Source organism: Phoenix dactylifera, chromosome 15 (assembly GCF_051530095.1).
Source record: "Phoenix dactylifera cultivar Ajwa chromosome 15, Ajwa_hap1_PhDact_Kaust_v1.1, whole genome shotgun sequence".
Lineage (NCBI taxonomy): Eukaryota > Viridiplantae > Streptophyta > Magnoliopsida > Arecales > Arecaceae > Phoenix > Phoenix dactylifera.
In genome coordinates this window covers 663,789-724,736 of record NC_143204.1, presented here as the reverse complement: position 1 = coordinate 724,736, position 60,948 = coordinate 663,789, and the positions used below count along the sequence as shown (strand labels likewise).

The 60,948-nt window shown below is 39.8% G+C and overlaps 1 protein-coding gene and 1 long non-coding RNA gene across 2 annotated transcripts; one reads left to right on the top strand and one right to left on the bottom strand.

Annotated features, from left to right (window-relative positions):
• Window positions 1-18,071: 18,071 nt before the first annotated feature.
• LOC149751181 (uncharacterized) lies at window positions 18,072-19,043 on the top strand. Its single transcript, XM_089927600.1, has one exon. The coding sequence runs from the start codon at window positions 18,072-18,074 to the stop codon at window positions 19,041-19,043; it is 972 nt and encodes a 323-aa protein (XP_089783726.1).
• A 3,799-nt stretch (window positions 19,044-22,842) lies between these two features.
• Window positions 22,843-27,681, bottom strand: LOC148699821 (uncharacterized). The gene is made up of 3 exons (XR_015973675.2): window positions 26,531-27,681; window positions 23,776-24,325; window positions 22,843-23,178 (listed from the first exon to the last, which is right to left on the bottom strand). It is a non-coding gene; the product is annotated as an uncharacterized LOC148699821 (long non-coding RNA).
• Between the last annotated feature and the right edge of the window lie 33,267 nt (window positions 27,682-60,948).

The window sequence follows — 60,948 nt, the reverse complement described above, 5'->3', positions numbered from 1 at the left end:
CCGCACAAGGTGAAGATCTGATCTTCATAATTAGTTTAAAAGTTTTTAATCCTAATCTATCTACGAACGATTTTTGAACAACGTTCCTGAGATGAACGTCGATCCCGCGCATGCCTCTTCCGCTGCCATCTGAAATTTTTGAATTTTTTGCGGCATGGGCGGGTTCCCAACAGCCAGATGGTTCTAAGGTGTGCCAGGGTCGACTCCACTTAAGCTGGGGTCGACTCAATCCATACTTTCCTGCATCTTAAGGTTAGACTAATTCATATAATCAATAAAACGTATTTCAAGCAATTTTGAGTATATGCCACAATAGAGCTACATACCCTTAACAATGAAAATTACTGTTTTGCCTTAAATGTATATTTCACTTGAAACTTTACTGAATTAGAATTAAGAGTTCTCTATCACTTTTCCACTAAAAATTTTATCTCGTTGTTAATCATTGGAAGACATCTTGATCTCATTCTCTTAATATATCATGAGTGTATCGAGAGTGTCGTATTCATTAGTGATGTATCACGTTAAACTGTATTATTAATTTAAGATTCCCTCAATGGTTTTATTAATCATCGAAATAATACTATCATCCTCAATCTCCCCCTTTTTGATGATTACAAAACATTGAACATGAGCATATTGACACTTATATTAAAATTAGAAGTTTTGATTTAGAAATAGCTTAAGTTGCTGAATTTCAGCTTTTCAAATTTGAAAGTAAAAGCTCCCCCTCTTTCATCTAAATATTGTCAATTTGAGCTTTTGATTTTCTCTCCCTTTCTTTTGTATTTTATTAAAGATGAAACTTCAAAAATTTGAGATAAAGCAAGAATTTCAGGTTATGTATCGAGGCATGAGGAGTATGTGCCAAATTCAGAAATTTTGATTGAAAATTCAGACTTTCTTATTTTAAAAATTTTCATTGTTACATATTTCTCCCCCTTAAGTGAATATAATATCTTTCTTTAATTTCCAAACTTATTTCTCCCCCTATATCGCAACTTCTTTCTTTTCTTACTTCTCCCCCTTTTTGTTATCATCAAAAGAATATATAGCAATAGATAAGTAGAAGTAATAAATGATAAAATCCAAATTCCATTGATCAAAATGAAACATTGTAGTACACTAATGCCAAAAGTACAATGTTCTTCAATTAAGGTGCAAAGTACATCAACAAAGTAAAATGTATATGAGAACTAGATAAATCCTAGGCACTAATCATGATGGACTCCTGTAGTGCTATCATCGGGCCTAGGGGGAATCTAAGTACTGTGATCTAATCCTCATCCTCCTAGCATAAGTGGCGAGGGGAGGTCTGGCCTAATGGGATTGAGTCTGTCGTGGACCTCTATGAGCTAGGTGACTCTGTGCTGAAACCTCTGACTCAGCTGCTCGAGGCACATATGGACCATGAGCCTCTCTCTCTCTAATACTGTCACCTGGTCTCTGAGGCCTCTAATCTCAGCAGTCATACTGTCCATCCTACTCATCATGCCATCAGAGAGAGTCCTCACTTGAACTGACACAAGCTTAGTCATCCTACTCCAAAATTCTTCTATGCATCCCGTAGGTGTGGATGATGAAGGTCCCGCCTCTAAATGTGCTGTGGGATGATCCGCAGGTATCTCAGGCTCAGGGATAGAGTCTCCAAGCTCTGGTGCATCAGCCTCTGGTGCATGTGCCCCTGCACCTCCACGCACCCACTGATCGTCCACCTTCTCATAACCTATGCGCACTAGGAACCGTGCAGTATGGGTGTCGGTGAATAACAAATGCCTGGATATCTCTCCCTCTACACATATGTCATGATGCCTATATATCAAAGTGAGCACCATACCGTAGGGCAAGGAGACTCTCGATTTGCATATGGCCTCATGCATCTGCCTAATCATCATGGCTGGAAGATTCAGGGGAATACCCTGAGTGACATGCTCCATAATGGCCAAGTCACGCTCAGATACATGATCAAATCTTCCACTCTTCGGAAACAAAATCCTACCTATGAAATTATGCAATAGCCTCATCTCAGCTGACAAAGAACTAGCTATTACATTTTCTGAGTAGTCAAAGTCATCTCTCTCATAAATTATCTGTAGAGCCCTCAACTTGTTCTCTGGTTTTTCTGGTGTGGCTCCTTTGCAGGGGAGATGAAGCAACTCACTTAGGCTTTCCTTTGAAACATGAACTCGTACTCCTCGAACCTCAGACACAAGCTCTTTCGGACCGACTTTTAGAAAGGCATAGAACTCACGAACTAAGCCCGGGTAGGTCACTAAATCTAGGAAGCAAAGATACTCCCATCCTTGCCTTCAAATCCAACCACCCAACTGGAACCCTTCTTGATCCAAAAATTCGGTATGGATCCTTCTACCTGCGGTTATCGGCCTCCATGCATATTTAGCAAGTTGAACTGAGGGGTAAGGAGGTGGAGGAGGCTCCGCACGTGTCTCACCTCGTAGAGAAACTGTAGAGGACTCTCTAGGATGCCCTTCTACAATGGTTGGCCGTGAAACCCTTCTGGATCTCTTGGCAACAGCTCGCTTGGGTCCTATTTTTACCAAACCCTCACTTAGGTCATGATCCAACGGCTTAGGGAAGCAATCTACTACTGTTTGAAGGTGATTGGAAAGTGGGAAATAGGGTTTTAGGAAGAGGACAAAGGAAAAGAATGCCCTAAAATGGCTCACGGGTCCCCTTTAAAAACGGAGGTTCCGCCGTTCGGTCGACCCCAGATTTTTCTTGGGTCGACTCAAGGAGGGGTCGGCCCCGGTTCAGGTTTTAATTTTTTTTTTCAAATTCTTCCTTCTTTCTGATCCTTACCAAATATTTATGGGGCATTGATATATGTGTAAGGAATCTATAAATGAATAGTTTTACCAATGTTTCATGAGATTTTCTAAATGAGAGGAGAGTATCATGAGACAACTTGGTCCTTTTATTTGTTTTTCAATCAAAGGGATCACATATGCCTAATTCTTTTCTAAGCATGCAAAATCTATCTTCACTTAAGGGTTTTGTAAATATGTCAGCCAATTGTTTCTCAATACACACATATTCAATGCATACATTCCCAGTTTGCACATGATCTCTAATGAAGTGATACCTTATTTCAATGTGCTTTGCCTTAGAGTGCTGAACAAAATTTTTGGTAAGATTAATGGCACTAGTATTATCACATTTTATAGGAATATTGTCTAGTTTGATTCAATAGTCCTCTAGTTGTTGCTTGAGCCACAGTACTTGAGCATAACAACTTTCGGCAGCTATGTATTCGGCCTCAGCCGTTGACAATGCTACTGAATTTTGCTTTTTGCTAAACCATGATACTAAGTTACTTCCTAGAAATTGACATGTCCCACTAGTGCTCTTTCTATTTAATTTGCATCCAGCAAAATCCGCATCTGAATATGCAAGCAAATCAAGATAAGAGTCTCAGAGTACCATAATCCTATACTTGTGGTTCCTCTTAGATATCTAAGGATTCTTTTGACAGCACTTAAATATGATTCCTTAGGATCTGATTGGTATCTAGCACATATTCCCACACTGAATACTATGTCAGGTCTATTGGCAGTAAGATAAAGCAAAGATCCAATTAAGCCTCTATAGAATTTCATATCTATACTTTTTTCTTTTTCATCTTTGTCTAGCTTACTAGTGGGGTTCATTGGAGTGCCTATTTCTTTATGGTTTTCATTTCCAAACTTCTTCAGTATTTTTTTTGTATACTTAGTTTGATGAATAAAAATTCCTTCCTTAGTTTGCTTCATTTGTAATCCAAGAAAAAAATTTATTTCTCCCATCATATTCATCTCAAATTCTTCTTGCATTAATTCAGCAAATTCTTTACATAGATTATCATTAGTGGCACCGAATATGATGTCATCTATATATATTTGTACCACTAGCAAATTTTTATCATTTCTCTTAAGGAAGAGTGTTTTGTCTACATTTCCTCTACTAAAATCATTATTTAATAGAAATTTGCTTAATCGATCATACCATGCCTTAGGTGCTTGTTTCAATCCGTATAATGCCTTATGTAATTTAAATACATAATCAGGAAATTCATGATTCTCAAAACCAGGGGGTTGCTCTACATATACTTCTTCTTCTATATAACCATTTAAGAAAGCACTTTTTACATTCATTTGATATAATTTGAAATCCATAAAGCATGCAAAAGCTAGAAGTAATCTAATAGCTTCTAATCTAGCCACGGGAGCAAATATTTCTTCAAAATCTATCCCTTCTTCTTGATTGTATTCCTTAGCTACAAGCCTAGCTTTATTCCTTATAACTACTCCATTTTCATCTAACTTATTCCTAAAGACCCATTTGGTTCCAATTACTGAATTAAGCTTTGGTCTTTCAGTTAGTGTCCATACATTACTTCTTTTAAATTGATTTAATTATTCTTGCATGGTATTAATCCAATGTATGTCATGTTCTGCTTCTTCATAAGTTTTAGGTTCTATTTGTGAAACAAAAGCAAGATAATTATTTAAATTTTTTAGAGAGGATCGAGTTCTTACCCCTTGTGATGGATCACCAATAATTAAATCTTTAGGATGTCTATGTGCATACCTCCATTCCTTTAGCAAGTCTTGAGATTGTGGTGGATTATGATAATCTTCTGTTTCCTCTTCATCTTCCTTTTCTTGATTTGGTACGTCATTAAGTTTCAGCTTTTCAAACTCAATTATCCCTGCATCATCATCAAGAATACTTTCTCTCCTAGGAGACTTACTATCAGACTCATCAAAAATAATATTAATTGATTCTTCAACAACAAGAGTTCTCTTGTTGAAGACTCTGTATGTTCTGCTAGAAGTAGAGTATCCTAAGAAGATACCCTCATCTGACTTGGCATTAAATTTGCTTAGATCTTCCTTGCCATTGTTTAAAATAAAACATCGATAGCCAAATACTCTAAAATATTTGACAGTTGGTTTCTTATTCTTCCAAAGTTCATAAGGAGTTTATTTTGTAATAGGACAAATTAAAATATGGTTTAAAATATAGCAAGCAGTATTTATAGCTTCAACCTAAAAGTACTTTGGAAGATTTGACTCACATAACATAGTGCGAGCCATTTCTGCCAAAGTCCTATTTGAGGCTCTTGCATTAGGAGTGAGGAGAGAGAGAGAGTGAGGAGAGAGAGAGAGCCGCATCAAAAAGTGTGCGGTCAGTGGGGTATTCTCTCGAACGGGAGCTGGGAGTGTGTATGGACGACAAGAAGACGCAGGAGAGGGAGACAGGGAAGGCCGGTAGGGCCGAGGGGCTAGGGCATCTCCCTCCCGGGGCCGAGATGAAGGAGGCGACATGGGCGCGGTGGCGAAGGGCACGGCAAAGCAGGGAAGCTGGTCTCGCCACCGGATAACTGACCGGGAGTTGGGGAATTTGCAGCAACGTTTCTCTGAGGTTCTGGAGGTCCCCGAGGAGCGGCTGGAGATGACCAGAAGGGAATGGCAGTCCACAACCGTCTTTATGCAGAGCGTAGGACGGAAGGTCCCGGTCGAATGGGTAGTGAGGGAGTTGAGACGGGTGGGGAATATGGACTATAATGCCGAGGTTTTTACCATGGCAGAGGATGTGCTGGCGGTCCATTTCGCTTCCGAAGGAGATCGGGAGGCGATGATGATGAGGGGTCCTGAGGATGATAGTGTTATTTTGATGATTAACAAGCAATTATCTAGAGCTTGCTATAAGTTAAATTGATACTTCATTTATAAGTTCATTACTCTCCGTATATTTGTTTAATTGAAAATATATATATGGTCTTGTTCATTTGGATGGATCTAATCTTGAGAATGCAGCAAAGTGTGAATTGAGTCGACCCATAGGTTGATTGGGTCAACCCCGGGACTTAAAGGAATCATCTGGCACACTCATGCAAAAACAGCACAAATGAACAGTGAGTTGGGTCGACCCAAGGTAGGCATGAGTCGACCCAACCTCCAAAGAACCTCAAAATGCAAAGGAAAAATGCTCTCTGGATTTACTGAGAGGGTCGACCCACACAGTGGTTGAGTCGACCCAAGCTTGAGTCGACCCAAACCCTGAGAGGGTCGACCCAAAGGCAAGACAGAAAGACAGACAGAAAATGGTTCTCTGAAATTACTGAGAGGGTCGACCCAAGAAGAAGTTGAGTCGACCCAAGTGAACTTTGAGTCGACCCAAACCCTGAGAGGGTCGACCCAAATGGAAGACAGAAAGACAGACAGAAAATGGCTCTCTGGAATTACTGAGAGGGTCGACCCAAGAAGAAGTTGAGTCGACCCAAGTGAACTTTGAGTCGACCCAAAGAATGGTTGGGTCGACCCAAGTGAAGGAAGTTTGAAATTCATGTTTCTGTGTTCTCTGAGAGGGTCGACCCAAGGAATGTTTGAGTCGACCCAAGGCCAAGTTGGGTCGACCCAAGGACAGGTTGAGCCGACCCAAACACGGGCTGAACAGTAACAGCTAGTTCTGCAGATGTACTTTTTGTCCTTCCCAAGGCATGTAACGGCTAGTTTTTCAAATCTGACCAATGGGGCTTGTCCAAGGAAGGTTGAAAACTATTTAAAAGGGCACTATTCATCAGAATAAATAACTTTTGAGTGGAAAATCAAAGGATACACAAGAAAACCAAAGAGCCCTAATCTTCTTCATCAAGAGCTTCATTCAAAAATCAAAGAAAGGGATTGAGCAGATTCAAAGAGGCATCAAGGGCTCCTTCCCCCATTGAAGAGTGAAGCTTCCTTGACAAAGAAGAGCCAAGCGACTTCAAAGCGATAATTTCTTTCTAACTCTTCTTCATTGCTCATATTGTTCTATATGCTCATTTAGGAGTTTAAATCTTTTCTTTTCATTTGTTTGAAAACTTTGTAAAGGTTCGTTGGTGAGCCCGCAAAACCAACAATGGTTTTTGGTAAACCCGGAAAACCAAAGTTGTAAAGGTTCGTTGGTAAGCCCGCAAAACCAACAAGGTTTTTGGTGAACCCGGAAAACCAAAGTTGTATAGGTTCGTTGGTGATCCCGTAAAACCAACAAGGTTTTTGGATTGTGAGCCCGGAAAACAATCCAACTGTAATCCGCGAGATTATAGTGAATTCCCAAGGGTACGCTTGGGGAGTGGACATAGGTGCTAAGGAGAGCACCGAACCACTATATATTGTTGTGTTTGGATTGTGTTTGTGCTTTCATTCTCTCTTGCTTTACTTTCTATTCTTGCATTAGTTTAACTCACTCTAATAACCTAAGTAAGCATCCATCGCAGTTAACTAAGAAAGTTTTAAAAGCACTAAAGTAAAGAAGAAACCAATTCACCTCCCCCTCTTGGCTTGTCACCTTGGGCAACAAGTGGTATCAGAGCAAGGTGCTCTAATAGTACTCATTGATCTAACAATCAAGAGTTAAAGATCATGACAACCCAAGTGGGATGTGCAATGAGTGAGGGACAATCCACAAATAGACCTCCTCTATTTAATGGCACAAACTACACATATTGGAAAGCCAGAATGAGGATATTCATTCAAGCTTCAGATTATGAACTATGGCAAATCATCACTAGAGGACCTCACACACCCACACTTAACATAGAGGGCACTATCATACCCAAACCAGAAATGGATTGGAATGAAAATGATAGAAGATTAGCACAGTTAAATGCAAAAGCTGTAAATATACTTTACTGCTCTTTAGATGTAAATGAATTTAATAGAATATCCACTTGCACCACCGCCAAAGAAATTTGGGATAGACTTGAGGTCACACATGAAGGGACCAATCAAGTTAAGGAGTCTAAGATAAACATATTAGTACACAAGTATGAACTGTTTAAAATGGAATCTACTGAGTCCATAACTGATATGTTTACTCGTTTTACTGATATTATAAATGGGCTTAAGAGTTTAGGAAAGTCTTATTCTAACTCTGATTTGGTGCGTAAAATTCTCAGGTCTCTACCAAGGAATTGGGAGGCCAAGGTAACCGCTATTCAAGAAGCAAAGGACCTCAACACACTGCAGTTAGAGGAGCTTCTAGGATCACTCATGACCTATGAGTTGACAATGAGGCAAAATTCAGAAGATGAGGTCAAGAGGAGAAAGCCTATTGCCCTAAAGACTACCACCCCTAGACAACAAACTGAATCGGAAGATTCAAATGATGATGAAGATATTGATGAAGAAGGGATGGCAGTGCTTGGGAGAAAATTCAGAAAATTCATGAGAGGTAAGAATAGATTCCATAAAAAGAAGCCCTTCATTAAAGGTAACTCAAGCAAAGAAAAGGGTAAGGACAAAGAAAAGGAGAAAGAAACTCCCATTTGCTATGAGTGTAACAAACCCGGGCATTATAAGATAGATTGCCCAGATTTGAAGTGGATGGCAAGAAAATTGAAAAAGAAGAATTTTATGGCCGATTGGAGTGAGAGTGAGGAATCAAGTTCGGAGGACGAAGATCATCAAGACACGGCCCAAATATGTCATATGGCCAATGACGATGAGGTAGATTCTGAACTTGACTGCGATTTTACTGTTGATGAATTACATGATGCATTTTTAGAACTCATGGAAGAACATAAAAAGGTAATTAATAAAAACAAAGCTCTAAAAGAAGAAAATCAATCTCTCATTAAAGATAAGATAAAACTGTCTCATAACTACGAAACATTAAGTAGGAAACTTGAAAATGAAACCAAGAACTTAATTGCTGAAAATATTAAGTTAAAAGAAGATGCTGAAAAATATAAAACTTTGGTAGATAAATTTACTCTTAGTTCTACCAAATTAAATTTGATTCTTGATAGCCAAAAAGCTGTATATGATAAGGCCGGTTTAGGATATAAAACAAATAGGAAACAAAAATTATTAAAGAATATTTTTGTAAAAGCTAAAAATGAAAATATTACTTGTTATTATTGCAATAAGTTAGGACATAGAGCATATGAATGTAACTTTAGAAAGTCTAGTCAAAACAAATCAAGTAATAATCAAAAGATAAAATTCAAAAAAGTTTGGGTTCCAAAAGGAACATGGAGTACTAACCCTAAAGGACCCAACTTAGTTTGGGTACCTAAAGTTTCTTCTTGATTTTGATTGCAGGTGTGTCTTGCAGCTGACAAAGTTGAAAAATGTTGGTATCTAGATAGCGGGTGTTCAAGACACATGACTGGTGACGAAGATCAATTTGTCACCTTGGAACCAAAGAATGGTGGAGTAGTAACCTATGGAGACAATGGTAAAGGGTATATCATTGGAAAGGGTAAAATTTTCATTGCTCCATCTGTTTTTATAGAAAATGTCTTATTAGTTAAAGGTTTGAAACATAATCTTCTTAGCATAAGTCAGTTTTGTGATAAAGGATTTAAAGTTACATTTGAAGCATCTGTATGTATAATCACAAATCCTAAAGATAATAGTATTGTACTTGTAGGACAAAGGCAAAGGAATATTTATTTAGATCTTCAAGAATTAGGCAAGAAAAATGGTTTATGCTTAATTACTAATGAAGAAAAGAAAAATGAAACTAGTTGGCTTTGGCATCGAAGACTAGGACATGCTAGTATGGAATTAATATCAAAACTAGTTAAGAAGGAGTTAATAAAAGATGTGCCAAAATTGACTTTTGAAAAAGACAAAATATGTGGACCATGTTCATTGGGAAAACAAACTAAGTCATCCTTCAAATCGAAAAATGTAGTCTCAACAACTAGACCATTTGAACTCATACATATGGATTTATTTGGACCTACTAGAACTACAAGTCTAGGAGGGAAGAAGTATGGACTAGTTATTGTAGATGATTTTTCAAGGTACACATGGGTTTTATTTTTGGCACATAAGAATGAAGCATTTTCAGAATTTTTGAAACTATACAATAAAATCATAAATGAAAAGAAACTCACATTGGTAGCAATTCGAAGTGATCATGGCACGGAATTTGAAAATCAACACTTCGAGGAATTCTGCACTAAAAATGGAATATCACATCAATTTTCAGCACCTAGAACGCCTCAACAAAATGGGGTTGTTGAAAGGAAAAATAGGACATTGGCAGAAATGGCACGCACAATGTTGTGCGAGTCAAATCTTCCAAAGTACTTTTGGGCTGAAGCTATAAACACTTCTTGCCATATTCTAAATCGAGTCTTAATACGACCTATAACTAAGAAAACTCCTTATGAACTTTGGAACAATAGGAAACCAACTGCAAAATATTTTAAAGTATTTGGATGTAGATGTTTTATCTTAAATAATGGCAAGGAGGACTTAAGTAAATTTGATGCCAAGTCAGATGAAGGTATCTTCTTAGGATACTCCACATCTAGCAAGGCATACAGAGTATTCAACAAAAGAACCTTAGTAGTGGAAGAGTCGGTCAATATTATATTTGATGAGTCTGATAGTGAGTCTGCTAGGAAAGAAAGTATTGTTGATGATGATACAGGAATTATAGACTTTGAAAAGTTGAATATAGATGACGTGCCAAATCAAGATAAGGGAGAAGATTGCCTGCCACCACAACCCCAAGACGTGCCAAAAGAATGGAGGTATGCACATGGACATCCCAAAGACTTAATTATTGGTGATTCATCTCAAGGGGTAAGAACTCGATCTTCTCTTAGGAATTTAAATGATTATCTTGCTTTTGTTTCACAATTAGAACCTAAAACTTATGAAGAAGCTGAAAAAGATACTAACTGGATAAATGCCATGCAAGAGGAATTAAATCAATTTAAAAGAAGTAATGTATGGACATTAACTGAAAGACCAAAGCATAATTCAGTAATTGGAACAAAATGGGTATTTAGAAATAAATTAGATGAAAATGGAGTAGTTATAAGAAATAAGGCTAGACTTGTAGCTAAAGGATACAATCAGGAAGAAGGAATAGATTATGATGAGACGTTTGCTCCTGTAGCTAGATTAGAAGCTATAAGATTACTTCTAGCATTTGCATGCTTTATGGACTTTAAATTATATCAAATGGATGTGAAGAGTGCATTTTTAAATGGTATTATTGAAGAGGAAGTATATGTAGAACAACCTCCAGGATTTGAAAATCATGAATTACCAAATCATGTGTTTAAATTGCATAAGGCATTATATGGATTAAAGCAAGCACCTAGGGCTTGGTATGATAGACTAAGTAAGTTTCTCATTGATAATGACTTTTGTAGAGGAAATGTAGATAAAACTCTATTTCTCAAAAGAAAGGACAAAAATCTACTAGTGGTACAAATATATGTAGATGACATAATCTTTGGTGCCACTAACGATACTCTATGCAAAGAATTTGCTGATTTAATGCATGGAGAATTTGAGATGAGTTTGATGGGAGAATTAAGCTTCTTTTTAGGATTACAAATCAAACAAACCAAAGAAGGTATTTTCATTCATCAAACTAAGTATACAAGGAAAATACTGAAGAAGTTTGGTAATGAAAGTCATAAGGGAATTGGCACTCCAATGAATCCCACTAATAAGCTAGACAAGGATGAAAAAGGGAAAAGTGTAGATATTAAGCTCTATAGAGGACTAATTGGATCCTTGCTCTATCTTACGGCTAGTAGACCCGACATTGTATTTAGTGTAGGGATATGTGCTAGATATCAATCGGATCCTAAGGAGTCACATTTAAGTGCAGTTAAGAGGATCCTTAGATATTTAAGAGGAACCACCACCATTGGATTATGGTACTCGAGAGACTCATGTCTAGATTTGCTCGCATACTCAGATGCAGATTTTGCCGGATGCAAATTAGATAGAAAGAGCACAAGTGGCACATGCCAATTCTTAGGAAACAATTTAGTATCATGGTTTAGTAAAAAGCAGAATTCAGTAGCACTATCCACAGCCGAAGCTGAATACATAGCTGCTGGTAGCTGTTGTGCTCAAGTATTATGGCTCAAGCAACAACTAGAGGACTATGGTGTTAAACTAGAAAATATTCCTATTAAGTGTGACAATACGAGTGCTATCAATCTCACTAAAAATCCAGTTCAGCACTCTAAGGCCAAACACATAGAAATAAGGTACCATTTCATTAGGGATCATGTGCAAAATGGAAATGTATGCATTGAGCATATATGCACGGAAAAACAATTGGCCGATATATTCACAAAACCACTGAGTGAAGATAGATTCTGTATGCTCAGAAGGGAATTAGGTATATGTGATCCTTTTATTGAATGAATATGAAAGGAAGTTAGTAGTCTCATGATACATTCTTCTAACTTCAAAAATCCCATGAAACATGAGTCAAATTTATTGTCTATAAATTTCTCACTCATGTATCAATGTCCCATAAGGAGCTTATAAGGATTAAAAGCGAGGAAAACTTTTTAGAAGCAAAAAGGGAGAGAAAACCAAGTTCTGCACTTGGGTCGACCTAACCCAGAACAAGGGTCGACCCAACGTTGAGTCGACCCAAGAAAATTCTTGAGTCGACCCAACGTCGGGACCCCACTGTTAAAAGGGGGCCCGAGAGCTCATCTAGGGCACTGTTTGCCCTTTGTCTTCTTCCGAAAATCCTTGTCCCCACTCTCCAATCTCCACTAGACTCCTCCAAACAGTAGATTTCTTTAAGATCTTGGAGAAATGGGTCCCAAACGAGCCGTAGCCAAAAGATCCGGAAGAGTGAGCCGAGTCCAACAAGAGGAAAGGCGCCCTACCGAGCCTTCTCCCGTGTCTCCACCGCGTGAGGCACGTGCGGAGGTCCCTCCTCCTCCTTCCCCCTCAGTGCTCCTTGCAAGATTTGCGGGGAGGCCGGTTACTACCGGAAGAAGGATCCATTCGGAGTTTTTCAACCAAGAAGGATTTCGAATTTGGGAATGGATCCAAAGACAAGGATGGGAGTATCTTTGCTCCCTTGATGTGGTGATATACCCCGGGTTAGTCCAAGAATTCTACGCCTTCCTCAAGACTGGTATGGGAGGGCTTGTTTCAGATGTTAGAGGGGTTCGGATCCGTGTATCCGAGGAGAGCTTGAGTGAGCTTCTACACCTACCTTGCACGGGAGCTATTCCGGAAAGATCAGATAACAAAATGAGAGCTCTTCAGCTGATCATGGAAAATGAGAACTTCGATTTCTCTCAGAAGGTAATAGCTAGTTCTCTTTCCGCCGAGATGAGGTTGTTGCTTAATATGATAAATAGAATTTTATTTCCGAAGACCGGGAGATTCGATCTCATCTCAGAACGAGATCTTGCAGTTATGGAGTGCATGATTAGGGGGATTCCCCTAAATCTTCCGGCCATGATATTGAGGCAAATGAGAAAGGTAATAAGCAGCAACAGGGTATCATTGCCTTATGGCATGATACTTACATTGATCTTCCGTCAGCACGGGTTACCTCTCGAGGAGGAAGCATTCAAGAATCTGCAACCCACAGACACGTACACTGCACGGTCACTCATACGCATGGGTTATGAGAAAGTGAACGGGCAGTGGATACATACTGGTGCAGGCATTCAGGGTGAAGCACCAGAGGGAGAGGCACCAGAGGGTGAGGATGAGGAGCCTATGGATCATCCTACTGCACCCTCAGAGGCTGGACCATCGTCATCTGCTCCTCCGACAGATACGGATGACTTCTGGAGCAGGATGACAGAGCTCATGTCAGCTCAGGCGAGGACTATTACTGACGGGCTCACGAGCCGATTAGACGCCCGGTTGGATGTCATGTCTGCTGATATCAGTGATCTGAGGCAGCAGATTGGAGCACTCCGGAGAGAGAGGGAGACACATGGACCATCTGTGCCACAGGCTGCTGAGTCAGAGATATCGGCACAGAGTCATCCAGCTCGACGTGCTCCACGCCAGACTCAGTCTCACCAGGCTCGACCTCCCCTCGCCACGTATGCTAGGAGGATGAGGACTAGATCCCAGCCATTAGATTCCCCCTAGGCTGATCTTAGTATCTATGTTTAGAGCCTAGGCTAGAAATCTAGTTCTCATATGTATCTTGCTTTTTCTCATATGTATCTTGCTTTTGCCTTATATCTTTAAATCTTGATTGAGGAACATTGTACTTATCTTTATTTTGGGCATTATTGTATGAAAATGTTCCTATTTTGATCAATGAAGTCTGAAGTTTGTTCTTTATTGCATCTTTTCCCATATATATGTTTTTTGATGATAACAAAAAGGGGGAGAAGAGAAGGAAAGAGTATATAAAGGAAACGAGAAGAAAAGAGTGGTATCTATAAAGGGGGAGAAGAAAAGATAGAGTATTCACTTCGAGAAAAGAAAGAGTATTTCATTTGACAAGTTAAGAAAGAGTATTGATTTTGGGAGAAGCAAAGATAGTGTTTAAAAAAAAAAAAAATATTAATTTTGTGAGAAAGAGTGAGTAAAGAAGTTATGAAAAGAAAAGAGAAATAAATGGGCAAACAAATTGAAAATCATATAAGAAAGCTTATATATCTAAGGGGGAGCAATTTGTAACAATGAAAACCATCAAATCAAAAATTTCTATCATAATTCAGAATTTGGCACATATAAATTCAAAATTTGGCACGCTCCTCTCTCACCCCGATACATAAGCTGAAACTCATATTTTATCTCAAATTTTTGAAGTTTCATTGCTAATGAATTATAAATGAAAGGGGGAGCCATTCAAAAAGTCAAATTGGCAAATTTTGAATAATATAGGGGGAGATTTCACTTATATATATGAAAAGCTGAAATTCAGAAATTCAATCCCATTTATAAACTGATTTTAAAGACAAGTATCAATAGGCTTATACTCTTTATTTTGTAATCATCAAAAAGGGGGAGATTGAGGATGATAGTGTTATTTTGATGATTAACAAGCAATTATCTAGAGCTTGCTATAAGTTAAATTGATACTTCATTTATAAGTTCATTACTCTCAGTATATTTGTTTAATTGAAAATATATATATGGTCTTGTTCATTTGGATGGATCTAATCTTGAGAATGCAGCAAAGTGTGAATTGAGTCGACCCATAGGTTGATTGGGTCAACCCCGGGACTTAAAGGAATCATCTGGCACACTCATGCAAAAACAGCACAAATGAACAGTGAGTTGGGTCGACCCAAGGTAGGCATGAGTCGACCCAACCTCCAAAGAACCTCAAAATGCAAAGGAAAAATGCTCTCTGGATTTACTGAGAGGGTCGACCCACACAGTGGTTGAGTCGACCCAAACCCTGAGAGGGTCGACCCAAAGGCAAGACAGAAAGACAGACAGAAAATGGTTCTCTGAAATTACTGAGAGGGTCGACCCAAGAAGAAGTTGAGTCGACCCAAGTGAACTTTGAGTCGACCCAAACCCTGAGAGGGTCGACCCAAATGGAAGACAGAAAGACAGACAGAAAATGGCTCTCTGGAATTACTGAGAGGGTCGACCCAAGAAGAAGTTGAGTCGACCCAAGTGAACTTTGAGTCGACCCAAAGAATGGTTGGGTCGACCCAAGTGAAGGAAGTTTGAAATTCATGTTTCTGTGTTCTCTGAGAGGGTCGACCCAAGGAATGTTTGAGTCGACCCAAGGCCAAGTTGGGTCGACCCAAGGACAGGTTGAGCCGACCCAAACACGGGCTGAACAGTAACGGCTAGTTCTGCAGATGTACTTTTTGTCCTTCCCAAGGCATGTAACGGCTAGTTTTTCAAATCTGACCAATGGGGCTTGTCCAAGGAAGGTTGAAAACTATTTAAAAGGGCACTATTCATCAGAATAAATAACTTTTGAGTGGGAAATCAAAGGATACACAAGAAAACCAAAGAGCCCTAATCTTCTTCATCAAGAGCTTTATTCAAAAATCAAAGAAAGGGATTGAGCAGATTCAAAGAGGCATCAAGAGCTCCTTCCCCCATTGAAGAGTGAAGCTTCCTTGACAAAGAAGAGCCAAGCGACTTCAAAGCGATAATTTCTTTCTAACTCTTCTTCATTGCTCATATTGTTCTATATGCTCATTTAGGAGTTTAAATCTTTTCTTTTCATTTGTTTGAAAACTTTGTAAAGGTTCGTTGGTGAGCCCGCGGAACCAACAAAGGTTTTTGGTAAACCCGGAAAACCAAAGTTGTAAAGGTTCGTTGGTAAGCCCGCAAAACCAACAAGGTTTTTGGTGAACCTGGAAAACCAAAGTTGTATAGGTTCGTTGGTGATCCCGTAAAACCAACAAGGTTTTTGGATTGTGAGCCCGGAAAACAATCCAACTGTAATCCGCGAGATTATAGTGAATTCCCAAGGGTACGCTTGGGGAGTGGACGTAGGTGCTAAGGAGAGCACCGAACCACTATATATTGTTGTGTTTGGATTGTGTTTGTGCTTTCATTCTCTCTTGCTTTACTTTCTATTCTTGCATTAGTTTAACTCACTCTAATAACCTAAGTAAGCATCCATCGCAGTTAACTAAGAAAGTTTTAAAAGCACTAAAGTAAAGAAGAAACCAATTCACCCCCCCCTCTTGGCTTGTCACCTTGGGCAACAGGTCCGTTCCTGGTGGCTGGCCAGCTATTTACCATGGAACATTGGCGGCCGAACTTCGTCCCGGGCTCCGGTGGTGCCGGTCGAGTTGTAGCATGGCTGCGTCTCCCATGGCTGCCTCTGGATTTTTGGGCTAGGGAGACTATCCTACAAATTGCTGCGACGGCCGGAAGACCGCTTGCCTTGGATGCAGCTACTGATCAGGGGACGAAACGGGGCTTTGCGAGGGTTAAGGTGGAGCTTGATATCAAAACTCCTTTGCGTCCCGGAATCTTCATGAAAGGGGTTGAGGAAGGAATTGAAAGAAAGTTTTGGCAAAGCTTTGTTTATGAGAACCTACCGGACTACTGTTACAGATGTGGTCGCATCGGACATGGGGAGGCAGCATGTAAATTCTCCCCTCCGGTGACGGCAGGAAAGGAGCTGGGTGCTGACAGCTCTGCAGGGCGGACGGAGACAGGGAAGGAGCCTCGGGATGTAGAAGAACAATTGATGTATGGCCCATGGCTGTCTACGAATTGGATAAATGGCCCCAAGGATCCTAAAAGGGGAAGCTGGAAGCAGAAGTCCGGTGGGGCGAGCTCGAGCTCTGCTCCGGCTCCGGCTCCGATGCCCAAGGTCTCATCACGGGGTCACGACGAAGGGGGACCGAGGATGCCTATTTCCCCGCCGGACCTGGAGGGCTGGCAAAAGCCAACCAAAGTTGCCCGGCAGAAATCACCGGAGCTGATGGAATCGGGAGACCCAGCTGATCGGGTGATCCAAGGGCTGAGTCAACCCGAAGGCCAGACCGAGTCAAACAGCGAACCGGTGAGGGGACTCGGCGGGGGGCATCAGCACTCTGGATCGGTTTTGAGCAGTGGGCCGGTTCCAAGCCCACTGAAGAGGGCCCGTAGTCCACCGAAGCCCCAGCGAACTTCGGCAGTCTTCGGCTCCGGGTTGCCGGGAAGCTGCCCGGCCACACCCATCCGGGCTCCCTCTCCTAGTGGAAGTGGGGTCGGAAAGGTCGGAAAAGGGCGCTGGAGGAGCAGAAGCTCGCCACCCCCCCTCTCGCCGGCGGTCTCATGCATGGCCGGGCAGATGGAGGAGAGGAGTGGTCGGCGATTCGGGAGGGGCAAATCGCCCCGGCGGGGGCTGGCACGGGCAGCCTCGGTGGCGGCGGACCTACTGGCGAGAGTGACCGGTGAGGAGGTATCCGCCAGTGCTGGGAGGAAGGTGACGACCGAAGACCATGTGGCTGTGGAGCTGGCTGGCTGCGGGCAACCAATCCGTGATGGAGGGAAGGAGATGGCTAGTGAGAGCTCTACAGGAGGTGGACTCGGGACTAACCAGGTAGAGGCCTCCTCTTTCCCCTCTATTTTGTGTGGACAGCAGGAGACAGTATGTATGGAAGGTGAGGATCTCCATTGTGATGCCAGTGAGGGGGGGCTGAAGCATGCGTGCCAAATGGCACAGGTGAACAGTGACCCTCATTCTCAAACTCTGAACCGATTGAAAGCTTTGGTGAGGAGTGTGAGCCCCAGCGTTTCGAGCATTGCCAATGACGCAACAATTGGCGATGGTGGGAAATTGATGACTACATGTGGCAACGACCCTGGGGGTGTGGGCGGTGCCGGTGACCAGTGTGCATCATGAGAGCACTTCTTTGGAATTGCCGTGGCGCGGGGAAGCCCTCTTTTGCCCCGGCTTTCCGTAGGCTAGTGCATCTGCACAAACCGGAGATATGTGTTCTGTTCGAGACCCGGTTATCCGGGGTGAGTTTGCAGAAGGTAAGGAAGATGCTTCCGAGATCATGGGGGTTCTATGCTGTGGAATCTCAGGGATTGTCAGGAGGTATTATTGTGACTTGGTTACAGGGTGGTTGTAAAATTGATGTCTTTAATGGTTGCAACCAAGAGGTGATCATAGTGATCTCAGAGGAAGATCGCAGTCCGTGGGTTCTTGCAGCTGTGTATGCTAGTACAAGGTTCATAGAACGGAGGACTTTATGGGAGGAGGCATCTCAGCTCATCAGTCAGGGCTATCCTATGTTGGTGGCAGGGGATTTTAATTGTATTGTTCATCCCCATGAAAAGATGGGGGGGCGGGCTTTTACTTACAAAAGGGAGATCAGGGAATTTCAGGACTTCATTATGGAGAATGGCTTGATTGACTTGGGCTTTTCGGGGCCAAAGTTTACATGGTGTAATAACCAGCAGGGGCAGGCTCGGGTCTGGGAGAGATTGGACAGAGTCTATGCCACAGCCGGGTGGATCCAGTGCTTCCCTGAGCATCATGTTCGTCACTTGCCACAGATCGCATCTGATCACAGTCCTTTACTGGTTAGTACCGATACACTTGTCTCTAGTCATTCTCCTTTTAGATTTGAGAAGTTCTGGTTATGCTATCCACAGTCTTGGGAGATAGTGAGGGAGGCATGGAGTATGCCGGTCAGAGGGGATGCTATGTACCGGGTGTCATGCAGGTTGGAGTTAACAAAGAGAAGGCTAAGGAGATGGAACCGTGAGGAAGTGGGAAATATATTTAGGTGGATTGAGGAATCTGAAGTGGCCATTCTCAGTCTACAGTCCCAGGAGGTAGAGGGGGGGGGGCTTGGAGGATGAGGAGATGGGGGAGCTTAGGTCACTTCCATCACTACATGATTCTCTTCTGAGGCAGCAGGAGATTTTTTGGAGACAGAAATCACGGATACAGTGGATTCGGGAGGGTGATCGGAACACCAGTTTTTTTCATCAGGCGGTGGTGATCAGGAGACACCGGAATAGGATCAGGGCTATCAGGGATGAGGCTGGGCAGATAGTGGAGGACCCCGACTTGATCCAGAGAGTGCTGGAGGGATTTTTCAGGGCCAGGTGGTCCGAGCAGTTAGGCAGTGGGAGTCCAGAGGGTTTTGTTCCGCCCTCGGCACGTGTGGCAGAGGAGGACACTGCGGCACTGATCAGGCCGGTATCGGAGAGGGAGATTCGGGAGGCTGTGTGGTCCCTCGAGGGGGACAAGGCACCGGGGCCGGATGGTTTTCCACCGTTGTTCTTTCGGAGGTACTGGATGATAGTAGGACAGGATGTGACGGCAGCCATACAGCAGTACTTTAGCACCGCAGTTATGTCTACAGATTGGCAGAGGACCTTGATCACACTTATACCGAAGCGACAGGATGCTTCTGAGCCTAGTCACTTTCGCCCGATCAGCTTATGTACTACCATGTATAAGGCGACGGCGAAGTTACTAGCAGTCAGACTGAGGGACATTCTACCGAGGATTATCAGCCCGGAGCAGGGGGCTTTTGTGGGAGGTCGAAGCATTTCTGATAATATTCTTATTGCTCAGGAGTTCATGTTTGATCTTCGTAGGGCATCGAGCAGGAGGAGTTTAATGGGGATTAAACTTGATATGGAGAGGGCCTATGACAGGATGAGATGGGACTTTGTACAGCAGTCGCTACAGGATTTCGGCTTTCATGAGATATGGATTAGATGGGTGATGGGGTGTGTCAGAGCTCCTTCTTTTGCCATTTTGGTGAATGGGACGCCCTCCCGGTTTTTCGAGTCTTCCGGGGGATTACGTCAGGGTTGTCCTCTATCTCCCTTACTCTTTATTATATGTGCAGATGCTCTCTCTAGGGCCCTTAGGCAGGCAGTGAGCAACCAGGAGCTGGTTGTTTACAGGCCCGTGCCGGACGCATCACCGATCTCCCATTTGCTTTTTGCCGATGATTGTCTACTTCTAGCCCGGGCTACGAGGCAGGATGCACGGGTCATTCAGAGGATTCTCCGGGATTATTGCTCGGTATCTGGTCAACGGGTCAACCTATCCAAATCAACAATATGCTTTAGCCCGAAGATCAGAGTGGCGGTGAAGACTTCTATATTGGAGATTTTGGGAGTGGGAGAGCAGGAGGGCATGTTGAGGTACTTGGGTGTGCCACTTTCTGGTCAGCGCTTACGCAGCAGGGAGTGCTCCTCTCTTGAGCTCAGCATTAGACACAGATTGGAGGGGTGGCAGCTACACTCACTATCCATGATGGGCAGGGTTACCTTGGTACGGTCAGTTCTCTCCTCGATCCCTATTTACTTACTGTCCAACTCCCTTATCCCAGTAGCGACTGTGCGGAATCTTGAGCGGATCTTCAGGAATTTTATCTGGGGAAGGAATGGAGGTAGAGGGGGGATCCATTTGATGGCGTGGGAGGTGGTATGTCAGCCGACCAGGTGTGGAGGGTTAGGGATCCAGTCCCTAGTGATGAGACGGGAGGTTTTGCTGGCTCGACAGGCTGCTAGAGTAGTACTAGAGCCGGATGGTATGTGGGCTGCATTGATGAGGGCCAAGTACGGTGCTCTAGCGCCTGGGATCCGCGGCTGCCGCCGCCACTCACCGATATGGAGGGAGATTTGCACTAGAGAAGGGATGGTGCTACCGGCGATCAGGTGGGCCATTGGGGATGGGAGGTCCATAGATGTGCTGGAGGACAGCTGGTTGACAGAGCAGCCTATCAGTAGGTTGCCGGTGATGGTGGACATGGCGAGGATAGCTGGGCTCAGGGTCAGAGACCTGATCGAGCTGGAGGGCGGCCGATGGAGGGAGGAGCTGATTCAGGAGGTGTTTGGAGCGCAGCTGGCAGAGATGGTCCTGGCCCTACCAGTTCCTGCCAGGGAGAGGCCAGACAGACTAGTTTGGGCGCCGACAGGGAGGTCTCAGGTGCGTGCCAGGGATATTCATCAGCTGATGATTAGTGAGCCAGGCCGGCAGATAGAGGGGGGATGGATTTGGAGGATGCGGATTCATCCGCGGGTGGCGCTTTTTATCTGGAAGGTGGCATGGGGTTGCTTACCAACCAGAAGTTTACTAGCATGGCGTGGGATGAGGATCACTCAGGGGTGCGAGGTGTGCATAGATACGGAGGAGACTATCGATCATGTTTTACTGCAGTGTCCCAGAGCCAGGGAGGTTTGGAGGAGGTCACCGACCCTATTGCCCCACTCAGTTGAGTCGGTACAGGATTTGATTCATTGGTTGAGGGTTTCTATGCGGAGGCCCAGTACTGTTGATGCGGGGATTCGCTGGGCATACCTGGCTTATCATATATGGCTGGACAGAAATTCTGGTGTGTTTGAAGGTAGAAGATTACCGCCGAGGATGGTGGTGGACAGAGCGATTCGTCATGCGAGGGAGATCACCACAGCTACCGCGAGGTTCTCTTCTGGGATGGCCGGGGATATCTGGGGTACTTCTTCCGCTGTCACAGCGCCCAGGTTCGTCCTTGTTTCTTGGGTACCTCCACCCCCTGGTTATCTCAAAGTGAATTTCGATGGTAGTATGTCGGCGGACGGAGTGGCCGGAGGCGTTGGTTTTGTGATCAGGGATCATTTTGGGAGGATGATAGCAGCTGGTGGTCGTCGTACGCCCGGACTTATTGCTGTTGGGACGGAGTTGCGGGCAGCTTGGGAAGGGATATCCTTTGCCAGGCAGATACTGGGTGCTGAGCGGCTATGCCTCGAGGGGGACTCCTCTGTGGTGATTGACTGGGCGCGTGGATTGGATAGATATGGTGATGGCCATCCCCTTATCCGTGATATCCGTAGGTTGGCTCAGGAGTTGAGCGATTTTCAGGCTCTACACGTTTTTCGGGAGGCAAACCGTGCAGCTGATTGGGTGGCCTCCTATGTAGCACGACATTCCGGGGAGATCCTTTGGACATCGGTAGGAGGGATACCCCCCACTTTGTACTCTTTTTTTGCTTCCGATATGGCTGGATGTACTCAAGTTAGAGCTATATGAAATGCCGTTTTCACCAAAAAAAAAAAAAAGTCCTATTTTTTCTTTCAACAATCCTATTTTGTTGAGGTATTCTAGGTGCTGAAAATTGATGAGAAATACCGTTTTCATTACAGAATTCTTCAAAGTGTGGATTTTCAAATTCGGTCCCATTATCACTTCGAATTACAATTAAGGTGAGATTCTTTTCACTTATAACATTTTTTATAATATTTTAAAAATGCTGAAAATGCTTCATTTTTATGTGCAAGAAATGAAACCCATGTATATCTTGAGAAATCATTCACAATTACTAGTCCATACTTTTTTCTCCTAGACTTGTAGTTCTAGTAGGTCTAAATAAATCCATGTGGATGAGTTCAAAAGGCCTAGTGGTTGACACTACGTTCTTTGATTTGAAAGATGATCTTATTTGCTTTCCTAATTGACATGGGCTACAAATTTTATCTTTTTCAAAAATTAATTTTGGTAAATCTTTTATTAAATCTTTTTTGACTAGTTTTGAGATTAAGTCCATACTAGCATATCCTAGTCTACGATGCCATAGCCAACTTGTTTTATTTTTTTTTCTTCATTAGTGATTAAGCATAATCCATTTTTTTTGGCTAAGTACGATCTTTTCCATGCCTATGTCCCATAAGTACAATGTTATTATCTGTAGGATTTGTGATTATACACATCGAAGCTTCAAAGGAAACTTTAAGACCTTTATCACAAAACTGACTGATACTAAGTAAGTTATGTTTCAAACCATTAACTAACAAAATATTTTTTATAAAAAATAGATGAAGTGATATGGATTTTACCCTTTCCAATGATGTGTTCTTTTCCATTATCTCCATAGGTTACCACTCCATCATTTTTAAATTCCAAAGTGACAAATTGCTCTATGTCACCTGTCATGTGTCTTGAACAGCCGCTATCTAGATACCAACGCCTATTCTTCTTATTGGCTGTAAGACACACCTGCAATCAAAATCAAGGAAGCACTTTAGGTATCTAAACTATGTTGGATCTTTTAGGGTTAGTGTTTGATGTTCCTTTTGCAACCCAGATTTTCTTGTATTTTAGCTTGCTCTTTTCACTCAATCTGTTATAGCTGAATTTTCTAAAATTACATTCATATGCTTTGTGTCCTAATTTGTTGCAGCAATAACAGGTAGTATTTTTATTTTTGGCTTTAACAAATATATTCTTTAAGTATTTTTGTTTTCTATTTATTTTATATCCTAAGCCTGCTTTATCATATACAGCTTTTTGACTATCAAGAATCATGTTTAGTTTAGTTGAGCTAAGTGTAAATTTATCCACTAAGAATTTATATTTTTCTGCATCTCCTTTTAGTTTAATATTTTCGGTAATTAGATTTTTGGTTTCATTAGTGAACTTCTTACTTAATGTTTCATGGTTGTTAGATAGTTTCAGCTTATCTTTCATAAGAAATTGATTTTCATCCTTTAAAACTTTATTTTTATAAATTAGTTTCTTGTGCTCTTTTATAAGATCTAAAAATGCATTATGTAATTCTTCTACTGTAAAATTACAATCAAGTTCAGCATCTACCTCATCTTCATTGGCCATGTAGCAGATTTAAGCCGTGATTTGCTGATCTTCCTCTTTTGAATTTGACTCCTCACTCTCACTCCATTCAGCCATGAAAGCCTTCTTCTTGAGCTTCTTTTCCATCCATTTCAATTTTGGGCAATCTATCTTGAAATGCCCGGGCTTGTTACACTCATAGTAGATTGGCGCTTCTTTTTCTTTCTTTTTGTCCTTTCTCTTTTCTTTCCTTGAGCTGCCTTTGAAGAGGGGCTTCCTTTTGTGGAACTCCTTCTTTCCTTTCATGAATTTTCTGAACTTCCTCGTGAGCATTGCCATTCCTTCTTCATCATATTCCTCCTTTTCATCAGAGTCCCCTGATTCACTGTTTTGTTTTGGAGTTGTGGACTTCAGGGCAATGATTTTCCTTTTCTTGACCTCTTCTTCTGAAGTTTGCTTCATGGTCAACTTATGGGTCATGAGTGATCCTAGAAGCTCTTCTAATTGTAGCGTGTTGAGGTTCTTTGCCTCTTGAATTGTAGTTACCTTAAGCTCCCACACTCTTGGTAGAGACCTGAGAATTTTTCGCACCAATTCAGAGTTAGTATAACATTTGCCTAAACTCTTTTGTCCATTTATGATATCTGTGAATCTAGTGAACATTTCAGTTATGGACTCAGTGGATTCCATTTTAAATAGTTCATATTTATATACTAACATATTTATTTTAGACTCCTTAACTTGATTAGTCCCTTTATGTGTGACTTCTAGCCTATCCCAAATTTTTTTGGCTGAGGTACATGTGGATATTCTATTGAATTCATTTACATCTAGAGAGCAGTAAAGTACATTAATGGCTTTAGCATTTAGTTGCGCTAGCATCTTATCATTGTCATCCCAATCCATTTCAGGATTAGGAATGATTGTGCCATGTATGCTAATTGTGGGTGTGTGTGGTCCTCTAGTTATGATACTCCACAAATCATAATCTAGAGCTTGAATAAATATTCTCATCCTAGCTTTCCAATATGTGTAGTTTGTGCCATTAAAAAAGGAAGGTCTATTTGTGGATTGCCCCTCGCTCATAGAACTTCCTACTTGGGCTGCCATGATCTTTTGCTCTTGATCGTGAGATTAACAAATAATATGAGAGCACCTGCTCTGATACCACTTGTTGCCCAAGGTGACAACCCAAGAGGGAGGGTGAATTGAATTTTTCTAAATTTTTAGTGCTTTAAAAAAAACTGCCTTAGTTGAGTGCGGTGGATGCTTTCTTAAATTACTTCAATGAATTAAACTATAGCAAAGATGAAAGATAATACAAGAATAATCATAAGTGAAGCCACAATACAAACACCACGATGTATAGTGGTTTAGTGCACCCCAAGGCACCTACGTCCACTCTCCAAGTGTCTCCTTGGAAATTTTACTATAATCCCTCGGATTATAGTAGGATTGTCTTTGGGCTCACCAATAAACCTCAATGTTGGTTTTGCGGGCTCACCAACAACCTACAATGTTGGTTTTACGGGCTTACCAACAAACCTTACAACAAGAGTAATAAGCAAAGAATGAAAGCTCCTAAAAGAGCAAATAAAGCAATTATAAACTACAAAAAAGAGTTTAGAGAATGTTTATCACTTTGGAGGAGCTATTCTCTTCTTTGTCAAGCTTGCTTCACTTCACAAGGGTTGGTGGAGCTATTGATGACTCTTTGAAACTGCTCAACCACTTTTTTTTGACTCTTGAGATGAAGCAATTGAATGAGGTTTGCTTTTCTAGAATTTTCTCTTGAATGTGCTTCTTGATTTTCAAAAGATACCTTCCTCTGATGAATAGTGCCTCTTAAATACTTCTCCAACCTCTAAAGAACACTTTCCTACCATTGGAATGGAGAAAGTAGCCGTTTATAGCCGTTGGGGACTTAAAAAACAATTCTGCAGAACTAGCCGTTGGGCTGTCATCCGTGCTGGGGTCGGCTCAAGTCACTATTCATCAGGCAGGGGTCGGCTCAAGCTTTTCTGGGGTCGGCTCCTGCTACAGTGGGGTCGACCCCTGCTACAGTGGGATCAGCCCTCTCAGAAAATTCAGAAGCTAGGCTTTCTTGCTTCTCCGGTGGGGACCTCTCCTTCTTCATTTTCAGACTTTTCAGCTTGGGGTCGACTGATGCTTTCTTGGGGTCGACCCGTGCTACAGTGGGGTCGACCCAAGCTACAGTGGGGTCGACCCTCTTAGGGATTCCAGAGAGATGTTTTTTTGAGTTCTCAACCTGGGGTCGGCTCATGCTTTCTTGGGGTCGGCTTCACTGGGGTCGGCTCAAGGCTTCCTGGGGTCGGCTCCAGTTACTGTTCATCTATACCATATGTGCCAGGATGTGCTATAACGTGCTAAAATGTGCCAGGGTCAACTCCTACTCTGTGCCAAGTATTCAAAGGGCATGCCACTTCGTTACAAGGCATGCCAAATATATCGGAGTTGACTCCAAACTAATTGGGGTCGATTCTAATCATGATCTTAGGTTTAGACTAGAACATAGGTGTTGGAAACCCTGATGGTTGCATGCATATATTTTTAGAAATTTTACAACGGAAGCATGAATTAAACTATTTAATTCCTATGCATGCTAGAGATCATATCTCTACAACAAAAATAGATCCAGGACTTTAAACATTTATCCTAAACAAGTAGGCATGATTCTATGTCTAATATGTAGTCATGCAGAATTTCAGCAACCGAGTTGATTTCTAATCTTAATTTTTAATGAGATCGGATCTCATACCTTTTACTTTGAGAACTTTGATGATGCCTTGATCACCTTGTATAGCTGTACACGTGTCTGACCTCTACGGATAGTCCATACGAAGCTCTAGGAAGATCCACAACTGCAGGAGTGCTAGCTCGTGCAGAGGTGCTGCAGTGGCTGAACTTTTCTCCCTCGAAGCACTCAACTTTTGATTCTTCTTCGAGAGGATGAATGATGGAGATGAAGGAGAAGAAGGAGGAGAGAAGATGTCTGGCTCTCATATTTTTTTTAAAATTTAGAACCCTTTCTAAAGACCATCTTTTTTAAACCCTAGGCGTGTGTTAGAATACCTCGATCATGCCGCTGAAATTTAAAAAAATTCAGATGCAGCGGAAGAGGCATGCGCGGGATCAACCGTTCATCGCATGAACGTTGTTCAAAAACCGTTCGTAGATAGATAAGGATTAAAAACTTTTAAAAACTTTAGAAGATCAGATCTTCACCTTGTGCGGGTAGATGATCACCGCAAACTGAAGTTCGTGGTTTAGGATGAAGGTTCGCTTGAAGCCGTTCAAGTGCCCGGCCTCTACGGGTATCCACACGAAGCAGAAAACCGATCCAAGCTTTCTATCTCCCCGGGGTACTAGCTCCCTTGCAGAGATAACTTTGATGGCTGATATCCTCCCTTTCAATCAATCCTTGATTGTGCTTGGGAGGAGGAAGAAGAAGGATGAAGAGAAGAAGAGGAACGAAGCCCTGCAGCCTTCTTTTTCTTCCTTGCGTTGGAACCAAACGGTGGAGGAAGAAGGAGGCCACCAAGATCCTTTTCTTCCCTTTGTTGTTGGTGGCTGAAAAGAGAGGAGAGGAGGGTGGCCACGTGATGGAGAGGAGGAGGGCTTCACTTATCATTAGGGCACCTCCTTTCAAAGCCTTATAAAGGCATCTAGGGCTCCTATTTGGTTTAGTGCAAATCATGAATCAATTGGGTTCAATCTATGCTAGTCCTAATCCAATTAGAACTTGAATGAACCATGACTCAATTGAACTCTTCAATCCTAATCCAATTAGAAGTCATGTTGATTCATTAGATTAATAATTAATTAGGACTTAAGAAATCCTAATCCAATTAGGACTTGTTTAATTCTAGTCCTAATCCAATTAGGACTCTAATTTGAATTCGAAGTCCTAATCCGATTAGGACAATAGGAATCCTACTCCAAGTGGGAATCCAAATTTAATTCAAAACTCCTAATCTAATTAGGATTGTAGGAATCCTACTCCAAGTAGGAATCCCAGTCCTACTCCAAATAGGATTCCCAGTCCAAGTAGGAATCCCAGTCCAAGTAGGAATCTCAGTCCAAGTAGGATTCCTAGTCCTAATCCAATTAGGACTCTAGGAATCCTACTCCAAGTAGGACTCTTGTTTTAAGTCCAATTAATTAATTCTCTTTGTTCCTTCTTCAGCTTATTATCAATCGAATTGATTACTTGTGATTCCTAATCACGATTCAACCATCGGATCGGTCAATGCCTCTAGTGTGTGTGACCCCATAGGTTTTACTCTGACTGGTAGTGAGATATATTGTGATCTCTATCACAATATCATTGAAAACTCCTTTCAATGGGTCGGAACGATTCCAACTCTACTCATTAGGGCTTATCGATCATCGAGATAATCCCTATGAGTCCCACCATCCACCAGTGACACCTAGCAGCATGTAGTGGCTACCCAGCAGAATAGAATGATGAACCTCTAGGTGCAGTTATCATGTGATACAGTCCTTCTATCGTGGATCCCTACAGGACGGAGGTCATGGATAACTCGTCAAATCCCTTCGTCTGTCATATGTCAAGATTTATTTGACTCGAGTTCGATAGTGGAAAACTCTTTCTCCACTTTATATTACTGCCCTGGACAAAGTCTTAGAACTCAGTCTAACAAATCACATAGGATCACTCCTCTTCTATCAAGGTCGATAGATTCCATGTAAGTGCATACCCTACTCCTACAGTGAACTTACTGCAGCCAATCTACACTACAAGGACCCATATGACTAGAGACCATGTATACGTGTAGTCAAACTACAATAACCTCACTGTGAGTAGCCGAAGCACCGCAGGTCAAAGGACCAGTCATACTACTGCAACATCAAGCAAGTCACTGACGAGTGGATAGACGTCCAAGTAACTTCTTGTCTTGGTCACGCTCAGTACCCTTGTTCTCTAACAAGCACCTGCACTATCACTTCAGTGTCCCTACACTGTGGACTCAAGTCTCGTCCATCCAGAAGGAAAGTGATCTGTGCACTGATCGGATCGATCACCGTCCTCGTGATGATCCATTGATCAGGAGCATTTAGAAATTAATCACCAATGATACATGGCTCAAATTCTCAACTCTTGAGAATATGCATCATCATCTTATTAATTTCTTGGACGATTCATAGACACATAATTAATATGAATGAAAAGATGCCTTTTATTTATTCAATAATAAATAGTCAAGTACAAAATTATGTCCCTAGAATTAACAATGTGTCAGCCAGATTGGCTTCTAGGGCATACATCTAACAGCGTGGGGGTCTTTTTATAACTAAAAGACCCCCCACGCCTCACACCTCTTTTGGCCAACGAATTTGGCTGATAAAATTTCCAAAAATTTTTGATGAATCGGCAGATAATAGATGAACAAATTATCTTTTAATCTTGTGCTAAGAATCCATAAAAATCAGGAGATTATTGCACCCTAAACTTCAGCTGCGCGCCACCCTGCTTGATGCATCATGTAGTCCCTACAAATTAGGGATTTGATTCCTATCATTTTAGGAATATTTGAGGTGCCATATTTTTCTAAAAAATAGCCCCACGCCTCCTCTTTCCTCACGCCAAAAATTGGCCAAAAATAAAGAGGATAAGCACCATTGCTTTTAGGGATAAAGATGAGATATCTTTATTCTCCAAGAAAGAAAGCTAGGGTCCTAAATTTTAGGAATTCTTCTCCATAATAAATTCTGATTATTTAGACTCTTAATCCTCATCAAATAAGGACACTTAATTGACTTGAGTCAAGCCCAATCCAATTGGGTCAAGTTCGATCAATTAGGTTATGCCCAATCGGCTCCGGTCAAACCCGATCGAATTAGGTCAGACCATAATTTAGCCCAAATTGAATCTAATTCAATTTGGCTTAATTAAAGTCCAATAATTCAATCAAATTGAATTTATTAGTAATCCAATTACTAATTAACCCTCCAATAATTCAATAATTATTTTAATGCAACTTTTGTTTAGGATAATTTGTCAATCGAATTGACCAAATTATCCCTGAATGATTCTTAATCATCAATCAGCCATTTGATCAACCTAGAAACTTCTATGCGTGTGACCCTATAGGTTCGAACCTAAGTCGGTAGCACAAGAACAACTTCTTGTACTAATTGAAAGGACCATCTAGCAATGGTACCCGATGTCCGGATTGGTCGAATATATGCGAAGCAAATATTCTGAAACCCTGGACTATGATTACTGTATAATTCATCCCTTTGACTCCTAATGCCAGGATGACTTCAGAGTTCTATCAACTCTGTAATAAATTCATCCTCTATGTGATCAACTTTAGAAATCCTGTGACTCCTCACAAGGATTACCCTGGTCAAGATTTTGCTAAATTGAACACAAAGCATTATCTCCTGTTTCCAGAAGGGGTCAATTTCATCTTGACTCATGTACTGATTTCACAAGTACTTAACTGCACCCAGTAACCTTCCATCCCAGAATTAGAAATTTTGCTAGTCCAGTACCAAAGTATAGTGAGTTGCTTGCTAGTCACTGTGGTGATCTCAGGTCTGAGGGATACTTATACCCATATCCACTCGGAACATCTCTCGACAGTAGAGTGTTCCAGAATTGGTCATGTTCATTGAAATGTACTCCTACACTTCACCTATGCGACATATCAGTATCTCCACACTTCTTGGTTAAGAGGATAACCAACGTATATATCTCACAACAATCTAATCTCGATAATGCTATCATCCTATTAACAGCAAATCATTTGGTCGTGAACAGGTTTAAAGACTTGAAGATAAATCCTCCTTTATCATAAAACAAGCCCTAAGGACTTCATCATATAAGAGTTCATTTGAAGTTGTACAATGAAATGATGAACAATACCAAATAATACTTTATTAATTTGTCACTTCATTTACAAAATTCAATCATCAGCACACTGACGATTGACTCTTAGGATACAATTCCCCACAACTTCCACTTAACCTAAAGCCAATCGGCACAGTATCTAATACCCATCTTCGACTTATGTTCATTGAGCTCTTTGATGCCGAGGACTTTCGTAAATGGGTCAGCCAGATTTTCTTTTGTATCAATCTTCTGAAGATCAATATCACCTTGTTCGACGATCTCTCGAACCTGATGGTAGCGACGTAAAATATGCTTGGTCCGCTGATGTACTTTGGGTTCTCTTGCTTGAGCTATGGCTCCAGTGTTGTCACAAAATACAGGCACTGGACCATCAATGGAGGGTGTCACTCCAAGTTCAGTGATGAACTTTCGCAGCCATACAGCTTTCTTAGCGGCATCAGATGCTGCGATGTATTCTGCTTCACATGTAGAATCTGCCACTGTATGCTGCTTGGAACTCTTCCAGCAGATGGCCCCACCATCTGATCTATCCCGACACACTCTTGCTATCATTTTGATCTGACTAAAAACTTGAATCAGTATATCCCTCAAGTTTTAAGTCAGAATCACCGTAGACAAGCCACTAGTCTTTAGTATTTCTCAAATACTTAAGGATGATTTTTACAACCTTCTAGTGGTTGCTATCTGGATCAGACTGGTATCTGCTCACTACTCCTAGTGAGTATGCGACGTCTGGTCTAGTACATGTCATAGCATACTCACTACTCTTAGTGAGTATGCCACGTCTGGTATAGTACATATCATAGCTTCCATTGCCGAAGCATATGGAATTCTATCCATACTCTCTCTTTCTTGAGGGGTTGTCGGACAATCCCTCTTAGAGAGGTTAATTCCATAGCCCATCGGAAGATAGCCTTTTTTGAAATTAATCATACTGAACCTCTTCAGTATAGTATCAATGTATGTGGATTGGGATAATCCAAGCAATCTTCTAGATCTATCTTTATAGATCTTCATCCCTAAGATGTAAGATGCTTCTTCCAAATCCTTCATGGCAAATTGAGATGATACCCAAACCTTTATTCCTTGTAATGCAGGAATGTCATTTCTGTTTAAAAGAATATCATCCACATACAAAATAAGAAATATAATAACTGAAATATTTGCCCATTTATAAATACAAGATTCCTCTTTATTCTTAATGAAGCCATATGTTTTGATTACCTTATCAAAGCGTATGTTCCAACTCCGTGAAGCTTGCTTTAATCCATAAATGAATTTTTGAAGCTTGCACACATTAGACTCATCTGCAGATATAAAACCCTCAGGTTGCATCACATACACCTCCTCTTCTAAATCTCCATTTAGAAAAGCGGTCTTTATATCCATTTGCCAGATTTAATAATCTAAATGTGCTGCTATTGCAAGCATAATCTGAATGAACTTGAGCATTGCCATGGAAGAAAAAGTCTCGTCATAGTCAATACCATAACGTTGACGATATTCCTTGGCAACCAGACGGGCTTTATAGGTCTCAACCTGACCGTCTGCTCCCCATTTCCTTTTGAAAATCCACTTACACCCTATGGGTTTAATCCCTTCGGGTGGGTCAACTAATGTCCATACATCATTGAGCTTCATGGATTCCATTTCAGATTGCATGGCTCCAAGCAATTTATCAGAGTCATTCCTCTGCATTGCATCCATATAGATGATCGGATCCTCATCGTTTTCATCAAGTTCGATAGGATCCCCGTCCCGGACTAAGAAACCGTAGTATCTGTCCGGCTGACGTGGTACTCTACCTGATCACCTTAATGGTGCATCTAAAATAGGTTATGGATTTGATCTAATCAATTCAGACTCAACTGGTTCAGTGGATGGTGTCGGATTTTCTACATGTTGAACTTTCCTAAGCTCAACATTAGAGCTTCCACTTCCTTCTCTAAGGAATTCCTTCTCCAAGAATGCAGCTCTATTGCTTACGAACAACTTTTGTTCTTCAGCAAGGTAGAAATAATATCCTTTAGTTTTTTTAGGATAACCGACAAAGAAATATTTGTCAGACTTGGCTTCAAGTTTGTCTGCTTTCAAACGTTTGACATAAGCCGGACACCCCCAAACCCTAAGGTGAGAAAGTATCGGTTTTCGTTCCGTCCACATCTCATGTGGTGTTTTATTCACAGATTTACTTGGAACTTTATTAAGTATATAACAAGCTGACTCAAGTGCATATCCCCAAAAGGATACGGGCAAACTCGCAAACCCCATCATGGATCAAACTATATCTAATAGGGTTCGATTTCTCCTTTCTCATACACCGTTATACTGCGGTGTACTAGGAGGAGTCCATTAGGAAAGAATCCTATTCTCTTCCAAATATGTCAAAAACTTATTGGAAAGATATTCACCCCCTCGATCTGATCGAAGGATTTTAATACTCTTTCCAGTTTGTTTTTCTACTTCATTACGATACAATTTGAAAATTTCAAATGCTTCAGATTTATGTCTCATTAAATAGACATAACCATACCTCGAAAGATCGTCTGTAAACGTAATGAAATATGAATACCCACCTCTAGCATCTGTGATCATTGGCCCACATACATCAGAATGTACAAGGATCAATAAGTCACTGGCTCATTCACCTTTTTTGGTAAAAGGTGATTTGGTCATCTTATCAAGAAGACATGACTTATAGGTTGTCAATGATTCACGATCATTAACATTGAAGATTCACTTTTTACTTAACCTGTTCATTCTGTTCTTGTTAATATGATCTAGCCTATGATACCAAAGGTAGCCATCCGTGACATTATCTATTCTAGGACGCTTTCTTGACTTGTACATTATATTAACAGGCTGTGATAATATGTAAATTCCATTACTCAATTATCCATGCATTATAGTAACACCATTCATAACGATATCACAGTAATTTCTTTTTATTGAAATCTCATAGCCGTTCATGGCCAAAAGGCCTACAGAAATTACATTCAATAGAAAGGAAGGACAAAAGTGACAGTCACTTAAGACTATTATTCGAGAATTGAATACAAGTTTCAGAATCCTTAAAGCTAGAATTGAAACTGATCTTCCATCTCCAACATTTAGGAACCTTTTGCTTTCTTCAAATCTCTCACTGACCTGTAGTTCCTTCAACGAATTACAAATATTAAAAGGACTTTCGGTATCCAATACTCAGGTTGAATTATCACATATTGAGAAATTACAAGGTGTTATCATATATGTACCTCGATCTGCAACTGATTGCATCTTTTTCTTTGGCCTGTTCGGGTCAAGAGAGGCAATGTACTAAGGACAGTTTCTCTTCCAATGCCCTTGCTTCTTACAGTAGAAGCACTCTGCCTTACTCTGATTAGCCTTCTTCTTCTTAGTCTGACTTTGCTTAGCACGATGCACCTTTTTTTTTTGATTTTTGTTTTTCTTCTTCCCTTTCTTAAAGGGACCACGACCCTTGGACGAACCTCCCACTAAATTCACCGATCCTTTTAGGAGTTGGTGATCCTTCTCAAAAGTTTGTAGTAAACACAATAATTGGTGATAATTTACTACCGATTTCATCATATGACAGTTGGTGAGAAATAGGCGGTATGAACCAGGAAGAGAGTTCAATATAGCATCTTTCCCCAATTGATCATGAGGGAAAAAATCGAGAGTGCTCAGGCGCTCAATCAACTCAATCATGTACAATACATGATCAGTCACTGATGCCCCATCCTTCATCCATGTGCTGAAAATAGCACAACTAGTCTTGTGCCTTTCAACATCGTCGGGAGTGCCAAAAGATCTGTTCAACACTTGAACGATTTCTTCGGGCTGGGTGTTCTCGAACCAGCAACTGAACTCATCGCTCATTGCAGCAAGCATAATGCATCGGACAGTGATACGGTCACTGAGCCACTTCTGATAAGTTTCTTTGACCGTACCCCGTGTATTAGCAGCAGGCTGCTCAGGTGCTAGATTCGTTATCACATAAAGGATCCATTCATGCTCTAGCACAATCTTAAGTTTCCTAAGCCAGCTGTTGAATTTGGATCCAGTCAACTTGTCATTATCCAACAATGAACGAAGTGACACACTAGTGGCCATTTCTGCATAAAAAAAAATCGGCTATCAGTATATGAATTGACAATATCCTAAAGACTTGGATTTTAGTCTAAAGGTCCTCCCACTATTTTATACAAATTTGTAGCCTCTACCTCAAATTCGAAGAATTACACTTAACTCTTTAGTGGGCACTAGAATCCAATAGATCGCATATGGGCCCGAGTGTGGCTCGACCAACCCATATGTACCTATTGGTAGGTTCTGAACTAACTGTTTCACCAAATAATTTTTAGTGATAATTTTTGCCCCAGTCTTTTTGGCAGGCATGTGGCGCCTCTACCAAAAATTTTGGTTAGGTCCAACCATTAAATGATAGGGTTCTATGTAATCTACTAATAGATAACCAAGTCCGAGTATGGGTCGGCCCACCTGATCACCTATTGAAGGTACACTCGACTCATCATATATTGAATGATAATTCCAATGCCCGATAAGCACCAAACGTGTGGCGCCTCCAATGATTATTGAAACATTGGACTCATTATCATCCAACTTAATGGAAGGCTATGACCTAGTTATCCCCATAACTATTTCATTTTAGGGGCCTAATAATTTTAGAGGTTTTGATTTAATTGAGAATAGATGAGAAGAACCGGTTAATCTAGATCCTCCCACTGACTTCATCAAGTCAAATTAATAAGAACTAGATTCAATCCGGTTAAGAAGACACCTAAATCAGTCATACTGATTTTTCTTAAGGCATGGGTCAACTCGAATCATTAAGTGATCCAATCAAAATGTGATTGACCATGTCAGCCAGGTAAGTGAGATCAGTGGAAGGGATATGCCATTAACTCGACAAAGACGAATCAGTGCGAGTAGCTCCTAATTAAAAACCACCGATCAAAACTGTTGAACTTACCTTAGACACCGACTAGTTAATCAATTTTGATTTGATTACTCAAATGACTCAGGCTCTACCTCTGAGCCTCAATCAAGTTCTATCTTGGCCTAATCAAAGACATGGAATTGATCAATCTACAACTATTGTATTTGACTTAGAGTTTTCTTGACCTAATCTAGTTACTACTTTATTAGATTTGATCAATTAACTCTAATTGGACCATGTTTGATTCTAACCCTAGATCTAACCCAATCTTAAGAACTTGATTTGAGCTAACCCAAATGCCCCATGAATTATGCAATGTCATTGAATTGAGTTACAATTCTAGATCTAGGTTTTTATATCACTTAATTCTCAATTAAGTGTAAGCTTATGAAAATTCAGATCATTGCATTATTCTTAATGACATATTAATTACAAAGTTTTAGTTCTTAAAACTTATTTTTCAGATCTGAGATTTGTAATTAATCAAGTTTAAAATTTAGATTTAATTCATGTTTAAATCTTAGATGATTTATGTTCATATATCACATATACAAACTAATATGAATTAACTTAAACAATATACATCATATGCATTTGTTTTTAGATTTGATTTGTCATACAAAATCAAAAAATAAATAAATCATAAATTTTATTTAGATCTAATCTAAACAAGTTTATGATTTCAGATTTATTCATGTTCTTTATATCATATGTACATCAACATGAATTTACCTAGATCTCATGCATCACATGCAACTAATTTTTAGATCTGATTAATCATGTAAAAACAGTAATTAAATCAATCATAAATCTCTTTTAAATCTGATCTAAACATATCTATGATTTTAGATTTAATTACAAAGATTAAAACTACTTTTAATCTTCTTTTTATGGTTCATCTTCAAGGATTGAATCACAGTGGCACCCCTACACAACATAAGAGATCCCATTGAATAGTAAAAGAGGGTTATGAACCCTTCTTTCTCCTATGACCGGATAGCTTGGTGATCATTCCAATCGGATTACTTGACTACTAGGATTAGAAAATTTGTTTTAGGCATAAATGTTTAAACTACTTTGAAATTGGCTATGATACCACTGTTGGAAACCCTGGTGGTCGCATGCATATATTTTTAAATATTTTACAGCGGAAGCATGAATTAAACTATTTAATTTCTATGCATGCTATAGATCATATCTCTACAACAAAAATAGATCCAGGATATTAAACATTTATCCTAAACAAGTAGGCATGATTCTATGTCTAATATGTAGTCATGCAGAATTTCAGCAACCTAGTTGATTTCTAATCTTAATTTTTAATGAGATCAGATCTCAAACCTTTTATTTTGAGAACTTTGATGATGTTTTGATCACCTTGTATAGCTGCACACATGTCTGGCCTCTACAGATAGTCCACGCGAATCTCTAGGAAGATCCACATCTGCAGGAGTGCAAGCTCGTGCAGAGGTGCTGCAGTGGCTGAACTTTTCTTTCTTGAAGCACTCAGCTTTTGATTCTTCTTTGAGAGGATGAATGATGGAGAGGAAGGATAAGAAGGAGGAGAGAAGGTGGCTGGCTCTCAAAATTTTTTTAGAATTTAGAACCCTTTCTGAAGACCATCTTTTTTAAACCCTAGGCATGGGGGTCTTTTTATAGCCAAAAGACCCCCCACGCCTCACACCTCTTTTGGCCAATGAATTTGGCTGATAAAATTTTCAAAAAATTTTGGTGAATCGGAAGCTAATAATGAACAAATTCTATTTTAATCTTGTGCCAAGAATCCCTAAAAATAAGGGGGTTATTGCACCCCAAACTTCAGCTGCACGCCACCCTGCTTGATGCGTCATGCAGTCCCTATAAATTAGGGATTTGATTCCTATCTTTTTAGGAAGATTTGAGGTGCCATATTTTTCTGAAAAATAGCCCCACGCCTCCTCTTTCTTACACCAAAAATTGGCCAAAAATAAAGAGGATAGGCACCACTGCTTTTAGGGATAAGGATGAGGTATCTTTCTTCTCAAAGAAAGAAAGCTAGGGTCCTAAATTTTAGGAATTCTTCTCCATAATAAATTCTGATTATTTAGACTCTTAATCCTCATCAAATAAGGACTTTTAATTGACTTGAGTCAATCCCAATCTAATTGGGTTAAGTTCGATCAATTAGGTTATGCCCAATCGGCTCGGGTCGAACCCGATCGAATTAGGTCAAACCTTAATTTAGCCCAAATTGAATCTAATTCAATTTGACTTAATTAAAGTCCAATAATTCAATCAAATTAAATTTATTAGTAATCCAATTACTAATTAATCCTCCAATAATTCAATAATTATTTTAATGTAACTTTTGCTTAGGATAATTTGTCAATCGAATTGACCAAATTACTCCTGAATGATTTTTAATCATCAATCAGCTATTTGATCAACCTAGAAATTTCTATGCGTGTGACCCCATATGTTCGAACCTAAGCCGATAGCACAAGAATAACTTCTTGTACTAATCGAAATGACCATCTAGTAATAGTATCCGATGTCCGGATAAGCTGAATATATGCGAAGCAAATATTCTAGAATCCTAGACTATAGTTACTGTATAATTCATCCCTTTGACTCCTAATGCCAGGATGACTTCAGAGTTCTGTCAACTCTTTAATAAATTCATCCTCTATGTGATCAACTTTAGAGATTATGTGACTCCTCATAAGGATTATCCTCGCAAGATTTTGCTAAATTGAACATAAAGCATTATCTCCTGTTTCCAGGAGGGGTCAATTCCATCTTGACTCACGCACTGATTTCGCAAGTACTTGACTGCACCCAGTGAGTTGCTTGCTAGTCACTGTGGTGATCTCAGGTCTAAGGGATATTTATACCCATATCCACTCGGAACATCTCTTGACAGTAGAGTATTTTGAAATTGGTCACGTTTAGTGAAATGTACTCTTACACTTCACCTGTACGACATATCAGTGTCTTCACACTCCTTGATTAAGAGGACAACCAACGTAGATGTCTCACAATGACCTAATCTCGAAAATGCTATCGTCCTATTAACAGCAAATCATTTGGTCGCGAACAGATTTAAGGACTTGAAGATAAATCTTTCTTTATCATAAAACAAGTCCTAAGGACTTCATCATATAAGAGTTCATTTGAAGATGTACAATGAAATGATGAACAATGCCAAATAACACTTTATTATTTTGTCAATTTATTTACAAAATTCAATCATCAGCACACTGACGATTGACTCTTAGGATACAATTCCCAACAATAGGATCAATAAAACATATTCCATGTAAATTAGAATGTATGGCACATTAGAGTTTCATACCCTTAATAATAAAAATTACAGTTTTGCCCTTTAGATGATACTTTACTTGAAACTTTGCCGAAATAAATTTAAAAGCTTTCTATCATTCTCTACTACAAATTTTATCTCGCTGTTAATCTTTGAGAGTTGTTTTGACCGTATTTTCCTAATGTATCGTGAATGTATCGAGGGTGTGCCATTCCTTAATGATGTATCGAGTTAATTTGCATTTCTAATTTGATATGGCCTCAATGGTTGTGTTAATCATCAAAATAACATTATTATCCTCAACATGGACACTATTTTTAGCCCATAAAAGTGATACTTTGGATACATTTAAAAACTTTGTTAAATTAGTTTAAAATAATAAAAGAATTAAAATTAAAAGTATTAGAAGTGATCATAGTGTTGACTTTGATAATCATGCATTTGAAAATTTTTGTAATGAACATGGAATATTTCGTAATTTTTTCTCCCCAAAAACTCCTGAACAAAATGAAGTTGTTGGAAGAAAAATCGTACCCTGCAAGAAATGGCAGATATGATGCTTTGTGAAAATAAATTATCAAAGTGTTAATCCCAAAGGATGAATTTTGATGATCATAAAAACAATTGAGTTAAATATGTACTCTACTGATGTTGGCTTAAATGTGAAGGGTTAAATCTCTAGACGGAAATTGCACCTACAAACTCCAAAAAATTAAGAAAAGCAAAATTAAGAAATTTGGAAAGTCTGTCTGTAAACTGAGTGAGCCGACCCTTTTGTTTAAGGAGTTGACCCCTATGTAGTTCAAGAGAAATAGAGAAAAATCACCGCGTGAGACCAACTAGATGAGCCGACTCTTGTGTTTAAGGAGGTAACCTAATATCTACATGAGTCGACCCCCGACATTGATGAGTCGACCTTGAGGCCTACGCAGAAAACTTATGTGCACTAAAGGAATAAGGCGACCCTTGTGTTTAAAGAGCCGACCAAATATCTACACGAGTCGACTCCCGACACTGAAGAGTCGACCCTTTGAGGCCAGCGTAAGAATTTTGTATGGATTGAAGAAAAGAGCAGACTCCTATGCTTAGTAAGTCGTCTCCCTCAGAACATGGGATGACCCCTGAACCTGGTGAGTCGCCCTGATTATCCTGACAGCTCAAACGGCTACTTTCAACAGTACTTTTTCTGGGTGCCAATGGATAGTTTTTTGGTATGACGGCTACTTGGTACTTTCTGGTCAGTATGTAACCTATAAATTAAAAGGAGCACCAAGATAAAAAGAAGACGAGGGAGAGGATCAAGTGAGAAAATCAAAACACCCAAAATCCAAGCTTCGAAAGATAAAATCCCCACAAAAGGGATTTCCAAGAAAAACCATATTGTGAGGAAATCAGTTGAAATATTCAACAGAGGAGTTGCTGCTGTGCAATCAAGACCTTCGACTACAGCCAACGACCATCTTCGAAGCTTTTGATCCATATTTATTATTTCATTTACTTTGAAGCTTTGTTTATATAGTTACAACATTTATTACATATTCTTTAAACTCTCCTGTAACAGTTTTATTTGCTCTAAAACTGATAAAGGTGCTTCCAAACCTGAACTAGAAGTTGTTGAATCAGGAGATTCAACAAGGTTAAAGATTTTGGTTGGTGAGTCTGTGAAAACCGACTAGGTTGTTTGTAAGCCCGAAAAACAAACATGTAAAGATTTTGGTGGGTGAACCTGTGAAAACCGACTAGGTTGTTTGTGAGCCCGAAAAACAAATGGATTAAGGTTGTGGTTGGTGATCCTGTAAAAACCGACTGGGTTCGTTGTGATTCCGGAAAAACAGCGAGTTGGGTTGTGAGCTCGAAAAATAACCATAATGTAATCAGGGTGGTTATAGTGAATTTTTCAAGAGTCTTGGAGAGTGGATGTAGGTGTGGGTTACACCGAACCATTATAAATTTTTTGTGTTTCTGTGTGCTTGCCTCTTTATATTGTTGCACTTTAATCTCTGCCATTATTCATTTATTATTTAAGCACTTATATCTTTCAAATTGAAATTATAGTTTATCCACTGCATTTAGTTAAAAAGTTTTAAAACCCAATTCACCCCCCACTTGGGCTACATATCTGGGCAACACAAAGTATTTATGGGCTGAAGTAGTAAATACTGTATGTTATGTGTCAAATAAAGTATCAATATGGCCAATTCTCAAAAAGACTCCATATGAGTTATGGAGGGGGACAAAGCCGAACATAGTTACTTTGATGCATTTGGCTGTAAATGTTATATTCACAATAATGGTAAAGAAAATCTTGGTAAATTTGATGTTAAATCTGATGAAGGTATATTTCTTGGATATCTAATACTAGTAGAGCATTTAGAGTTTTTAACAAAAAACTTTAGTTGTTGAAGAAACTATGCATATTGTATTTGATGAAAATAACAATTTTACAAGTAAAAGTGTAGTAGTAGAAGAGAATGCAGGCACTCAAATTATTCCACTTACTACAACATATAAAGAAGCTAGTGATGCTAACATTATAGTTGATGATGAAAGTGAAAAAGAAATCATTGAAAGAGCAAATCATGAGTTAAATGAAAGTGAAGAACTCACAAATGATATGGAGAACTTTGAGCTAAATAAAATGGATGAACAAACAAGACAAAATATGGAGCAATGCTCAACAAATAGAAGGATTCTAAGAGATCATCCCACAAGTCAAATAATAGGTGATCCATCAAGGATAACCACGAGATCATCATCTCGTGTAGGTAATGTATGCTGACACTTTATATTTTTATCACAAATTAAACCTAAATATTTCAAGGAAGCAGAAAATGATGAGTTCTGGATTAATGCAATGCAAAAAGAATTAGTTCAAATTGAAAGAAATAAAGTATGAAAACTTGTGCCTAGACCTGAGAACCAACCTGTAATAGGAACAAAATGGGTGTTTAAAAATAAAATAGATAAAAGTGGAGTAGTTGTTAGAAATAAGGCTAGACTTGTTGCTAAAGGTTATTCTGAAGAATAAGGTATTCATTATGATGAAACATATGCTCCTATTGCTAGACTTGAGCCCATTTGCATGCTATTAGCTTTTGCCTATCATTAAGGTTTTAAATTGTTTCAAATGGATATTAAAAGTGCTTTCTCAAATGGTTATATTAAAGAGGATGTCAATGTTGAGCAACTTGAAGGGTTTGAAGACCTCAAGATGCCAAATTATATCTACAAACTCGATAAGGCCCTATATGGACTTACACAAGCACCTCGTGCTTGGTATGAACGCCTATTGATGTTTCTCATAGATAATGGCTTCAAGCGAGGAAGCATAGACATCACACTATTTACAAAAGGACATTAACATGATTTGCTAATTGTACAAATTTATGTGGATGATATAATTTTTGGTTCAACTAATGAACTCTTATGTAAGAGCTTTGGTGACCTATGAGCATGGAGTTTGAGATAAGTATGATGGGAGAGCTCACATACTTGTTAGATGTATGCCCTAAAAGCTAATCTGGCTGACACATTATTTATTCTGGAACATAATTTTGCACTTGACTTTGTTATTATATAATAATATTGGGCATCTTTTTTATTTATATTGTGTATGTGTCCATGAATCGTCCAAGAAATTAATAAGATGATGATACATATTCTCAAGAATTGAGAATTTGAGCCATGTGTCATTAGTGATTAATTTCTAAATGCTCTTGATCGATAGATCATCATGGAGACGGTGATTGATCCAATGAGATTAGTGCACAGATCGATGTTTTTTTTGGATGGACGAGTCCGAGTCCACAGTGTAGGGACACTAGAGTGATAGTGCAGGTGTTTGTTAGAGAACAAGGGTACCGAGTAAGAATAAAACAAGAAGTCACTTGGATGTCTATCCACTCGTCAGTGACTTACTTGATGTTGCAGTAGTATGACTAGTCCTTTAACCTATGGTGCCTCGGCTATTCACAGTGAGGTTGCTGTAGTTTGATTGCACATATACATGATCTCTAGCCTTAAGGGTCCTTATGGTACAGATTGGCTGTAGTAGGTTCATTATAGGAGTAGGGTGTGTACCTACAAAGAATCTATCGATCTTGGTAGATAAGGAGTGGTCCTATATGATTTATAAGACTGAGTTCGAAAGACCTCGGCCGGGGCAGTATGTACAGTAGAAAAGGAGTTTTCAACTCTCGAACTAAAGTCGAATAAATCTTAACATATGACAAACGATGGCATTTGACGAGTTATCTATGACCTTCGTCTTGTAGGGATCCACGATAGAAGGACTGTATTATGCGATAACTGCACCTAGAGGTTCATCTATTTCATTCTGTTGGGTTGCCACTACATGCTGCTAGGTATCACTGGGGGATGGTGAGACTTACAGAGATTATCTTGATGGTCAATAATCTCTGGTGAGATGAGTTGAAATTGTTCCAACCCATTGAAAGGTATTTTCAATGATATTATGATAGGAATCACAATATGTCTCAATACCAGATAGAATAGAATCTATAGGGTCACACACATTAGAGATTTCAATCCGATGGTTGGATTAGGATTTGGAATCATAATAGATTATGATTATCAATTTGATTGATAATTAGTTTAACCTACTAAGAGTTAATCAGTTGAAGAAGGAATAATTGCACTTGGATTGCAATTTGATAAAATTAATCGGACTTAATTAAATTGGGCTTGACCTTATTAGATAAGGTTTAAGAGTTCTACTTAGAGTAGGACTTTTTGAGTCCTAATTAGATTAGGACTGAAAATTATAAGAGTCCTACTTGGAGTAGGACTCTCAGAGTCCTACTTGGAGTAGGACTCCTAGAGTCCTACTTGGATTAGGACTGGGAATCTTAATTGAAGAATACTAATTGCAATAGGACTCCTTATTAGATAAGGATGAAGAATCCTAATGGCAATAAGACTTCTTATTAGATAAGGATTAAAAGTCCTTAAGCCCATGATTGAGTCATGATTGGATTAGGCCACCTAATCCTCCTTGGAAGAGGATTTACGCACAAAATAAAAGGAGGGGCGTGCACCCCTCATTATTTTTATTTATTTTTGATTTTTTTTTGGGGAGTGCATGAGAGGAAGCCCTAGGGGGCTTTGGGGGCAAATCTAGACGTTGAAAGGAGAAAAAAAAAGGGCCATAGGCCTCATCTTTTTTCTTCTCTGACGGCCGAACCTCCTCTCTTGGCTCTCCTTTGTGCGTGCCGCCCTCCTCTTTCCCTCTTCATCCTTCTTCTTCCTCTCAAATCAATCAAAGAGTTGATTGAAAGAGAGAGGGCTTCAACCATCAAAGGTGATCTCTGCAAGGGAGCTAACACTTCGATGAGATCTAGACGCTTGGATTGGTTCTCTTCCTCATGTGGATATCCGTAGAGGCCGAACACGTATACGGCTTCAAGCGAGCCTTTCAAGATAACCACGATCATCAGATTGCGGTAAAAATCTACCTGCACAAGGTGAAGATATAATCTTTTTTCTCTAAAGTTTTAATCTTAATCTATCTACGGACAGTTTGTAAATATGTTCATGAGATGAATGACCCATGTATGCATCTTCCGTTGCGGTTTTAATTTTCTGCAGCATTCATAGTTTTCCAACTGTGGTATCAGAGCCATGGTTACGTAGATTAAGTTAAGATTGAAGATTAAAAGTATGTTAGATCTGAATATCTAAAGATTATGCTTGCTAAATTTTTTTAGCATGCAGATTTTTCAGCTTGCTGATTTTTCTGCATGCTGATTTTTAGCTTGCTAATTTTTGCATATAGATTCATGATTCTATTGCTGCGTTAATGAGATTACAAGTAATTAGAATCATGTCTTACATGATCAGTGGATCAGATGATTGCATTATTAATTAAATATTCAGATCTGCATTTTAATTTATGCATGAGATACATGTGGTGATGATCATGGATGGATCCCTTTGTGCTGAAATGTTCTGCAATGTTCTATGATTTATGTAATGACATGTAATTCAGAAATTCAGATGCCTGCGTGCATCTTATATTGATGTATTTAGAGACCTGTGAGTCTCTTATACTTTATGATACGCTCTTCAAATTAGGCTATCTTGATACCTTTGCACCAAAAACATTGCCTATATATTAAATCTAACTTTTCAAATGAATGTCAGTTAGTACATAAATGTTTAAGAAAGAAAGAATTGAAATATTTTTGATACGTCTTACTGATACAATTAAAACAACTTTCAAGAACTCATCTAAAGACAAATTTAATGTAAGAGCTTGAGAAAAAATCTAAATTTCAGTTTGATAGACTTGAGAGTCAAGTTCCCTTGTTTGAACTGCAACTCTGTCTTTTCCAAGTTTAAAGAGATAAAACTTTCATGTGCCAAGCATCCTAAATGAAAAGAAACAACTTGCACTATTTTTATTTCAAGAAGTTAAGTTTTATGTGCAAATCTAACTTAAAGATGCAGAGAATCAGTGTTAGAGTTGATCCTAGGAAGTTTGAAGCTGACCCCGGCACACTTTGGCACATTGGCATAGGTTTCGGGCCGACCCCGGCACGCCCTGAACATTTGACACAAAGTTCGAGTCGACCCCACCAGATCTGACAGAAGCTTGTTTTTCTGCACCTAGAACTCGAGTCGACCCCAGCAGATTTCGGGTTGACCCCACCCGTATTGACAGAAACTTGCTCATCTGGAACTTCTACTAGAGCCGACTCCACCAGAATTCGAGTCGACCCCAGATCTGCTCGAGTCGACCCTAGATCTGCTCGAGTTGACCCCAACTCGACTGACAGCCTAACAGTTAGTTCTGCAGAAGTACTTTTGAAGGCTCCAACAGCTATAAACGGCTAGTTTCTTTAATCCAACGACTAGTTACTACTATTTGGAGGTTGGAGAAGTATTTAAGAGCTACTATTCATCAAGAAAACGATCTTGGTGAGAATTTAAGTATGCATTCAAGAGAAAGAGAAAAAAATAAGAGAGTTCATTTATTGCTTCAGTTCAAACCCAAAAAGAAGAGTGTTGCGCAGACTCAACTAGCCCATTAAAGAGTGAAGCAATCTCAGCAAAAAAAAGAAAAGCACATTCAAGCGATATCAATTCTCTTCTCTTTTTCTAGTGCAAAATTGGTTTGTTTTCTTATTTAAGGAGCTTTAAATTCGGAATTACTTATTCTCTTTGTAAGGTTTTGTTGGTGAGCCCAGAAAATCAACTGTGAGGATTTTGTTGGTGAGCCCGGAAAAACCAACTGTGTGAATTTTTAAACTGTGAGTCCGGTAAAACAATCTAACTGTAATCCGTGGAATTATAGTGAATTCCCAAGAGAACGCTTGGGGAGTGGACGTAGGTGTCTTTGAGTGCACCGAACCACTATACTTGCTTGTGTTTGCATTGTGTTTCTTTGTGCTTCTTGCTTTACTTTCCTCCTTGCATTGTGTAGTTGCTATAGCTTAATTTCTTACTGATTGACTTGTGATTGCCTAGAGCTTAATTACATTTGCTTCCACTGCATTTATACCTTTCACATAGGTTAAATTGTGCACTTATGTATAAGTTAATTTGGGGTCATAATTCTTAGAAAACCCAATTTACCCCCCTCTTGGGTTGTCACCTTGGGCAACAGCTCTTGCTCTTGATTGGCTTGATTCGCCAAAAGGATGAAGACTCGATCTCCACGCTCGCCCCATGATTCAATTGGGCTCTGATATTCAACTTTAAAGACCACGCAATAGCACATATCTGGTAGGATAGTAATTACGGGTATCGATCCACAGGGATTGGGGTACAGTTGTTTTCTTAAAAATATTTGAGAATGAGAATTTGTGAAAACTATTGAACTAAATAATTTAATAGGAAATGCAATTAAAAATATATCAGTTGAGAGAACCTAGGGCAAGGAATTCACTTCTGACATAGTAACAAGGATTATTTGTATTTTAATTCATTCTTGGATTAACATGCAAATTGGCTACAAGCCCTATAAGCATTCAAATAAAAATTTACTGAAGTAATTTTAGAAAAATTCATCTTCAGTAGGTATAAAATGTCTACCCTAAAATAAGGTGGCAGGACACCGCATCTTCCTTAAGCATGGATTATCTTTATACTTACTCAGTGATTATGAAAAACAGTTGTACGAACATCATATTTAAAATCACAGAGATTAAATATGAGATGAAAGAAAAATATTTATTTAAGAGTAAGAGGATTCATACAACTCCAAGAACAAAAATTAAAGATACAAAACTCCTATTTCTCTGTTAGAGCTTCATCCAGCCCTAGTAAAGAGCTCAGCCTTCCATGGAGAATTGAACAATAGCAGCAGTGGAGAAGGCTTCCATCGCGACTAGCTCTTCTTCCTTTCTTCCTCTGGCGACTCCCCTGAGAACGGCTCCCTCTCAGCACTTCATTATTTCTTCCTCGGAAGTTATTCCCGAAATACCCAAACTACCCTCCCTCCTGGACTCTGTGGGATTCGGCCTATGAACCCAAGCTTGCTTCCCTCCTGGTGGAGCTTCCCCTTTATAGCTTTCACACCCTTGCTATCATGCAGGGGATAAGGATGAAAGGAAGCAGGATGCGATTGAAGCTGGGGTGATTCTCGGAGTTGGAGCATATCGTGAATCCAGGGAATGAGAGGAAAGAACCGAGCTTCTTTAACGCGTGGGAGGAGATCTTGGACGCGGCTGGGACACGGAGCAGAGGATTTGAGCTTATCCGTGGATGCTGGAAGCTGGACGTGGAGGAGGACATGGAGAGGATCTCGGACAGCTGCTGGCTTCCAGACGCTGTGAAGATAAGCTGGGAGCAGGGGATGAGCTTGGGATGTTGGGAGGCCGTAGAACCAGGGCCGGCCCGAGCCTTAGGCGACCGAGGCGGTCGCTTAAGGCCCCGGGCCAACGGAAGGCCCCCGGAAGGTGGAGAGAGAGAGAGAGAGAGAGAGAGAGAGAGGGAGGGAGGGAGGGACCGTGACCAAAAGGAAGCAAAGGCCCCATATAAAACGGGATGAGCTGGCTACGAGTCTTCCCCCTTGATGGAAGGGAGGTGGAGAGTTTCTTGGCCTGCAGAGGGGAAATTTAGGAAGTTGGGGACGGTAGTTTTGTTTTGGATGGAGAGAGAGAGAGAGAGGAGGGATTTGGTTGGCTTGATACACGCCTGAAGCCACTCTTACCTTTCATCCCTTCTCTTGTTTGGTTTTGGTCTTGGTTTTCCTTCGCTCACATTACTCCTGATCCAGCTGGGCCATCAGGAAGAAAGGGGGATTGGAAATGGACTTCTTGGAGGGTGGAGATTCTTTTAATTTTCTCCTCTCGGTTTCTTCTCCCCTCTTGGGTGGTAGAGAGAGAAGGAGGGAGGGGGTTGAATGGCTGCTGTGCTGTGATGTTGCGGTTGCTGCTTGGGTACTCACTTGAAGGGGAGATGGAGGGATGGGACTTTTATTAATTAGATGGAGTCAATTTTCCATAATGCCCCTACTTTCTCTTATAGAGAAGCTTCTGGACAAATTCTTTTCTTTACCTTGACCATGAAGTGCCATGGGATGACCTTTTCCTATTCCGCTCTTGCTTAACATGATAAACAATATTGCCAAGCATTATCTCAGTTATTTAATCAGTTTTATGGCCCTTCTTTTAGGATAATTACTTTTCTGCATTTCCATTCAAAAATAATATTAAATTAAAAAGATTTATTGTCTATCTTTGTTAGATTCATGTATCTTTGTTGAAATAGTGTACTTGATAGCCATTCATTTTTATATTATTTTTTTTAATATTTTATATTTATTAAAAAAATTTATTATTAAAAAAAAGGCCTCATTCATTGGATTCGCCTTAGGCCCCCAAATGTATTGGGCCGCCCCTGCGTAGAACCTGGGATCTAGCCTTGGAAGCTTATCCACGGATGTTGAGAAGTTGATCGCGAACGGGAGGAAGGTTGGATTTGTGAACGAGATGTGAGGAGGGATTGTGGATAATGGTTGAGAATTCGAGTTTATCCGTGGATAAAGATAAGATGAGCTGGGAGTTTGTTCCGAAACAGGGGAAGATGTGGAGAACGTCGGAGGAATTGAAATGCTTGGAAGAATGGCTGAGATCTGTTCGTGAACGGGAGGAATCTGGAACAAGAAGAAGGCTGGATTCGGCTGGGAGTTTGTGTTTATCCCGTGGATCATGCAGATCTATGCCAAAACAGGGAGCTTGGATGCATTCTATTCCGCTAGGAGAATATTGCGGAAGGATGGAGTTGATCCGGAAGCTTTGGAGATGAAGACACGGGAGGAATGAGCTGGTAATGGCTGGGAGAAGATGAGGATGCTGGGATGCGATCCACAGAATGGGGAGAGGATGAACGCTGGGGAGAGGATTCTGTTTCCGTGGCTGGGATCAATCTGAACGCTGGGACTTGGCTGGCTTGGTTCTGTTCATGGGAGACCTGAGAGGATAGGCGTGGGAAGGATGAGGATGAACGCGGAGACGTGAGAGCTAGGGAGGGATTTGCGGACGGAGTTGGACCATAGTCGCGGGAGAGGATGGAATGCGAGCTTATATGATGATGCGGACGGCTGGGAATGGGCTCTGTTTTGAGGCTGGGGTGGATTATATGGAAGCTTGATCTCTAAACACTTAAAGGATGATGTCGACATGGGTACTGCTGCAAATGCGAAAGAAACTCGCGTTGAGCTGAATCGTGGAAGAAAAATGATACATGATCTACACGTTGGACAGCAAAGATGGATGCTTGATCCTTAGATGCAGAAGGTGCGTGTGGTTTGGGTTCAAGAATTATCCCAACTGAGTTCGGCCCGACCTGCATACATTAGACTCGACCAAAATAATTAAATCAAACTCGAATTACTTCTAATAATTTATTAAAATACAATGATGAAGGAAAACACATTTTCTTATGTTTAGATTAAAATATGTGCATAAAAATAATAACAAGTGCTATGTAAAATAGATAAATTTATTTATTATTTAGCACTTATCACACCCTCCAACCTACATTTTGCTAGTTCTCGAGCAAAATAAAAACTAACTCACTTTCGCAGGAATCGCGATTGCATTTACCGTATGCAATAAGGCTTTAAACTCCTAAGTGGCTCTAGTGGACGAGTTTGGTCTCGTGAGGGTTTCCGGTATAGATACCCACAAACTGCTGTCTTTACCCAAAGAATTTATTTTATTGTTTCATAAAATCTAATTTCAAATGTATAAATGCCAAGAATTTTAAAGTACATAAAGTTTTAATTACTAAGTCAGCTCAAATTCTAGGTCAGTATGCAACTTAAGTTGAAGTTATTAAGTTTCCGTTAGGGAGTTGTAAGACTTATTTATACTTGGATGCTCGGTGAAATCTGGACCATCCACAAGCTAAGACTTTAGATCCCCTAAAATACTGCTAAAGCTAGTAGTTTCCAAGAATTGGTCCGATAAGACCTAATCAATGATTCAAAATCATCCTATCTTGCAGGATTTTGAGAGTTGTGGATGCTTACTTTAATACCTTATGGGCTTATCTGTAATATTCCAGTTTACTCAAATTTTTACAACGACGGCTTTCATACTATCATCTTTTTCAAGGTCAATATTATTTTCTCTTTTTCTTTTTCTCTTCTTTTTTTTAAATATATATATTTTTTTATTTATAAATAAATTATGCACTTTTACTCTTGTAATGATTCCTCCGTGTAGCGAGCATTCAGTCAACAACTCCCACACCAGATGGCATAAGGTGTTGGGCATCAAGACTCCCCTACGGACCTATGCTCGGGTTCATCATCGCAAGCCTGCTGATCTTTGATAGTAGGTAGCCCTTTTCGATGTACCTGACTAATTTCACTCTTTTTTTTTTTAATGATAAATATGAGATAGTAGTGAATTAGATAGGTATGATTCATCAGGACTTAAGGTTGCTACCAGTCTTAACAACATAATGTTGAACCTAACCCTTAGAAGTGCAGGCCATGTGTGTTGTGAAATTTCAAAGTAAAAATTATCTTACAACTCGCTAAAAGAACTTTTAATAAAAAGAACTCAAATTATCTTACTTCTGACTAGTCATTGGGCTTGTTAGATTTTATATACTTTGTGCATTTATCATTTCAACACTAATACATAGAAATTAGATTCTTATTTAATTTTTTTAATAAATCAAAAATTTGAAAAACTTATTCATAAATAAAAAAAAATCAAAAAATTTCTTTAAAAATTTTAAAAATTCCATTCTCATACCCCCAAACCTAGATCAGATATTGTCCTCAATATTTTTTTAATAAAATTTTCAAAAACATATATTATATTATTATTTTTTTATTATTTTATTTTATTCTATTTTGAACGAAAATATGATTTATATGGAGGATAGAAGCATTTTACCATAGTTGCATCAGTAATATGAGGACTCATGTTAAGAAAATAAAAAAAATGCGATAAAAAAATATGCAAAAATGACCTATGAAAATTGGGTTGCCTCTCAACAAGCGCTAAGTTTAACATCTTCAACCAGACGCAGCGCATCCTTAATTATCCCGATAAATAGGATCTATCAAATCAAGGAATTTGATCAATTGTCTGTCTGCAACACACTCTATATAAGGTTTCAATCTTTGACCATTGACGTTCAGGACCCGACCATCACTGATGTTTTGAATTTCTACAGCACCATGAGGAAAAACCTTCTTAACTAAAAGGGACCATCCCACCTAGATCGAAGTTTACTAGGGAAGAGACATAACTTAGAATTGAATAGCCAAACTTTTTGATTAGGCTCGAAAGACTTATGGTTAATGGATTTCTCATGAAAAGCCTTAGTTCTTGCCTTGTATATTTTGGCATTTTTATACGCCTCATTGCGTAACTCTTCAAGCTCGTAGAGTTGAAGTTTTCGGTTAGAACCAGCCGTTGTCATATCAAAGTTAAACTTTTTAATAGCCCAAAAAGCTCTATGCTCAAGTTCTATCGGTAAGTGGCAAGCTTTACCAAAAATCAGTCGGTAGGGAGACATACTAATAGGAGTCTTATAGGCAGTACGGTAGGCCCAGAGAGAATCGTTTAACCTCTGAGACCAATCTTTCCTATCGGAACGTATTATTTTTTCTAAGATGTGTTTTGTCTCCCTATTGGAATCCTCAACTTGCCCGCTTGTTTAGGGATGGTACGGGATGGCAACTTTGTGGGTGATGGAATATTTGCAAACCAAAGCTTCAAAAGATCGGTTGCAGAAATGTGATCCCCCATCACTAATGATAGCTCGAGGTGTGCCAAAGCTACTAAATATATTTGTTTGTAAGAACTTAACCACAACCTTGTGATCATTAGTCCTAGTGGCAACAGCTTCTACCCACTTCGAGACATAGTCAACCCCGATAAGAATGTACTCAAAACCAAAAGAATACGGAAAAGGACCCATGAAGTCAATACCTCAGACATCAAAAATTTTTATAATTAAAATGGGGTTAAGTGGCATCATATCTCTATGGATGATTGTACCCATTCGCTGGCATCGCTCACAAGTCTGGCAAAAATTGTGGGCATTTTTGAACAAGGAGGGCCAATAAAATCCACTTTGTAAGACTTTAGCTGCAGTTTTTCTACCCCCGAAATACCCCCCGCAGGCTTGGGTATGACAAAAATTAAGAATACTCGGAAATTCACATTCAGGCACACATCGACGGATTACTTGATCAGGACAATACTTAAATAGATCGGGGTCATCCCAAAAGTAGAACTTAACTTGCGAAAAGAATCGATCCTTGTCCTGCTTGGACCAATGAACGAGAGTTTGTCCTATGGCAAGATAGTTCACTATGTTAGCAAACCAAGGTGCTTTAACTTGTTGTATCTCAAACAATTGTTCATCTGGAAAGGAGTCATGAAGTGGTGAAGTGTTATGAGAAGGCTCGAGAAGGATTCTAGATAAATGGTCCGCTACAATATTTGTTGTACCTTTTTTATCACGAATTTCTAGATTAAATTCCTATAACAATAGGATCCATCGAATTAGGTGAGGCTTGGTGTCCTTCTTTGAGAGGAGGTATCGGAGAGCAGAATGATCAGTGAATACAATAACCTTGGACCCTAAGAGATAGGACCGAAACTTGTCCAGAGCAAATACTACAGCTAGTAATTCTTTCTCAGTAGTGGTGTAATTCAATTGTGCATCTGAGAGTGTCTTACTGACGTAGTAGATGATATGAGGTAACTTATCTAGTCGTTGCCCTAAAACCACCCCAATGGCATACTCAAAAGCATCACACATAAGTTCAAATGGAAGGGTCTAATTGGGAGGTTGTATGACAGGTGCTGTAGACAACTTAGATCGGAGCTTTTCAAGGGCCTCTTTACATGCTTCATCAAAGACAAAAGGTGTATCCTTGGCAAGAAGATTACACAAGGGCCTAGAGATTTTGCTGAAGTCTTTAATGAAGCGACGGTAAAAACCAGCATGGCCTAGAAAAGAACGGATTTGTTTCACAGATTTGGGTGGAGGAAGATTAGAAATAAGATCAACTTTAGCTTTATCCACCTCAATACCCCTTTTGGACATAATGTGTCCCAAGACGATACCCTCTTGAACCATGAAATGGCTCTTTTTCCAACTTAGCACTAGATTGGTCTCCTTACATCTTTTTAGAACCCGGGCTAAATTATTGAGACAATCATCGAATGAGGGGCCAAAAATTGAAAAATTATTCATGAATACTTCTAGAAAATTTTCTACCATGTCAGAAAAAATTGCCATCATACATCGTTGAAATATCGCGGGTGCATTGCATAGTCCAAATGGCATTCTCCTATACGCAAATGTCCCAAATGGACATATGAAGGTGGTTTTTTCTTGATCATCGGGATACACAACCACTTGGTTATATCCAGAATAACTATCTAAGAAACAGTATAAATCCTGACCGGCTAGCCTTTCTAACCTAGTCATGGAGTTTAACTTCCTGTAGTCAATGCAAACACGCCAGCTAGTTGTTGTGCGTGTTGGCATCAACTCTCCTTCTGCATTTTCAACTACAGTAATGCCCGACTTCTTTGGTACTACTTGAGTAGGACTCACCCAGTTGCTGTCAGAGATAGGGTAAATGATTCCGGCATATAGCAACTACACTACTTCTTTCTTGACTACCTCTTTCATGTTAGGATTGAGTCTCCTTTGCATTTCACGAGTCGGTTTTGCATCTTCTTCTAAGTGAATTCGATGCATGCAAATAGATGGGTCAATCCCCTTCAGATCGGTCACAGACCATCCAATTGCATGTTTATGTTCTTCGAGCACATTCAAAAGTCGACTTTCCTGTTTGTCAGACAGGCCAGCCGCGATGATTACAGGTAGGGTATCTTCTGGTCCTAGAAAAACATACTTAAGCGTTACCGGAAGTGGCTTTAACTCATGTTTGGGAGGGAACTCGATGGAGGGGCACAGTGGCGCACTAGAAAGGGTAGGAAGAGGTTCATATCGGATTCGCTAAGGATGAGAATTTATGGGAGACGAATTGTCGAGCAGGATATTGACTTCTTCTATGGCCTTGTCTAAATTAAAGTTATCAATATCGAAATGGGCTAAGCATGCTTCTAGAGGGTCGTCTGCCAGAATATAGGGAAGGGCTTCTTTTACAAGATCGTCCATTTTGTCTATTGGGAAGCACTCTTCTTCCCTTGCAGGTTGGTCAGAGGCATGGAATACATTTAGCTTCACTTTCATGTTTCCAAAAGATATATCCATCACCCCAGTTCTACAATTAATACATGCATTGGCTATAGCTAGGAAGGGACGACCAAGAATCATAGAAATCTGTTTCTTAAAATTAGGCACAGGTTCCATATCAAGGACGATGAAATCGACTGGAAAATAAAATTTATCTACCTTGACTAGGACGTCTTCAATTGTTCTTCGTGGTATTTTAACAGATCGACCAGCCAATTGCAAGGATACTGAAGTAGGCTTTAATTCACCTAATCCGAACTTTTCATAGACTGAATAAGGAAGAAGATTAACACTTGCCCCTAAATCTAATAGTGTTTGATCAATAGAATTGTCTCCTACCACACAAGAGATGGTAGGCGCACCAGGATCCTTGAACTTAGGAGGGGTTTTGTGCTGGAGGATGGAGCTCACTTGCTCAGTTAGGAAGACCTTTTTAGGCACATGTGACCTAGATTTTCGTTTCTGGGTACAAAGGTCTTTGAGAAATTTAGCATAGGATGGAACTTGTTTTATGGCATCAAGGAGAGGGAGGTTGATTTTGACTTGTTTGAAAACCTCAATTATTTATTCCAACGAAGTTCCTTTCATGCCAAAGGGAGAAGGTGCATTCAGACATTGAGGGAAAGAGGCCTTCGATGTAAAAGGTGTGGTCGATACTGGACTAGATGGTGACAAAGAAGAGTTTGGATTCTCCTTAGGCACAACCATACTTCTGTCTTAATTTTTCTTATGTTCTTTTTCTCCAACCTTATTGTCCACTACACGTTCGCTTCTTAGGGTAGTCATGGCGCTAGCTTGTTCATGGTGAACATCATTCAAGTGCGTCTCTTGAGCCATGTACCAGCCCTCTGGATTACTCACAGTTGACTTGGAAGCTTGCCTTCCTCTCTCTTATTCAGTGCACTAGCTAGCTGCCCTAGCTGGATTTCTAATTTGGCAATAGACTGAGTATGTGAGTGCAACAATTGTGTATTGGCTTCCAGTCCTTGAAGAGCAGTTAATACTTTCTGTTCAAAAGCAGTATCTCTTTGGGGTGGTGGAGGAGAGACATATTGAAACTGTGAATAGTGAGTAGGCGATCGGTTCGGATAAACATTTTGGAAGGGCTAGAAATGAGGTTGGGTAGTACTGGGAGTCTGCTGCTTCAAAGAGAAGTTCGGATGGTTACGCCATCTCGGGTTATAAGTGGTGGAATATGGGTCATTACCCGTTCGGAACTATGTTTGGGCAGCATTAACTTGTTCTTGCACAAATTCAGAGAATTGAGCTGACGAAGGGCCCTCATAAACAGGGTGAGATGGGCTAAAACAGAGAGCACACACTTGTGCTTGAGAAAAGTTTGGAGGCTGTTCTCTAGACATTAATTGGTCAATTTTTTGGGACAGTTCATCTACTTTGTCAGATAGACCTATGGACTGGCTAACTTCATATATAGTCCCTTTTCTTTGGAAACTCAAAGGTGCTTGACGAGCAGAGGAGGCATGGTGGAGGGAATTTTTATTGAGATTTTCAAATAATTTCCTCCATAAGAAGCATCAACCATTTGACGATTTCGTTCAGACAACCCATCATAAAAGCATTGCACTAATTGCCATTTGGGTATTTGATGATGCAGACATTTTCGAAGTAAGTCTCTAAATTTTTTCCAAGTTTCATAAAATTCTTCCCCATCAGATTGAGAGAAGCTCGTGATAGCACGCCTAAATTGGTTTGTTCTTCCTATGGAAAAATATTTTTTTAGAAATTCATGTTGCATTTGGGCCCATGAAAGAATGGAATTGGCTTCTAATGAATGGAGCCACTGCTTAGCTCTATCCTTAAGGGAGAAAGGGAACAACCTAAGTTTCAGAGCATCATCAGTGAAGTTCTGAATTTTGACAATGGTACAGATCTCAAGAAACTCATCTAAATGTTTGTATGGGTCTTCATTGTTGAGTCCATAAAAAGAGGGAAGCATTTAGATGACACTAGACTTAATTTCAAACTGTACAGCAGCAGTATCGGGTAATTGAATACAAGATGGAGAGGTATAAATAGAAGGAGTGAAGTACTTCTTTAGCAGTTTGGGTTGTTCTTCAGTCATCTCGACAGATGGAGCAGATCCTATGGTTTTATAGGTACGGATTTCGGCTCGAAGGGCCCTAATAGAACGCTCTATTTCAGGATCAAAAGGTACTAATTCAGGAGATCTGGAACGACACCCTAGCATACACTAATACTCTTTTGATCAGTCAAGTACAGTCAAGCATGCATTAAAAAAAATACATCAAATCCTTATGTTTGTCCTAAAATCACTAGACAGCTTATAACTGGTTTGAAGAGGGTACCTAAGCCTCCAATCCGGTCTAATGAACTGAGTTGACCAGGTAAGCTCCCAGATAAGTGGGGGGGTCACGATGCGTTTGCAAAGGTCCTACTTAAAAACTGTTGGGAGTTGTATCTTAAATGTCAATCGTCAGCATATTGATGATTGAATTTTGTAAATGAATTGACAAATTAATAAAGTATTATTTGGCATTATTCATCATTTCATCTTTAAATGAACTCTTATATGATGAAGTCCTTAGGACTTATTTTATGATAAAGGAGGATTTATCTTTGAGTCCTTAAACTTGTTCGCGATCAAATGATATGTTGTTACTAGGACGACAACATTATCGAGATTAGGTCGTTGTGTGACATATACGTTGGTTGTCCTCCTAACCAAGGAGTGTGGAGACACTGGTATGCCATACAGGTGAAGTGTAGGAGTACATTTCACTGAACGTGACCAATTCCGAAATGCTCTACTATCAAGAGATGTTCTGAGTGGATATGGGTATAAGTTTGGCCCTCTGACCTGAGACCGCAACATGTGACTAGCAAGCAACTCATTGTACTTTGGTACCGGACTACCTGAATTTCTAATTCAGTGATGGAAGGTCACTGGGTGCAGTCAAGTACTTGCGTAGTCAGTTGTGAGTCGAGATGGAATTGACCCCTCCTGAAAATATGAGATAATGTCTTGTGATTAATTTAGCAAAACCTTGGCCAGGGTAATCCCAGTGAGGAGTCACATGATATCTAAAGTTAATCACATAATGGATGTACTATAGGGTTGACAGTGAGCTCTAAATCATTCTGGCATTAGGAGTCAAAGGGATTGAATTATACAGTAACCATAGTCCAGGGTTCCAGAATATTTGCTTCGCATATATTCGGCCTATCCGGACGTCGGGTACCATTGCTAGATGGTCACATCGATTAATATAGGAAAATGTTCCTATACTACCGACTTAGGTTCGACCCTATGAGGTCACACGCATAGAAGTTTCTAGGTTGATCAAATGGCTGATTGATGATTAAGAATCATTAAGGGGATAATTTGGTCAATTCGATTGACAACTTATTCTAAGCAAAAATTGCATTAAAATAATTATTGAATTATTGGAGGATTAATTAGCAATTAGATTACTAATAAACTCAATTTAATTGAGTAATTGGGCTTAGGTTGAGCCAAATTGAATAGGATTCAATTTGGGTTGCATCAGGGTTTGACCTAATTGGATTGGGTTCAACCCAAGTAGATTGAGCTTGACCCAATTGATGGGACTTGACCCAATTGGATTGGGCTTGATCCAAATCAATTAGAAGACCTTATTTGATGAGGATTATGAGTCCAAAAAATCAGAATTGGATAAGGAGAAGAATCCCTAAATTTTAGGAACCCATCCTTATCTTCTTGGAGAAGAATGACACCTTAATTTATCTCCAATATTTTATACATCTATCATCTTTATTTTTGGCCAAAAATTGGTGTGAGAAGAGAGGAGGCGTGGGGCTATTTTTTCTATAAAAATGGTGCCTTAAATATTTCTAGAAAGATTTATATGAATTTCCTAATTTGTAGGGATTGCATGGCGCATGAAATAGGGTGGTCTGCGGCTGAACTTTGGATACATGAATTCCTATCTTTTAGGGATCCAAAATGCACGAAATTTGGATATGTTTATCTCCTCGTAGCTGCCAAACCACCAAAATTTTTTGGGAATTTTATCAGCCAAATTAGTTGGCTAAATTAGGTGTGAGGCGTGGGGTGGTCTTTTGGCTATAAAAGACCTTCATGCCTTGGGTTCAAGATATACCATATTTAGAGGTTTCAAAAAATTCTGAAAAAATTCCCTGAGGGCCTCCATCCCTTCTTATCCTGATTCCTCACATCCATCCTCCATCTCCTTGAATAACAATCAAAGGTTGAGTGTTTAAAAGGAGAAAGCTTCAGCCATTGCAGCGCTCCTGCGCGAGCTAGCACTCCTGCGGAAGACGATCTACCTAGGGCTTCGCATGTACTTCTCATAGAGGCCATTCGTGTGCGTGGCTGTGAAGTCAAGGATCAGATCCATAAGTTTCATCCATCATAAAAAGTATTAATCTAGCATTAATCATTTATTATGGTGTCAAGGTCTAGGTTCGATTCTCTGAGGTTTTATCCTCTTTTGGGGCTCCTCACGGAGATATCTCCAGAATCCATTCGATGGATATTTGGAGATTAATTAGACTCTCACTTTTGGAAGATTATTGAAGACGACCTGGTCAGGGCGGTTGAATAGAGTTCTTAAGTTTCAGATCTGATAGTTAATCATGCATAAAAGTTTTAACATAATTGTTTAAATGATTTCGGCATAATCCTATGTGTTCTTAATGTGCTGATTTCTAGATTTGATCTTGTAAGCATGCATGAATTAAATTGTTTGATTCATTTTTTCGCTGCATTTTTGAAACTTAAAAAGAACTACGTGTGGCTTGATCCCCCTTGTGAAGGGGTACGTAGGCAACCCGATCAGGTTCAGCCATGGTTTTCACAAAAAAAAAAAAATCAGTATGCTAAACACCGAAGAACCTAGGATTCACTTTCAGTGGTATCAGAGCCAGGTTCATGTTTAAACTTTTATGTTTTAATTTTTGTAATTAAATCTGAAATCATGAGCATGCTTAGATTAGATCTAAAGTATTTTTATGATTGATTTAATTGCTGATTATGCATGATTAACTAGATCTGAAATTTTGGATGCATATGATGCATGTTTGTGTTAAGATTTGTAACATAAATAAATCTGAAATCATAATATTGTTTAGATTAGATCTAAATAAAGTTTATGATTCATATGATCTCTGATTTTAATGAACAAATCAGATCTGAAAATAAAAGTAAAAAAAAATTTAAATACATAGGATGTATGTAGTTTGTATTCATTCATGTTGTTATGTATATGTGATGCATGAACATAAAACATAATGACTTAAACATGAATTAAATCTGATTTCATGTGATTAATTATAAAAACTCAGATATGAAAATATGTTTTAAGAACTGAAAGATTGTAATTAATATGTAATTAAAAAGAAATATACAATGATCAAAACTTTCATAAGTCTAAACTTAATTGAGAATTAAGTGTTATGAAATAGAATTGTAACTCAATTAATTGACATTGCATAATTCTTTGGGCATATGGGTTAGCTTGAATCAAGTTCCTAGGATTGGGTTAGACCTAAGGTTAGAATCATACATGGACAAATAGAATTAATTGATCAAATCTAATTAAGTAGTAACTAGATTAGGTCAAGAAAATTCTAGGTCAATTTACAATAGTTGTAGATGGATCAAGTCCATGTCTTTGATTAGACCAAGATGGAACTTGATTTAGGCTCAGAGGTGTAGCCCGAGTCATTTGAGTAATCAAATCGAAATTGATTAACCAGTCGGTGTCTAAGGTAAGTTTGGCAGTTTTGACCGGTGGTTTTTAATTGGGAGCTACTCGCACTGATTCGTCTTTGTCGAGTTAATGGCATATCTCTTCCACCGATCTCACTTACCTGGCCGACATGGTCAATCACGTTTTGATTGCATCACTTAATGATTCGAGTTAGCCTATGCCTATAAGAAAAATTAGTTTGACTGATTTAGGTGCCTCCTTAACCGGTTTCAGTCTAATCTGATTTGGTGAAGTCAGTGGAAGAAATTAGACTAACCGGATCTTCTTATCTATCCTAATTAAGAAATCCTCTAAAATTATTAGGTCCTTAAAATAAAATGGTTATGGGGATAACTAGGTCATAGCCTCCCATTAAGTTGGGTGATAATGGGTCCAATGTTTTGATAATTATTGGAGGCGCCACACGCTTGGTACTTATCAAGCATTGGAATTGTCATTCAATATATAATGAGTTAAGTGTACCTTCAATAGGCGGTCAGGTGAGCCGAGCCACACTCGGGCTTGGTCGTCTATTAGTTGATTAGACTTAACCCTATTATTTAATGGTTGGACCTGACTAGGG

What these genes read in the sequence shown, in the direction of transcription:
- LOC149751181 (XM_089927600.1), top strand. Translation starts at nt 18,072, where the DNA reads ATGAGAGCACTTCTTTGGAATTGCCGTGGCGCGGGGAAGCCCTCTTTT.